General features: G+C 47.7%; 5 protein-coding genes across 7 annotated transcripts; all 5 read right to left on the reverse strand.

The window, feature by feature from the left end:
* Window positions 1-8,399: 8,399 nt before the first annotated feature.
* Window positions 8,400-16,093, reverse strand: LOC146712265 (eukaryotic translation initiation factor 4E type 2-like). The gene is made up of 7 exons (XM_085452044.1): window positions 15,920-16,093; window positions 15,245-15,326; window positions 14,526-14,660; window positions 14,237-14,341; window positions 12,897-13,049; window positions 11,778-11,914; window positions 8,400-8,619 (listed from the first exon to the last, which is right to left on the reverse strand). Exons 1-7 carry the CDS (start codon window positions 15,934-15,936, stop codon window positions 8,580-8,582), a joined length of 669 nt encoding a protein of 222 aa, XP_085308170.1. The 5' UTR covers window positions 15,937-16,093; the 3' UTR covers window positions 8,400-8,579.
* A 1,412-nt stretch (window positions 16,094-17,505) lies between these two features.
* On the reverse strand, window positions 17,506-34,591 carry LOC146712266 (phosphatidylinositol 4,5-bisphosphate 3-kinase catalytic subunit alpha isoform-like). Its single transcript, XM_085452000.1, has 28 exons — window positions 34,237-34,591; window positions 31,083-31,206; window positions 30,748-30,851; window positions 30,508-30,670; window positions 30,233-30,442; window positions 26,852-26,919; window positions 26,637-26,765; window positions 26,504-26,557; window positions 26,218-26,327; window positions 25,997-26,138; window positions 25,604-25,689; window positions 25,397-25,502; window positions 24,484-24,636; window positions 24,272-24,403; window positions 23,033-23,157; window positions 22,639-22,720; window positions 22,385-22,549; window positions 22,122-22,225; window positions 21,937-22,036; window positions 21,503-21,574; window positions 21,312-21,418; window positions 20,911-21,032; window positions 20,749-20,827; window positions 20,507-20,677; window positions 20,314-20,431; window positions 20,087-20,238; window positions 19,864-20,012; window positions 17,506-18,559 (listed from the first exon to the last, which is right to left on the reverse strand). The coding sequence occupies exons 2-28, from the start codon at window positions 31,165-31,167 to the stop codon at window positions 18,435-18,437; spliced, it is 3,213 nt and encodes a 1,070-aa protein (XP_085308126.1). The 5' UTR covers window positions 31,168-31,206; window positions 34,237-34,591; the 3' UTR covers window positions 17,506-18,434.
* Window positions 34,592-34,897: 306 nt separating this feature from the next.
* LOC146712267 (TSC22 domain family protein 4-like) lies at window positions 34,898-47,915 on the reverse strand. The gene is made up of 5 exons (XM_085452021.1): window positions 47,551-47,915; window positions 44,939-45,615; window positions 44,110-44,243; window positions 37,588-37,639; window positions 34,898-36,980 (listed from the first exon to the last, which is right to left on the reverse strand). Exons 2-5 carry the CDS (start codon window positions 45,587-45,589, stop codon window positions 36,831-36,833), a joined length of 987 nt encoding a protein of 328 aa, XP_085308147.1. The 5' UTR covers window positions 45,590-45,615; window positions 47,551-47,915; the 3' UTR covers window positions 34,898-36,830.
* A 1,180-nt stretch (window positions 47,916-49,095) lies between these two features.
* LOC146712268 (2-acylglycerol O-acyltransferase 2-A-like) lies at window positions 49,096-54,979 on the reverse strand. The gene is made up of 9 exons (XM_085452020.1): window positions 54,729-54,979; window positions 54,078-54,256; window positions 53,860-53,920; window positions 53,638-53,781; window positions 51,469-51,599; window positions 51,201-51,244; window positions 51,032-51,122; window positions 50,678-50,786; window positions 49,096-49,610 (listed from the first exon to the last, which is right to left on the reverse strand). Exons 1-9 carry the CDS (start codon window positions 54,820-54,822, stop codon window positions 49,456-49,458), a joined length of 1,008 nt encoding a protein of 335 aa, XP_085308146.1. The 5' UTR covers window positions 54,823-54,979; the 3' UTR covers window positions 49,096-49,455.
* Window positions 54,980-61,122: 6,143 nt separating this feature from the next.
* Window positions 61,123-64,873, reverse strand: LOC146712269 (uncharacterized). Of its 3 annotated transcripts, none has more exons than XM_085452054.1 (7): window positions 64,803-64,873; window positions 64,046-64,121; window positions 63,872-63,940; window positions 63,678-63,788; window positions 63,557-63,593; window positions 63,206-63,282; window positions 61,123-63,107 (listed from the first exon to the last, which is right to left on the reverse strand). In XM_085452054.1, exons 1-7 carry the CDS (start codon window positions 64,815-64,817, stop codon window positions 63,091-63,093), a joined length of 402 nt encoding a protein of 133 aa, XP_085308180.1. In that variant the 5' UTR covers window positions 64,818-64,873; the 3' UTR covers window positions 61,123-63,090. The 3 variants fall into 3 exon arrangements, with proteins under 3 accessions (XP_085308180.1, XP_085308181.1, XP_085308179.1); XM_085452055.1 differs by lacking the exon at window positions 64,803-64,873 and adding an exon at window positions 64,662-64,793; XM_085452053.1 differs by lacking the exon at window positions 64,803-64,873 and having other exon boundaries at window positions 64,046-64,793.
* Between the last annotated feature and the right edge of the window lie 5,033 nt (window positions 64,874-69,906).

Consider the following 69,906-nt stretch of genomic DNA (forward strand, 5'->3'; position numbering starts at 1 on the left):
GGTAGGTCTGAGTCCACATTAGAGACTGTGATGACTTGAAGCTGAACACTCAAACTACCAGGCACTGGAAACCTTCAACCTCCTAAGGGACTAGGACCGCTTGTGTAGGACCACTATGAACCATGACCCCCTTCAGGACTTGAGCCTCAGTGAACCGGCTTTCTGAAACAGGACCCTCAGCTGTGGCTCATTTGTGACTGGTTCTCCTCAGAGACCATAAATCCTAAAGTTTGGACCCTTAGGTACAGCAACTGGAGAGCAGGTGGAGGCTTTCACTGGTTTGTCTGGCTGCCACCAGAGGCTGTCCAGAGACATGCATGTTGTGCAATAACCGATGATGGTGTGTGCAAATGTGTTGCCTCAGTCATGGCATCAGGAGAGATAGAGCAGAGTATGTAACTATGACCACACATGCTCAGGTTGAACCACAGAGGGCATCCGCTGACACCTTTAATCCAATCATGGTAACCATGGAAACACACACACACCTGAGAGGTCAAGACTTGATCTGCAGCTCTCCGATTGGCTGGTTTTAAAGAAGATCAAGCTCATTAACAGATTTACTTAAATCACTCAGGTCCCATGCTCCCTATATTCAGGCAAAATTTAACTTTATGTATACAGCTCGGGTTTACAGCAGCAGTCAAAGAGCCTACAATATTAGAGGGGCAATCGAAGGTGGGAAGGAAGAACTCCTTTTTAACAGGGAGGGAGCTCCAACGGATCGGAAATCAGAGAGGACAAAACACAACCTGTCTGCACACACAGAGTCTAAGACTGTCTGAGCATCAGAAGCTCAAATATCAGAACAATCAATCGAGCGATCAATGATCTATTTACCTTTGTCTCAGAGCTTCATCTGTCCAAAGGAAAACCAAGCAGATGATGTCAGGCTGAAAGAGGGAGGACCAGAGACCAGGAGGGAGAGCGTCAACGTCCAGTTACATCCACTTACAGTGGAGAGAGAGAGAATCATGGTCGAGCTACATCCACTTACAGTGGAGAGAGAGAGAGAATCATGGTCGAGCTACATCCACTTACAGTGGAGAGAGAGAGAGAATCATGGTCGAGCTACATCCACTTACAGTGGAGAGAGAGAGAATCATGGTCGAGCTACATCCACTTACAGTGGAGAGAGAGAGAATCATGGTCGAGCTACATCCACTTACAGTGGAGAGAGAGAGAAAATCATGGTCGAGCTACATCCACTTACAGTGGAGAGAGAGAGAGAGAGAGAGAGATTCATGGTCGATCTACATCCACTTACAGTGAAGAGAGAGAGAATAATGGTCGAGCTACATCCACTTACAGTGGAGAGAGAGAGAGAGGAGAGAGAATCATGGTCAAGCTACATTCACTTACAGTGGAGAGAGAGAGAGAGATTCATGGTCGAGCTACATCCACTTACAGTGGAGAGAGAGAGAATCATGGTCGAGCTACATCCACTTACAGTGGAGAGAGAGAGAGAGATTCATGGTCGAGCTACATCCACTTACAGTGGAGAGAGAGAGAATCATGGTCGAGCTACATCCACTTACAGTGGAGAGAGAGAGATTCATGGTCGAGCTACATCCACTTACAGTGGAGAGAGAGAGAATAATGGTCGAGCTACATCCACTTACAGTGGAGAGAGAGAGAATCATGGTCGAGCTACATCCACTTACAGTGGAGAGAGAGAGAATCATGGTCGAGCTACATCCACTTACAGTGGAGAGAGAGAGAGAATCATGGTCGAGCTACATCCACTTACAGTGGAGAGAGAGAGAATCATTGTCGAGCTACATCCACTTACAGTGGAGAGAGAGAGAGAATCATGGTCGAGCTACATCCACTTACAGTGGAGAGAGAGAGAATCATGGTCGAGCTACATCCACTTACAGTGGAGAGAGAGAGAGAGAATCATGGTCGAGTTACATCCACTTACAGTGGAGAGAGAGAGAGAGAGAGAGAGAGAGATATTCATGGTCGATCTACATCCACTTACAGTGGAGAGAGAGAGAATCATGGTCGAGCTACATCCACTTACAGTGGAGAGAGAGAGAATCATGGTCGAGCTACATCCACTTACAGTGGAGAGAGAGAGAATCATGGTCGAGCTACATCCACTTACAGTGGAGAGAGAGAGAGAGAATCATGGTCGAGCTACATCCACTTACAGTGGAGAGAGAGAGAATCATGGTCGAGCTACATCCACTTACAGTGGAGAGAGAGAGAATCATGGTCGAGTTACATCCACTTACAGTGGGGAGAGAGAGAGAGAGAGAATCATGGTCGAGTTACATCCACTTACAGTGGGGAGAGAGAGAGAGAGAGAGAGAGAGAGAGAGAGATTCATGGTCGATCTACATCCACTTACAGTGGAGAGAGAGAGAATCATGGTCGAGTTACATCCACTTACAGTGGAGAGAGAGAGAGAGAGAGAGAGAGAGAGAGAGAGATTCATGGTCGATCTACATCCACTTACAGTGGAGAGAGAGAGAATCATGGTCGAGCTACATCCACTTACAGTGGAGAGAGAGAGAGAATCATGGTCGAGCTACATCCACTTACAGTGGAGAGAGAGAGAATCATTGTCGAGCTACATCCACTTACAGTGGAGAGAGAGAGAATCATGGTCGAGCTACATCCACTTACAGTGGAGAGAGAGAGAATCATGGTCGAGCTACATCCACTTACAGTGGAGAGAGAGAGAATCATGGTCGAGCTACATCCACTCAGTGGGGGGAGAGAGAGAGAGAGAGAGAGAGAGAGAGAGAGAGAGAGAGAGAGAGAATCATGGTCGAGTTACATCCACTTACAGTGGGGAGAGAGAGAGAGAGAGAGAGAGAGAGAGAGAGAGAGAGAATCATGGTCGAGCTACATCCACTTACAGTGGGGAGAGAGAGAGAGAGAGAATCATGGTCGAGCTACATCCACTTACAGTGGAGAGAGAGAGAATCATGGTTAAGCTACATCCACTTACAGTGGAGAGAGAGAGAATCATGGTCGAGCTACATCCACTTACAGTGGAGAGAGAGAGAATCATGGTCGAGCTACATCCACTTACAGTGGAGAGAGAGAGAATCATGGTCGAGCTACATCCACTTACAGTGGGGAGAGAGAGAGAGAGAGAATCATGGTCGAGCTACATCCACTTACAGTGGAGAGAGAGAGAATCATGGTTGAGCTACATCCACTTACAGTGGAGAGAGAGAGAATCATGGTCGAGCTACATCCACTTACAGTGGAGAGAGAGAGAATCATGGTCGAGCTACATCCACTTACAGTGGAGAGAGAGAGAATCATGGTCGAGCTACATTCACTTACAGTGGAGAGAGAGAGAGAATCATGGTCGAGCTACATTCACTTACAGTGGAGAGAGAGAGAATCATGGTCGAGCTACATCCACTTACAGTGGAGAGAGAGAGAATCATGGTCGAGCTACATCCACTTACAGTGGAGAGAGAGAGAATCATGGTCGAGCTACATCCACTCAGTGGGGGGAGAGAGAGAGAGAGAGAGAGAGAGAGAGAGAGAGAGAGAGAGAATCATGGTCGAGTTACATCCACTTACAGTGGGGAGAGAGAGAGAGAGAGAGAGAGAGAGAGAGAGAATCATGGTCGAGCTACATCCACTTACAGTGGGGAGAGAGAGAGAGAGAGAGAATCATGGTCGAGCTACATCCACTTACAGTGGAGAGAGAGAGAATCATGGTCGAGCTACATCCACTTACAGTGGAGAGAGAGAGAGAATCATGGTCGAGCTACATCCACTTACAGTGGAGAGAGAGAGAGAATCATGGTCGAGCTACATTCACTTACAGTGGAGAGAGAGAGAGAATCATGGTCGAGCTACATCCACTTACAGTGGAGAGAGAGAGAGAATCATGGTCGAGCTACATCCACTTACAGTGGAGAGAGAGAGAATCATGGTCGAGCTACATCCACTTACAGTGGAGAGAGAGAGAATCATGGTCGAGCTACATTCACTTACAGTGGAGAGAGAGAGAGAGATTCATGGTCGAGTTACATCCACTTACAGTGGAGAGAGAGAGAGAGAGAGAGAGAGAGAGAGAGAGAGAGATTCATGGTCGAGTTACATCCACTTACAGTGGAGAGAGAGAGAGAGAATCATGGTCGAGTTACATCCACTTACAGTGGAGAGAGAGAGAGAGAGAGAGAGAGAGAGAGAGAGATTCATGGTCGATCTACATTCACTTACAGTGGAGAGAGAGAGAATAATGGTCGAGCTACATCCACTTACAGTGGAGAGAGAGAGAATCATGGTCGAGCTACATCCACTTACAGTGGAGAGAGAGAGAATCATGGTCGAGTTACATCCACTTACAGTGGAGAGAGAGAGAGAGAGAGAGAGAGAGAGAGAGAGAGAGAGATTCATGGTCGATCTACATTCACTTACAGTGGAGAGAGAGAGAGAATCATGGTCGAGCTACATTCACTTACAGTGGAGAGAGAGAGAATCATGGTCGAGCTACATCCACTTACAGTGGAGAGAGAGAGAATCATGGTCGAGCTACATCCACTTACAGTGGAGAGAGAGAGAATCATGGTCGAGCTACATTCACTTACAGTGGAGAGAGAGAGAGAATCATGGTCGAGCTACATCCACTTACAGTGGAGAGAGAGAGAATCATGGTCGAGCTACATCCACTTACAGTGGAGAGAGAGAGAATCATGGTCGAGCTACATCCACTCAGTGGGGGGAGAGAGAGAGAGAGAGAGAGAGAGAGAGAGAGAGAGAGAGAGAATCATGGTCGAGTTACATCCACTTACAGTGGGGAGAGAGAGAGAGAGAGAGAGAGAGAGAGAGAGAGAGAATCATGGTCGAGCTACATCCACTTACAGTGGGGAGAGAGAGAGAGAGAGAGAATCATGGTCGAGCTACATCCACTTACAGTGGAGAGAGAGAGAATCATGGTCGAGCTACATCCACTTACAGTGGAGAGAGAGAGAATCATGGTCGAGCTACATCCACTCAGTGGGGGGGGAGAGAGAGAGAGAGAGAGAGAGAGAGAGAGAGAGAGAGAGAATCATGGTCGAGTTACATCCACTTACAGTGGGGAGAGAGAGAGAGAGAGAGAGAGAGAGAGAGAGAGAGAGAGAGAGAATCATGGTCGAGCTACATCCACTTACAGTGGGGAGAGAGAGAGAGAGAGAGAATCATGGTCGAGTTACATCCACTTACAGTGGAGAGAGAGAGAGAGAGAGAGAGAATCATGGTCGAGCTACATCCACTTACAGTGGAGAGAGAGAGAATCATGGTCGATCTACATCCACTTACAGTGGAGAGAGAGAGAATCATGGTCGAGCTACATCCACTTACAGTGGAGAGAGAGAGAATCATGGTCGAGCTACATCCACTTACAGTGGAGAGAGAGAGAGAGAGAGAGAGAGAGAGAGAGAGATTCATGGTCGAGTTACATCCACTTACAGTGGAGAGAGAGAGAGAGAATCATGGTCGAGTTACATCCACTTACAGTGGAGAGAGAGAGAGAGAGAGAGAGAGAGAGAGAGAGAGAGATTCATGGTCGATCTACATTCACTTACAGTGGAGAGAGAGAGAATAATGGTCGAGCTACATCCACTTACAGTGGAGAGAGAGAGAATCATGGTCGAGCTACATCCACTTACAGTGGAGAGAGAGAGAATCATGGTCGAGTTACATCCACTTACAGTGGAGAGAGAGAGAGAGAGAGAGAGAGAGAGAGAGATTCATGGTCGATCTACATTCACTTACAGTGGAGAGAGAGAGAGAGAGAGAGAGAGAGAGAGAGAATCATGGTCGAGCTACATCCACTTACAGTGGGGAGAGAGAGAGAGAGAATCATGGTCGAGCTACATCCACTTACAGTGGAGAGAGAGAGAATCATGGTTGAGCTACATCCACTTACAGTGGAGAGAGAGAGAATCATGGTCGAGCTACATCCACTTACAGTGGAGAGAGAGAGAGAATCATGGTCGAGCTACATCCACTTACAGTGGAGAGAGAGAGAATCATGGTCGAGCTACATCCACTTACAGTGGAGAGAGAGAGAATCATGGTCGAGCTACATCCACTTACAGTGGAGAGAGAGAGAATCATGGTCGAGCTACATCCACTCAGTGGGGGGAGAGAGAGAGAGAGAGAGAGAGAGAGAGAGAGAGAGAGAGAGAGAGAGAGAATCATGGTCGAGTTACATCCACTTACAGTGGGGAGAGAGAGAGAGAGAGAGAGAGAGAGAGAGAATCATGGTCGAGCTACATCCACTTACAGTGGAGAGAGAGAGAATCATGGTCGAGCTACATCCACTTACAGTGGAGAGAGAGAGAATCATGGTTGAGCTACATCCACTTACAGTGGAGAGAGAGAGAATCATGGTCGAGCTACATCCACTTACAGTGGAGAGAGAGAGAATCATGGTCGAGCTACATCCACTTACAGTGGAGAGAGAGAGAATCATGGTCGAGCTACATCCACTTACAGTGGGGAGAGAGAGAGAGAGAGAATCATGGTCGAGCTACATCCACTTACAGTGGAGAGAGAGAGAATCATGGTCGAGCTACATTCACTTACAGTGGAGAGAGAGAGAGAATCATGGTCGAGCTACATTCACTTACAGTGGAGAGAGAGAGAATCATGGTCGAGCTACATCCACTTACAGTGGAGAGAGAGAGAATCATGGTCGAGCTACATCCACTTACAGTGGAGAGAGAGAGAATCATGGTCGAGCTACATCCACTCAGTGGGGGGAGAGAGAGAGAGAGAGAGAGAGAGAGAGAGAGAGAGAGAATCATGGTCGAGTTACATCCACTTACAGTGGGGAGAGAGAGAGAGAGAGAGAGAGAGAGAGAGAGAATCATGGTCGAGCTACATCCACTTACAGTGGGGAGAGAGAGAGAGAGAGAGAATCATGGTCGAGCTACATCCACTTACAGTGGAGAGAGAGAGAATCATGGTCGAGCTACATCCACTTACAGTGGAGAGAGAGAGAATCATGGTCGAGCTACATTCACTTACAGTGGAGAGAGAGAGAGAATCATGGTCGAGCTACATCCACTTACAGTGGAGAGAGAGAGAGAATCATGGTCGAGCTACATCCACTTACAGTGGAGAGAGAGAGAATCATGGTCGAGCTAGATCCACTTACAGTGGAGAGAGAGAGAGAATCATGGTCGAGCTACATCCACTTACAGTGGAGAGAGAGAGAAAGAATCATGGTCGAGCTACATTCACTTACAGTGGAGAGAGAGAGAGAGAATCATGGTCGAGTTACATCCACTTACAGTGGAGAGAGAGAGAGAGAGAGAGAGAATCATGGTCGAGCTACATCCACTTACAGTGGAGAGAGAGAGAATCATGGTCGATCTACATCCACTTACAGTGGAGAGAGAGAGAATCATGGTCGAGCTACATCCACTTACAGTGGAGAGAGAGAGAATCATGGTCGAGCTACATTCACTTACAGTGGAGAGAGAGAGAGAGATTCATGGTCGAGTTACATCCACTTACAGTGGAGAGAGAGAGAGAGAGAGAGAGAGAGAGAGAGAGAGAGAGATTCATGGTCGAGTTACATCCACTTACAGTGGAGAGAGAGAGAGAGAATCATGGTCGAGTTACATCCACTTACAGTGGAGAGAGAGAGAGAGAGAGAGAGAGAGAGAGAGAGATTCATGGTCGATCTACATTCACTTACAGTGGAGAGAGAGAGAATAATGGTCGAGCTACATCCACTTACAGTGGAGAGAGAGAGAATCATGGTCGAGCTACATCCACTTACAGTGGAGAGAGAGAGAATCATGGTCGAGTTACATCCACTTACAGTGGAGAGAGAGAGAGAGAGAGAGAGAGATTCATGGTCGATCTACATTCACTTACAGTGGAGAGAGAGAGAGAGAGAGAGAGAGAGAGATTCATGGTCGATCTACATTCACTTACAGTGGAGAGAGAGAGAATAATGGTCGAGCTACATCCACTTACAGTGGAGAGAGAGAATCATGGTCGAGCTACATCCACTCACAGTGGAGAGAGAGAATCATGGTCGAGCTACATTCACTTACAGTGGAGAGAGAGGAACTTTGCATCCACCTGTGTTGTTGTCACGTCTTCACTTCCTGCTGATGATGTCAGCACCTCGCTGTAGTGTCACAGCCTGTGGTAAGAGGGCGTCTTCCTGTGTAAGGAGCAGCAGGGGAGGTGAATCATGCGATCAGACAGGTGAGCTGGATCAGGTACCGATGATGGTACCTCCGATCTGCTAATCCCGGCCTGGATCAAGTCCATCTGCTCAGCTCCCTGCTGGACTGCAGCCTGGAATAGACCCAGATTAGTCTCAGCTACCATCCTGGAATATCCTGGGACAGGTCTTTATACTGCTCTGGGACCCGGAGGTGCCAGCTGGGATTAAAGAGTCACACTCAGAGTTTAAAGAAGACTCAGTTTTATTTACACCAGCACAAACTTCAGAGATACAAACTAACACCGTCAGTCCAGTTCAGTCAGTTTATTGGTCCATGTGGCCATCCTCTGGCCAATGAGAGAGCAGAGTAACACCACGGCAGTTCCTGATTGGTCAGAGGGCCATTGGGCTGACCCCGGTGACCTCAGACAGAGATCTTGGTGTTCCTGAAGCTCGAGTTGTCCCTGAAACCAAAGACAGAAGAGGTCTCACTGCTTTATCAGGATCGTTTCCCACAATGCATTTCACCAGTCAGCAGTGACAAGCACAGCTGTTAGTTTAAACACAGAATTAGTGTCATCTGGGCAATCGTTGCTCAAGAGTTCAGTTCGTCCTGTAATCGGAAGGTTGACGGTTTGTTGTGTCTTTGAGCAAGACACTTCACCCGTTGCCTACTGGTGGTGGTCAGAGGGCCCGGTGGCGCCAGTGTCCGGCAGCCTCGCCTCTGTCAGTGCGCCCCAGGGCAGCTTTGGCTACAATGTAGCTGCCATCACCAGTGTGTGGATGACTGCATGTAGTGTAAAGCGCTTTGAGGTCCTTAGGGACTACATAAAGCGCTATACAAATACAAGCCATTTACCATCTGCTGCAATCCTCCTGCTCTCTAAACACGCTTGAGTGTTTACAGTGGCTTTACAGAGTGGACAGAGGGGTAACAGTGGGTTTACAGAGTGGACAGAGGGGTAACAGTGGGTTTACAGAGTGGACAGAGGGGTAACAGTGGGTTTACAGAGTGGACAGAGGGGTAACAGTGGGTTTACAGGGAGGACAGAGGGGTAACAGTGGGTTTACAGGGAGGACAGAGGGGTAACAGTGGGTTTACAGAGTGGACAGAGGGGTAACAGTGGGTTTACAGAGAGGACAGAGGGGTAACAGTGGGTTTACAGAGTGGACAGAGGGGTAACAGTGGGTTTACAGGGAGGACAGAGGGGTAACAGTGGGTTTACAGGGAGGACAGAGGGGTAACAGTGGGTTTACAGAGTGGACAGAGGGGTAACAGAGGGGTAACAGAGGGGTAACAGAGGGTTTACAGGGAGGACAGGGAGGACAGGGAGAACACGTACATTTGATCTCAACTTTGACCTAAAGAAAACAAATGTCCTGATTTCCTTTCATTAGATGAAAAGTGGCTCCACCTCATGTCCCAAACATCAACAGAGGACAAACCCTGTTTAGAGGATCATGAACCCTTTAGACCTGCCATAGAACTAAGAACGAGATATTTTTACATGCTGTGGAGCAGTTTTTGGAAGCATTTCAAGTTGCTATACATCAATACAACTGTTATAGCCCATATTTTAGCATTAAGTCCATAGTAACTACATAAATTGCAAAAAAGTGCAATAAACCAGCGGTCCCCAACCCCCGGGCCTCGGACCGGTGCCGGTCCGTGAGTCGTTTGGTACCGGGCCGCGAGAGTTGAGGCTCAGGTGTGAAATGTATGGTTTTCAGGGTTTTTAATCGGTTTTCAGCGTTATTTTGTTATCGTTTTTATCGTTTTTATCGTTTTTATCGTTAACTCGGTTTTCCTGGTCTTTTCACATCCATCTTCATCCGCTTTATCCGAGGCCGGGTCGCGGGGGCAGCAGCCTAAGCAAAGAGGCCCAGACCTCCCTCTCCCCAGCCACCTCCTCCAGCTTATCCGGGGGAATACCAAGGCGTTCCCAGGCCAGCCGAGAGATATAATCTCTCCAGCGTGTCCTGGGGGCCTCCTCCCGGTGGGACATGCCTGGAACACCTCACCCAGGAGGCATCCTTGTCAGATGCCCGAACCACCTCAGCTGGCTCCTTTCGATGTGGAGCAGCAGCTGCTCCACTCTGAGCCCCTCCTGGAGGGCCGAACTTCTCACCCCATCTCTAAGGGAGAGGCCAGCCACCTTTCGGAGGAAGCTTATTTACGCTGCTCCCTTCTCCCATCACTCGAGAACAAGACCCCGAGATACTTGAACTCCTCCACTTGGGGCAGGAACTCATCCCCGACCCGGAGTGGGCACTCCACCCTTTTCCGGCTGAGAACCATGGCCTCAGATTTGGAGGTGCTGATCCTCATTCCCGCTGCTTCACACTCGGCTGCGAACCGTTCCAGTGCGAGCTGGAGGCCTTCACCCGATGAAGCCAACAGAACCACATCATCTGCAAAAATCAGAGATGAGATTCTGAGGCCACCAAAGCGAAAGCCCTCCGCCACTTGGCTGCGCCTAGAAATCCTGTCCATAAAAATTATGAACAGAACCGGAGACAAAGGGCAGCCCTGGCGGAGCCCATCACCCACCGGGAACGAGTCCGACTTATTGCCGGCAATGCGAACCAAGCTCTTGCAACTGTTGTATAGGGATCGAATCTTTTCACATGTGTTATGAATAAATCTTATTTTTTTCGGTACCGGTACTAGTTTTATTTTGTTGACACCTTAAAAGCCAGTCTGTGAAAATATTGTTGGGCATAAACCGGTCCGTGGCGCAAAAACGGTTGGGGACCACTGCAATAAAGTACAAAAAATTTGAAAATCGTTTTTATTTTTTTAACATATATTTCTAAATAGAGAAATTTAAGAGGTTTATCCCTCAAAACTGTAAATCCAAAAAAGTTGCACAAACAGTTTCCCACCACAGGGAATTTATTTTGTGTCTTCATAGTTTTATTTTTGAGATACAGCAATTTTTATATACTGCAGAAAAAACTAAAACCAATCCTATGATGCAAATTTGCAGAGAAAACAGCAGGTGCGTCAAAATAAACCATTTAAAGCAGCGCGATTTGAGTCCTAAGCATCCCAGCAACTATTCAGAAAAGCATGAAGTCAAACATGACTTTTAAAAACATCGGTAAAGGCCTACAAGTAAAAAACTTCATTTTCTGAGAAAATGAAGTCACTTCCGGTTTCGGGCAGGTAATGGCGGACATGCGATAGCTCATGCTGACGTCTATTCTAACGTGGGAAGTGTTACGAACAGCTGATCGGATCGGCAAAGCGTGTTTCTGGGATATTATGTTTTTGTTGCTGCAAGTGCTTTTTATGCAGTTTTTGCAAAGCTATATGTGGAAGGGAACTGTGACCGAGGACAAGCTGATGGCATCAGATGTAAGTACAACTCCTCTGGTTTCATATGCAAAAAAAATTATTGCGCTAGCTTACACGGTTCCGGTTCTACCGGGATTTAAAAATGGTTAGGCAAAACGGAGCGTGCCGCTCTAACTGGTTTTAAAGGGTTAAGTACAGATGGTTTAGAGCTGAGACAGGTGACTTTGATCACCGTCAGGTTCATATGAATACACTCAAAGCATCAACCAACCTGACAGCACAGTGTTAGCAGCAGTAACAGTAGTAGCACAGTGGTAGTACCTGAGGCTGTCGTTGTGGGTCTTGTACTCCATGATGGTGTTAGCTGGAAGGTTCAGGACTCGTCTCAAAGTGTCTCTGATTCTGGATGTCGTCGTCTGGTCGTTGGACGTCCTGTTCCAGATCGACAGGATGTCCTCCTGACAGACAGACGGGTTACAGACAGGTCAGAGGTCAGATGCTATCATAAACGTACCACAGGCCTTCAAGCTTGTTTAAACCCAGCTAATCTTAGCTAATTATAGGCCAACAGCTAACAGATCATCTGCAGAGGCTTATTGAAGAGTTTCAGTCAGGTTTCAGAGCTCAGCACAGCAACAGCTTTAGTGAAGGTTACAAATGATCTTCTTATGGCCTCTGACAGGAAATGGTGAATGGACTGGTTCTCCTATATCACTTTCCTACTCTGAGCACAGCGTGCCGGGTTCGCCCATCCACACAAGTCCTTTTTCCTATCTAATATTTACACACATACTCCGATGGATGCATCAGAGCACAACTCGGGGAACCAGTTTGGATTTGGGAGACAGACCGTCTAATTTTAAGCTCAGGCTAAAGGAGCAGACTCCTGTCAGTGGAGGAGCAGCAGCTCTCCTCTGAGCTCACTTCCAGCGCTCATATATCGGACTCACTGATTTGGTCTGTGAACACAGCTCGACAACATTGCTGCCACAGTCTTCCATACAGGACACACTGAGGCCAAACAAGACCCCACCCGTCCAGCTGAACCCACGCTACCCACTGATCAGATCACATGATCCAGACTGGAAATACTTTTACTTTGAAAGATGTCGTGGGAGGTCCCTGAGCTCTGAAAGTGGAATTCAGCACTGAGCATGACGCTCAGTGTAGTTTCATTCTTATTAAAAAAAGGGGACCAGCACACCAGCACTGGGTAACCCTGGTAACAATCACAGAAGTCCTCTCTCTGCTTGACTCCACAGACTTCCACAGTCATCACTAGCTGCACTTTAGTAACACAGTTCTATTGTGTTTTACTTCGACAGCACCGAATCCCAGTTTGAGCCCTGATCTCTGGTAGAGAAGGTCTCCGCTCTGCCTCATTCCGACTCAGAGCAGCAGCCCTGCAGTAACACAGTGCTGCAGTGGTTGTGTGGTTACCTGGAAGCGTATGGAGACCACAGCCCCACAGATCTCCTCTCCCACCATGAACTGCTCGCCCAGCATGGCCAGGATGATGTTCTCCCAGAACCGACTCGCCAGACCCTTACGCAGCCGGATGATCCACTTCCCCCCACTGCGGTTAGACTCGTCCTGCACAGGTGAGACAGACACAACAGGTGACACAGGTAGGAGACACAGGGGGGAGTTTGAGTGCATCAGTCATGTGACCACACAGCTCTAACATCACTGCAGGAAGTTATCTGGGACAACTGGTACGAGCAGCACAGCAGGGGGCGGTACGGGATTGCTGCAGTATCAGTACTCCTTTAGCGCATGAGTACATCTCCAGGATTACTCCTGCAGTACTCGAGTACACTGATGAGCAGTTAATACTTTTCTGTTAAAACAGCTTTTCTGTTAAGAATTCTTAGTTGAATTATTATGTATTGTTTATTTTCACGTGTTTTATTTAATCTGTTGTATTGACTATGACCTAACGTTCATGTTACTTTTAGCCTTTTGTGTACAGCTGTGGGACCGCTCGTCTGTGAAGCGCTACCTTTCTGGACATGGGTTTAGGGACCAGACAAAGAGTTATTAAAAAACCTCCATGAGAAGATCACCCAGGAAACAGTTCCCCCTGCCTGGGGTTACCAGGGCCAGGATGTGGCTGGGCACAGCCAGGGAAAGGGACAGGGGCCCATCGCCGTACTACGGGCCATTTAATCCTTAAGCAACCATTGCAAGAACTTGGTCCGCAGAGCCGTCAGTAGGTAGGACTAGTTCCTGGTGGGACATGGTACTCTCACCGATTCTGTTCAGAATCTTCATGTACAGAATTTACAGGCGCAGCCAAGAATCTCGTCTCTGGCTTTCGTGCAGATTGGTTCTGTTGGTTTCATCAGGTGGTGTCCTCCAGCGCGCACTGGAGCGGCTGCAGTGATGCTGCACCGGTCCACGGTGGTGAAGAGAGAGCTGAGCCTCCTGGGCAAGGTGCGCTTGTCGTGTTCTCCGGGAGGAGGCCAGCAGGAGGGAGGTCTGGCACGCTCTGCTCAGGCTGCTGCCCCGTGACCTGCCCCCCAGTGAAGGAAGACGGATGGATACCCCTCATCTTCATCAGCACTTCACTAAGAATTCATTGATGCTTCCTTCATTAGTACTTTCTTGGTGTGGGTGTGGCCTCACACAGGCGTGTCTGGTTCGTGGTGATGTCACTGCAGCCCTGCATGTGTTGTGTGTCTATGATGATTTTATTGTTGTACTTTCATTTGAGCAGCACAAATCTGTCCTACACGAGTACTGCAGGAGTACTGCAGGAGTACTGGGTACTTAGTTACCTCCCACATGGGTTTGATGCCCTCCTTGAACAGGTGGAAGTCGCTGTGCCCGCTCAGGTCACCTGGCCTCACCAGATGACTGTAAAACCTCCAGAACTGCTCCACCTGAACACACATTATTGGCTATCAGAACGATCGATCGCACAGACTTACTGATCCGGTCAGACTGATCATGTGACTGAATCAGAGAGAGAAGAAATAAAATCGTGTCAGACTGAAACTATCAGTAAAGCTGACGGGGTGTGGTCTCAGAGGAGGCGTGTCCTCACAGAAAGCTGTCCATACGTACCGAGGCCACGGTGCCGATCTGTCGTATGTTCTGCTCGTAGCTCAGAGAGCTGGCGGGACGACTCGGGGTCCTCCTGCTGTACCAGAAGGTGTAGTTATACTGCAGGGGGTGCTCACCTGCACCTGGACACACCGTCTGCAGGTTACAAAACACACACATCACAGCTGCTGACCAATCAGGCCCTCACAGTCTGAGGGTTTTAAGAGTGTCTAAACTCAAGGCTGTCCTTCAGAGGGCCGATTACGTCACAGTGACGTGACGAAGGCTGCTGCAAATGCGTCGTCCTTTCCCTCAGATTTCAAGGATGGGTTATGATGTGGGTTGGCACATCATATCCCAGGATTCATAGCACAGCAGAGGATAAAGTGGGGCGGCCGAAGAGTAAACATTTAAAAGTAAGTGCTGAGTTTTATGACTCTTATTTATGCGGCGATACAAAAGTTCCAACAGGAACATTAAACAACACTTTTAGCTGCCTGTCAGCAAAGTCACGTGACATTGTTTTTATGAAGCACTTATAATGTTCAAACAGTTTAATCCTACAGAGATGTGATGATTTCATGCATAATTACAGTCAGTCATATATCCACAAACACAACTGTTGTCTGTCCTCTAACGCCACGTGTCTCAGCGAGACTTCCACCTGGGATAACATAACGTGGCTGCAGACACGAGCACGGCGTGAACAGGTAACCAGGTAAAACAGAGGAACAGGTTACCTTGCGCCGGTTGTTGTTGTTGTTGTTTCCATCGGCATTGTCAACGTGACAATCTGTCTCCTGTGCGTTGTCATCTTGGGGACTGAAAGACAAACAGGAAGTACTCAGCAGGTAATCCCAGGTGTCACCTGAGGGACGTGCCCATGGTTTATGGTGGACGAGCAGCTAAAATGCTTGAGTCATCTTTACGTTTGCTTTTCCACTGATATGTAGCCTGCATGTGTTACCACAGCAGGGCCGCTGTACACCGAACGACCAGCAGATGGCAGCAGTGAGCTGTCAAACGGGGCTTCGTGCGCCCGAAACCATTGGCTGGAAAGATTCGACACACCGCACCGTCACTACTCACAGGTGAAGTCGCCCCTTTATCTCACGTCCTTCCTAAACTCCATTTAAAAGACGGAGCCCTGCGCTGACGTCACACCTCCACAGGTCCTCTCACTTGTACACAACAGCGCACGCGACCGTCTCACGCTCCGAAACAAACGGACTGTTCAGGGAGGCTGTGTCAATAAAGTTTAGACCCCGACTGCCTGGATAAAAACGCTGTTGTTAACGGCTAACTCTTATTTCACGCAGTCTGTTTAAATAAAGTTTGAATGAATCACACTGGATGCTAGCTCTACGTGCTCGAGCGTTATCTGCAGTTATTTCCGGGTCAAAGGTGAGCCTTACCGCTCCAACTGATCCATCTCTCCTCCGTCTCTCGTTCTGCTCCTTATCTCCGCCTGTATCACCTGTACTTTTCTATTTTTAATCTATTGTCCCTACTCGGCTTCTACTCAACACACTGGACTGCGGTGACGGCTTCTGTCAATGCGCATGCTTACGGCGGAACAGTGGACGGAAGGCGCGAAGGGACAAATATAATAGCTGTCACTAATCGCCCTTTCACGAAAGGTTATAAAAGCGAAAGATTATGTCCATAAGTATGGAGGATCAACGCGGGATAATTGACTTCATTAAAAATAATAATAAGTGATATATAAATATTATGGCGGGCCCATAGTGCATAAACTACAAAATTATATTTATAAATATATGGAGGACCAACACTGCACAATCAATACATTAAAAAAACGATAAACGAAAATACACTTCTCTGCATTAATGTATGCTTCTCAAGTCAAGTGATCTTTATTTATAAAGCACATTTAAAGGGCATCAAGTGTCCGCCAAAGTGCTGAACAGAAGGATAGCATAATCAAATAAAAAGAATTAAAATAGATGAAAGATGAAAAAATAGAAAACATTGTGACATCCCATATGTTTGTAAAAATATATGTGTACATGCAAATATGCACATACATATACAAGAGTGTACACATTCACACACAAGCACACATATGTGAACATAAAATACATATATACGTTTGTACAAGTGCAAACCCAACACATGTCTTTAGATGGTTTAATACAGGGGTCCCCAATCCCAGTCCACGAGGGCCGGTGTCCCTGCAGGTTTTAGATCTCACCCTGGGTCAACACACCTGAATCACATGATTAGTTCATTACCAGGCCTCTGGAGACAAGACAGTTATTTATCTATTTAAATCAGCTGTGATGGATCAAGGACACATCTTAAACCTGCAGGGACACCGGCCCTCATGGACTGGGATTGGGGACCCCTAATTTAATAGGATTGTGTGGTCAACAGTGTCAAATGCTGTCTAAGGAGCTTGGAAAAAAAAGATGTCATATATCATGGATTGATTAATACCCAGAGTTATTTGCATTTATTTTCCTTGAAATACGGTGAAATATCTTATTATTTTAGTTTTATTTATTTCATTTTAAAAAAAGAGCAGTTAGGACTCAAAGGTCACAGCAGCACCTGCTGGACGTCAGAGGAACTGAACATGTCTCAGGTGAGTAAAGCACACACACACATACACACACACACACACACATACACACACACCAGTTAAACTTTTATTTTGAAACAACAAAACAACAATAATCCATAATAACACTGATCAATAAGTGCTTTAACACCTGGGCATGGTGTTATAACATCAGGCTCCGCCCTTCAGGTGACCTGCTCTCCTATGTCAGAGGGTCAAGAAGAATCAATAACATCACAAATCAATACATGAAGAAACCAATTAGTTAAAAATCATTAATACATCAGAAAACAATCAATACTGATCACATGGAAACAAACACATCACATCTCCCCGTGTGTTATCAGTCACTATAGTAACCATCACAGTCGATGATGTCAGCAATGAATGATTAGCATGCAGCAGGGGGCAGGGCTTTGATCTCTCACCTGAACAGGAAAAAACCTTCACATAAAACTATTTGAATGTAGCCCTGCCCTAGGAACTGGCAGCCAATGAGATTAGAGGGACGGGGTTTTCACTATGGTAACTAAACCTACCCACAGTTCCTTTATCCAGTGCAACAACTCAGCTATCTAATAGCTAACAGGCTAATGCTAACTATCTCAGCATGACTCATGAGCCAACAGCTAACAATGCTAAGTAGACTAGCTAAGGGCTAACGGCAGCAGCTGATTGGTTCAGATTGTCGAGTACTTTGATCCCTGATTAACGAGGATGATATGCTGATCGTAAAAATCTGTTTAAGTGGGTTCAAATCAACAAAATACTCCAAAAGATACTTCCAATAAACTCTGAAGGTATCTTAAGTCTCTAGACTGCATCATCACAATGACTCCGCCCACAGCTGGTCAGCTCTGCCTTCCTACTGGTCAGAACTGATTGTCATAATCTAAATATTGATTGGTTATTGGAAGTTTTATTGCTCTCACAGTGACCACAGTGTTCACTTTGCTGGTTTCAATAAAGTTATGTCACTCAAAAATAACATTTTATGAAGTTACAGCTGCTTGTCAATAAAATTTCACTCAATAAAGTTTGACTGTTTTTGAAAAGTACAGCAGCTAACAAGCTAACAGTAGCACCGATTGGAAGACTTTTGTGACGTCACCTTCATCATCAGCATCGTCATTTTTTCCCAGCCTGCCTTTGGCATCATCAAAACCCCTCTGACCTTTGACCCTGAGATTCATATTTCTATGACAACCGTCCAAAAGACACAAGGACAAAAAACCTCTAAAGAAAATCTATGACATCAGATGACGAGTCTGTCATCATCATCATCATCATTAGTATCATAATCATCACAGTAGTGCAGTAAACAAACACACCAGTGTGGGTGTGTGTCAGTGCTCATTGGGCATGTGTCTTATGGTGTGAAAGATCCAGTCCATCTTCGTGCTCCAGCCGCCGTGGTGAGCGTCGTTCATCTGCTTGGTGAAGTACTCCAGTGCCTCCTGCTGGCTCTTCTCTGAATGACAGACAAATGGGTTAGAGACAGACTGGTTAAAGAAAAGACTTACAGGTCGTGTCCAAATTCATGGGCTGCATCCTCCTGAGGACGCATTTGTAGACCGATTACGTCACAGCGACGCGCCGAAGGCTGTCAAATTCGTAGACTCCTCCGAATGCAGCCGACAAGTGTGGCCTCCTTTTACCCGAATTTGAAGGATGGGTCAGGTGTGTCCTTAGTGGCCCACCATATCCCAGAAATCATAGCGCGGCCCAGCCAAACTCCAGTTTCCGGCAATGGCGGCAGCTACTAAGTTTTAAAATTACTGGTATTAATCTAAGGAGCTTGGAAAGAAAAGCGTCTGGACTTGTTTAAGTTACTTGAAGATGATTCACCTCTCATTTGAGAAGCTTCTTCAGTTCTAGGGTCAAATGGTGGGGAGTCCCAGATTTAAACCTAGTGGGAGTTTCCCCCCCCAAAGAGGGACAAAGGACCCCCCAAAAAATAAACTTTTAAAATATTTTCAGGCGAGAATGTGGGCGTGTAAACTTCTAATATCTGCTCAGTTTATCAAGATATCGCATATTTGCAAAAGTGCTTCGACGTTTTTGGAGACGTCTGTTACCCACCAGCTCGATAGCTAGCTGAGAGCTCGAGGGTCACTGAAGCCGCCGAGAACGACACAACTCCCGGCACATCATTTTCAGATCACCGCGGACTTTCGCTACTCAGGTTAAATGTAATATAAGAGTCATTTAGACAACCTAAAAATGTTATTGTTGGGCTTTTTCAGTGTTTTATTTGTTCGTGAGTCAATCGGTTTGGCTGAGATTAAAGTTATTAGATTAGATAAAATAACACTTTATTAATACCCCGGGTGGTTTTCACACAGCTGAATAAACGTCAAACAGAAAACTGATTAAACAGAAGTGTGAGATGGTCGAGAATTTACGCCGAGTTTATTAAACTCCACCAAGACAGCGGTGATGCTAATCTGAAGGCTAGACCGTTCAATTCCACAGCCGTTTACTTCCGGCCTACCCAACCTTCTGAGGACCCGGCCCACGTAGACCACGAAGGCCGGGTCCTCAGGAGGATCCAACCCATGAATTGGGATATGACCTTAGACAGGCCGGTCTATGACAGATGGCTTAGAGACAGACGGGTTACAGACAGTTCCAAGTACTGAACTGTCCCTGTGATGGACAGGAGATGGTTGCTTAGAACAGGCACTCTGCTGCCACCATGGATTGGTGGAGTTCTAGACATCTACAGCATCATAATACCACCTGTCTCCTGCCCGTCCGTCACTCCAGTCTTACCCAGAGCCAGGGTTTTCCTCAGGTAGGCAATGTCATCAAAGCTCTGCAGTTCAGGCATCCCGCAACCCAGCATAAGGGAGAAGAGATTGATGAAGAGGCTGGCGTGCTGACGGATGGCGAGGTATGCTTTGTAGCACATCTCCTGGAACCTAAACAGGTAGACAAAGAGTGAGGCGGGCTCAGAGGGAGACAGGAGGAGGTGCAAAGAGGAGGGACAGGGCACCTCTCGAACTCCTTGGTCTTGGTGGACTCCTGGATGCCTTTACTAATGACGATGAGGAAGTCCTGAGTAAGGACAAAGGGTACACGCTCCCTCTTGTAGCCAAATTTCTTCTTCTTGTGATCCAGGAAGTGACCAAAGTCAATATGGAACAGCTGGAGGAGGCAGACAAAGAGTTAGGCGGCTGCAGTCCCAGGAAGAGCTGTCAGGGCGTGGGGTCAGAGGCTCACCTGTCCATTCTCTTTCACCATAATGTTGGAGTTGTGGCGGTCTCCGATTCCCAGGATGAACGTGGCAACGCAGTAACCAGCACATGAGCGCGTGAACAGGTCGATGGCCCGATCGTACCTGTGGGACAGACAGGAAGTGAGCAGAGGGCAGACAGGTGTTCATGCAAACAGGTGTGCAGAGGGGTGTGCTCACGCTTCGCCGCGGTTCTTGTCTTTGATCCAGTGATGCAGCGTGTTGGAGTTGAACTGCAGCGCCCCCTTCAGGCCTCCCTTGCACTGAATCTGCATGATGGTGAAGCTGTTCTTCACAACCTCGATCAGACCCACGCAGTCACCGATGGAGAGGCATCCATAGGGCAACATGCTAATACACAAACACACGCTCCGTTAGCCAGGTGTCGGTGTGATGTCACAGCTAATGTCACGGGCTCTCACCGCAGGTCCAGACCCTGGTTCTGCCAGATGTTCTCCATGATTTTAATAATCTGCAACGTTAGCATATCCTGACGCAGGTCTGTAACAGAACACACTACGTTACCCACAGTGCCCTGGCACAGCTGTAAACAGCAGTAATACAGTTAGCGCCAAACTCGTTACCATCTCCGTTCTTGAAGATGATCTCGTTGTTGGTGAAGAGAAGCTCGGACATGATGTCAGGGTTTTCCCAGTTCAGCCACAGGGGGCGCTTTGCCGAGGACATGATCCTACACTCCTCCAGCCTAAAAGCACACGACACTTTTTAAACATTGTTTTACTTTGTTGTTTTTCAAGCCTGAAAACACGCTGATGCAGTCAGGAAGCTCTTTAAAGAATAAAACACTTAAAGTCGGTCAATATGCAGATGAATCACTTTTATATTTAGAAAACCCCACATTTCACTACCAAGAGCTATAAATATCCACACTGATCTTAGTCATAGTCACACACACTAAAAGATCTGGTCATGCAATGATCGGTCAGGTAGGAAGTCATGCAGTTATTTAACCAGTTATGCCTACCTGAGATTTCCCAGCTGGTGAACTGGATTCAGTGGAGAGACGAATCCCTGCAGAGCTTCCATGTAATCTGGACGAGACATGTGCTCAACCAGAAACTTCATCTGAGTCTGACAACCAATCGCAGTACAGAAACACACGTCACCGTCAGCCAATCACAAGTCAGATTTAAGTTGCTTTGTTTGTTTTCATACTTTCTGAGTCTCGTCCTTCTTCTCCTGCTTCAGTGTGTCGGTCAGATTCACCAGTTTATCCATGGCCTCTACCTGCACACACACACGCACATACAGGTGTGTTAGTAGCTCAGTTATACAAATGACCAGGTGAGAGAAGCTTCGTTAATCACTGACACTGCTGTTTCACTCTGCTGCTCTGTGTTATTTTCACGCTCTATTCTGTGTTTAACCACCTAATATTTTTCCAGCATGATACTTCCTGTGAGTATGTGTCCATGCTTCTGATTGGTCTTCCAAGGCTTCCTGGTTCCTGTGAACTATCTCACAGGTAGACTGATAAATCCTGGGCTGAGACACACTTTTGTTGTGTGGTGATGGTCTTAGGTTAAGAAAAACTAGATAAGGAGCTCATGTTGAACTGGACTCAGAAGACCAGGTGTGTCAGGGCTCACCTGTCTGTTCAGGTGCTTCAGGTACATCCCGCAGGCTCTGCAGAAAGCTTCCAGCAGCAGACCGAAGCGTCGGGAAACCGTCTTGTTGTGCATCTCTGACCTGTGAGAACACTTCCTGTTAGATTAAAAATGACCAAACAGACGTGTTAGATCCCTCAGGTAAACACCAGGACATTTGCACTCACTTCAGGTGCCAGAAGAAGAAGTGCCCTATCCTCTGATTGGTCAGAGCTTTCTTTATCAGGAAACGGGCCAGAGGATTGTCCAGGTACATCTCATACTTCAACACCTGCAGAAAAGACCATGAGACAAAAGACGAAAGATAAGTGTATGTATGTGACAGTACACAGACAGGTGAGGAGTCCAGGTGTGTCTGCAGTGTGCTGCAGAGGACTGTGTGAGGCACACAGCAGCAGGTGTGCAGACCATTTACCATTACCACACGCACCTGTACAAGTTGCAACAGGTACTGCGACAGCTTGTCATCCGTCAGGCCCTGCACGAGGCAGCGCAGCGCAAACTCTCGGACCATTGGGTCGGGAAAGTTACAGTCCAACAACTCGAGAGCCGACTCGGGCTCCATCAGAGGCCACTCCTTCAACAGACAGTACATCTGAGGGAGGGGACAGGTGACAGAGAGACAGGTGAGTCAAAGTGAGGGTTTGAAGCATTTTTCCCTGACTGTGATGGGAAGTTCGGTACCTGAGAAACTTCGTCTCTGGAGTTCCATTTGACAGAAAGAAGCAGCTTAGGGAGAGACTCTGGGATGTTTACACAGTAATGTCTGCAGAGATACAGACAGGCAGAGACACAGGTAGACAAATGGGGAGAGACAGGTAGACAAGGCCGGTGGACAGGAACATGCACAAACAGAGAGAGTCACGTGAAGCTGCCAGACATCTAAAATCAGACAGACAGAAAGGTCCAGAAAGTTTCTGTGTCAAAGATCACGTTAGGTAAATCTGGGACTATTTAAACCTGTTCAAATGTACCTGGATCAGAGGTTTAACTGTGGGTTCAGAACGTCACAGCGTTCAGAGGACATGCCTCCAAAAATACACCTGCAGGGTGTTCACTCCATTACATTCATTCTCACCTGTGTCTCCAGAGGAAGTCCTTCTCCTGCTCCGAGAGCTCGTACAGCGGATCTCTGGAGCAGAGAGAGCGAAGCTGCTCGGCATCGCCTGACGAAACACTGCTGTCACAGGCCAAACGGCTGCTCTGAGGGAGAGGTGAGAGACGGGTGAGAGACGGGTGAGAGACGGGTGAGAGACAGGTAGTCTGAGGCAATTGCTGAGTCTTCTGTATTTGGATCTGAGTCACAGGTAAACACTGACAAACTAAAACACACAACAACATCGGAAACACAAACTGCACAGGACTGCTGCTGCTCTTCGGTCGAGATGAAACCTATAAAGATTACACCACAATTCCCAAAGAGGCAAAAAGAAGCCAAAGGCAAAACAGCTGGAGAACAGCTGGAAAGCAACTGTGTTCACTTTGAGGAAGACCCCGAAGAAGAGCACTGTTAATGGAAGGAGAGCACACAGGAAACCACTACCGATAGATAGAGGATCTTTGTAGAGGACCTCTGGTAGAGGATCTTTGTAGAGGACCTCTGTAGAGGACCTCTGGTAGAGGACCTCTGTAGAGGATCTATGTAGAGGACCACCTCTGGTAGTGGACCTCTTTAGAGGACCTCTGTAGAGGACCTCTGGTAGAGGATCTTTGTAGAGGACCTCTGGTAGAGGACCCCTGTACAGGATCTTTGTAGAGGACCTCTGGTAGAGGACCCCTGTACAGGATCTTTGTAGAGGACCTCTGTAGAGGATCTTTGTAGAGGACCTCTGGTAGAAGACCTCTGTAGAGGATCTCTGTAGAGGATCTTTGTAGAGGACCTCTGTAGAGGATCTTTGTAGAGGACCTCTGTAGAGGACTACCTCTGGTAGTGGACCTTTTTAGAGGATCTTTGTAGAGGACCTCTGTAGAGGATCTTTGTAGAGGACCTCTGGTAGAGGACTACCTCTGGTAGTGGACCTCTTTAGAGGATCTTTGTAGAGGACCTCTGTAGAGGACCTCTGTAGAAGACCTCTGGTAGAAGACCTTTGTAGAGGACCTCTGTAGAGGACCTCTTGTAGAAGACCTCTGGTAGAAGACCTCTTGTAGAGGACCTCTTGTAGAGGACCTCTGTAGAGGACCTCTGGTAGAAGACCTCTGGTAGAAGACCTCTGTAGAGGATCTTTGTATAGGACCTCTTTAGAGGACGTGGTCTGAGGATTTCACACACACACCAAACCTCGGGGGGCAGAGAGGGAGTTTTTAATGTTGTAGTTACCAGGCCGTGGCAGTAGTTGTAGCCCAGCTCTCTGCTGATGGTCCAGTTGGCGTGCTCTTCAATCTGCTGCTCGTCAGGAAAAACAACGATCTGATTGAACCAGGAGAACTCCAGCTCCACGCAGGGGGTCTCCTGCAGACCACAACACCATCATTAAATACTTACTTCAGGATCAGACACATTTCTACTGTCTGAGAGAACTTGTTGGGTACCTTGTTGGGATTTGAACCCGCGGCTCCAATGGGGTTGAGCAGGTCCTCTAGGCCATGGGGAACAGGCCACAGGCTGAGAGCCACCTTACCACAGACCAGGATGTCCTTGTAGTCAAACAGGTTTACATTCCCCCAGGCCAGAGGGCAGTGCTCCTGTGAGACAGGTGAGACAGAGGATGTGTCTTGGCTCCTCCCCTTCTATCGAGCATGCATCGATGGTCATTTCACCTGATGTAAAATGTGCTGTTCTTATTTAAACAGCTGACTCTGAATTGAATCTAACAATAAAAAAAATTAAATCCAGGAGGAAACAAAAACAGCATGTTGATACGAGGAGATCCTGACGGCTGCTCCAACAATGATCTGATTATATTTGGAGTATTAGTTCAGTTCTCTTCCAAACCCCAGCAGCTGTCTGTGGTAGGTTTTAGTATCTACTAAAATAAAATAAAAGCTTTCTAACCTCTTTGTTTCTATTAAATAAGCAGCATGAACTGTGCATACATGTGTACAGTTTTTAGCTGTTCACATCTGACTGTGAAGCAGATGGTATGTAAAAGGGCATTTTGCAAAATACTTTAAAAAGATTTTTTCCTTAAAGAAATCTATTACTTTGTGCAGTTTTTTATGTCATGTGTAATTTCCATTGCACATATCAATCACAGTTAAATTAAAGGGTGGTGACAGTGGAAACAATGGAGCTGAGCTGTGATGTCATCAAGTACACGCCCGTTCCAACATTAGAACGATCGCCGCGTCCTCCAGTTCTCAGGAACTCCAGATTCCCGTGGGAACTTCAGAAGCACGAGTGGGACGAGTCCGGACTTGCGTACTTGAGTACTGAGAAACGACCTGGGACAGGTTCAACCAGCAGTCTTACTACACAGATCACTTGTACTCCCTTCTTTCCTACCTCCTTAGCTCCTTTCCTTCCCTTCACAGAGCAGATAGACAGGCAGAGTCTGGCTGAACGAGGGAGGTCAGCCAGGTAGATGTCATAGGTCAGCCACTCATTCCACCTGAAGACAGACAGGTAAGAGTTAGCTGAACAGACAGGCAGGTAAAAGGAGCGACAGGAGGGGGGCCGATGTTTTAACGTGTGTGTTTGGGTGTGTCGTACCTGGGGTTGGAGCAGGGCACTCTCTGGGTGTTGACGTTGTCACAGAGCGGCTCTCCTCCGTGATAGATCCCTGTCCTCACATAGATCTACACACACACAACAAAATCCTATCTGATGTTTTGGATTCATATCACATGCAAGGGTGGGACTGATCCAACCATCCACCCAAACATCCAGACATCTAATCCAGTCCAGTGAACCGGCCCCCAGTGCTCAGAACCTCTGCAGAGTCCTGGGTCTCCTCCTGCTACGACCCTGTGAGTCCTTCTTTGAACATTAAAGCTTCTCAAAGCACGTAATAATTACTGGAGTCAGGGCTGATGCTTGATCATGATAACACCTGTTAGACCCCACATGTGATGCGGCAGGTCCAGGCAGCGAGTACCGACTCACCTTATCGATGTCTCTGATGTTCACGTTCACGTACGTGGCGCAGAGCAGCCGGACTCTCAGCAGAGTGTTGAAGGCCCACAAGGAGCGAGGAGGAGAACCGTCGCCTCCTCCTGGACAGGGAGACGGCTGAGGAGTCCGACGGCTGAAACACACACAGCTCAAGTCACCTCCTGTCCTGTGTCCTGTGATACCTGCAGGTGTGACACCTGTGACGGCCATACCTGTAGGAAGGCGTGACGAAGCCTGAGGCGGGAAGCTGAGAGTAGAGGCTGTCTTTGGACACGAGCATCAGGTGAGGAAGACGTCCCACGATGATGCAGGAGCGGATGTACTGCAGACACACAGGTGAGGAACTGAAGATCACCTAATCCTGGATGACACTTTAAGCTCACGTTGGACAGTCTCACCTGTCCTGTACGTGACATTAATGTGAACTATGGGCAGCAGGTAGGTCAGGTGTAGGACAAACTGTGACAGGTGCAGTGAAGCCACAGGATCAGCTGTTACCTTATACTGACTGAGAGGAAACTTCTCCAGCAGGTACTCATCGCAGCCACACACCTGAGAGGCACACAGGGAGGGAGACAGGTGAGTCATCAGGTGTGGGGCCAGACAGGTAGACACAGACAGACAGGCGTACCTTAAGGATGTACTGGCCCTGGTACTCCTGAACGCAGAGGCGGAGCTGCTGAGGTGAAAGGTGCATCGATCGGCTTTTCTTCCTGATGGACTCGGCGATCAGCTGCTCAGGTAAACTGTCGTGACTAACCTGCACACACACACACACACACACCTGGTGACTACCTCACTTCCTGTTCTGATTGTTTCAGGAACCAGCTCAGTGTCCAGGTTTACCTTCAAGGTGTACTTCTGTTTGGAGTTTGATGGAGACACGATCACCCAGATGGTCACAATCAGGCGCCCTGCACAGACAGGTACAGCAAGTCAGACAGGTATACAGTACCGCTACCAAAAAACAGATTTATTCATAACATCGGGAAAAGACCCAGGGAAACCGAGCTAACAATATAAACGATATAAAAACGATAAAAACCCTGAAAGCCTCGACTCTTGCGACCCAAACGACTCACAGACCGGTACTGGTCCAGGACCTGGGGGTGGGGGCGGCTGTGCTTGTAGCCTAAGTGAAGCAGATGCATTACTTAACAATACTGTAGCTTCCTTGAATGGATTCAAGGTGCAACAGGGAATTCGGCAAGCATGTCCTGTTTCCCCTAAGCTTTTTATATTGGCAACTCAGTTGTTAACATGACATACAAGGAATATCAATTTTTAATAAAGACTTCAAAATAAGTCAATTCACAGATGATACATCTATTTTTTTGAAAGATAAATGTGAGGTAGAGAAAACTAAAGCTTCTCGTCCCTACCCTCACCTATGGCCACGAGCTGTGGGTAGTGACCGAAAGAACGAGATCGCGGATACAAGCGGCAGAAATGAGCTTCCTCCGAAGGGTGGCTGGCTTCTCCCTTAGAGATAGGGTGAGAAGTTCGGCCATCCGGGAGGGGCTCAGAGTCAAGCCGCTGCTCCTCCACATCGAAAGGAGGCAGCTGAGGTGGTTCGGGCATCTGACAAGGATGCCTCCTGGGTGAGGTGTTCCAGGCATGTCCCACCGGGAGGAGGCCCCGGGGCAGACCCAGGACACGCTGGAGAGATTATGGCTACGTTCACACTGCAGGCGAAAGCGCATCAAATCCGATCTGGGTCACCGTCGTATGTGGTGCTGAATCCGATACATATCCGATGTTTTAGAAAGCGACTGCTGTTTGACGGTCATGTCGCATTAAATCCGTCTTTTACGTCACTGACACAAGACAGACGCCAATTATCAGCGCCAGAGAAGACATCGCGAACGCTTCCTGGCCATCCAGTGTAGATGTTAGTGAAACTGTTGGGAAGACAACGTTGGAGAAACGTGAACATTTTCTTTGTACTGTATAATCTGCAGATTCTGACAGAAATCTATCCTTTGAAGCACCGCTCCTCTAAAACAGCAATAAGGATCATTATTAGGTTATTTACATTATTATGTAAATAACAAAATAACTTAAAGCAAAACTTGGGAAACGTAAAGTCCGAAGTCTTTATATTAAGGCCATCAGTCAAACAATACTGTTGCTCTGGGTCTAAACAGAGCGCGTTGTCTGTGACGTCTTCTTTTGCGCATGCGGCGCTTTGAGCGTTCACACTAGAGCACGTTTGCTGTCGCATTTTATTTGTAGTGTGAACGAGCAGACAAAAAAATGGATTTGATCAAAAAATCTGAATTGAGCATCAAGACCTGCAGAGTGAACGTAGCCTATATCTCTCGGCTGGCCTGGGAACGCCTTGGTGTTCCCCTGGATAAGCTGGAGCAGGTGGCTGTGGAGAGGGAGGTCTGGGCTCGTTTATCTCTCAGTATCAAAAAATGTGAACCCGATTCATACAAGCTCTGACTCCTCAAGTTAAATATATAGGGCTGATAATATCTAAAAAACCCAATTAGCAGAAAAGACACTAATATTTCTAACTGTATCATGGAGATGAAGACATCACTCAGCCACTGGTTAACCAGAGACTCGCTATTTTTGGCAGAAACATCCTATCTAAAGCTGGAGGCATCTCCAAATTGATTTATCCTTGTCCCTCTCTACATATCTCCTCTAAAAGCATTAACACAGAAAAATGTTGTTATTTTATTTATTTATTTTTTTCTAGTCATGTGTGTTTGTCTTATTTTTGTGTTGTATTTGCAATGGTTTTTTTGTATTTTTTATTTTTGTGTGTGTTTGTTTGTTGTTTGGGTTTTTTGTTTCTGTTGTTTGTTTTTTCTTTTTTGTTTTCTTTTGTTTTATTTGTTTTCCTACCTGGCCTGAGGGATAGGGGTTCTAAGTGGTATGGGTAGGGGGTAAACTGGTGTAAGCAATTACTAGACATGTGAGTGTGTCATTAATCTGTGTTCTAATATTTCAGTCCAAACAGTCACTGTGAAACTTGTCTGTTGTTGAACAATTCTGTGTGTACCTGTTTTTCTTTGTTGCTTTAAATCAATAAAAATATCTTTGAGAAAAAACATTAATACAGTTATTTTCCAATTTTTGTGGAGGAATAAAACCCATGACATAGAAAGATCTCAGCTTGTGAAGGGATACAATAAATGAGCGACCCACAACTTCTCCCCATAATTCAGCCTTATGGAATCATAGGGTAATAACACTTAATCAAAAATCAATTTTCAAGAGTGACTGGTTAAACAAAAAGATTATATTCATGACAGATTTGTGGATGATAGCGGTGTCATTCTCAGTTACACGGACCTTTCAGAAAAATATTGTCTAAACTCAAAGAGAATATAACACATTCAGTGCACTGGTCCCGCTGCCTCGGCTTCATTTGATTAAAAGTTTATGATATACAATAATTTCTCATCAGTGCTCCCAAATTTATTGCCAGGGCAATGTCAGCTGTTTGATAAAAATGCAATAAGAGTATAATTAGTAGATTCTTCAAAGACAAAATCTTTCATAGTTACAACAGGATGGTTACATGGTTCTAATGTAGTTGTTTCATATACACTGGATAAAGCGTACTGAAAATTATGAAATAGCCTATTCTACCTGAAGTTACAGAAACACACTTTAATCCTGTGGCAGAATTTCTAATAAAGAAAGTTAAGAAATTGGATTTCCCTAAATATTAATGATGTGCCACTATTTGAATTACATCATAGATTTTTTACATGGATCATCTGCATTGGGTGTCTCAGACATTATTCACATCATCATACTTTTGAGTAAACATCATTGTGCTACATGGAGGAGCGCTGAGCTTCTCTCCCTGGTTTTATTGATGATTTTAAGATTGTCTTTGCTAAAAAAGACAAAAAGCACACATGCCAAATAAATAACCAGGATAATGCCCGTCTGTTATTCTAAATTTGACTTATGCTGGGGCTAATATAGTGTTAAGTAATGCAGCTGCTTCACTTAGGCAGGTTGCTGAGTAGACATCTGTGCAGTGGTTTGTTTGAAATCTACCACTTTTTCCTTCAGTTTCCTTGTCAAGAAACAACTTCCTGTTCAACTGAAACAACTTCCTGTTCAACTGAAACAACTTCCTGTTCAACTGAAAGGTTTTTCAGTAGTGACAGTGTTTCAGTAATAATGTCCCTCACGGCACCTCACACAGGAGAGACAGGTACAGGGTGGTTCTGGGCCCAGCAGGTGTGGGAGTACCTTTGTCCAGCTTGCTATAGATGTGCTGGGGCAGCTGGGGACTGGACTCCACGTTGGGGGGGTAAACGTAGAGCGCCTGGCTGTGGGCCCCCCCTCCTTCCCGTTCCTCCATGGCCTCTCTGCACACGCTCAGTATGGAACGGCGGAAGTCCTGGACCTCCGGGTCCTTCATCATCTCAAACTCGCAGACCGGCATCCCGATGGCGAAACCTGTGGGGGGAGGAGTCTGACTATGAGGTCATAGTGTGATTACATGTGATGGGGCGTTCGCTTACCGATCTCACGGTTCAGGATTTTCTCCTCACGGTTGCCGAGGGGCTCGATGACCTTAAGGATGGGGTGGAACAGGCGCAGGTCGCACAGCCGCCTCGTCTCATCGTAAAACTCCTCCCTCTCAGCCTCCTGGGTCACGCCCACAAAGATGTAGCACGACTCCTCCTGGCCAATCGGAGACCGGAATTTATAGTTGGACTGAGATAGAAGGAAGGGGCGGGGTCAAAGTTAAGAGCGTATACCTGCAGCAGGTGGTACAGGGGGTACTTCCTGGCCTCGGAGAAGAGCTGCTGCTTGATACTGATGAGAGGAGTTTCCCTCAGACACTCCAGGCTAACCATCATACCTGAGGAATGTCATGGAAACAGCATGAAAACGCCATGGAAACGCCACGGAAATACAATCCAACAGAAACACAAATATTACAGGTGAGCTGAAAGAGGACGAAGGTAAGCCTGTACGAGTGATGCTTGTGTTCAGCCTTAAAAACAAAGCTGTGACGTCATGATGTCATCTGTTGTCCGACATTATGACGTCACAGAGCTACACCCAAGCTTACATCCGCCCGTGGCTGTACCGTTAGGCAGGCAGCAGTCCACCAGGATCCGGGGGGGCATCAGGTGGAGCCCCCATAGTTCCCCTGACGATGGCCTGGGCACCATGGCAACCAACAGTCACACCTCACCTCAGTGCTGGGCTACCTGTGAAGAGAGAGAGAGCTGCAGCTCAGCACAGGGCAAACAGCAGGGGTCAGAGGTCACTCTGGAACAATTCCACAGGTGCAGCTGTTGGGTGAGGCCCGTACCTGTGGGCGGAGTCCTGTAACCTGAAACTAGACTTGATAAAACAAGAAAGTGAGACTAATTTTGATCACGTCTTGGCCTCCTCTTTAGCCCCGCCCCCTCTCCTTTGCTCCCCCGCCTTTGTACTTTGTTTGGGTTTGTTTGTCCTCTTTGATAACAGGAGGTTTGTCAGAGACACAGGTGTCCTCCTACGAGCCGTAACGATGTTCAGAGGACGGTTTGTCTATGAACAGCTGCAGTTAGAAGAAATAGCATCCTCCTAAAAATCTGTATGAGTTTCTATGGTAACATGTTACATGCATCATAATGAAAGTGTCACATTACAGGCCACGCCCATATGAGAACACCTGGAAAAGAACAGGTGCTACAGCTGCTGGGTCACATGATTCTCAGCTAAAGTGAACAGATGCTGAATGAACAGAGCAGCTTCACTGACGGAGCGTTTGTATTGGTCCACAGGTAAAGTGGGAGGGCTAATGTGTGTTAGCTGAGCACAGGTGATCTGATGTTCGCTGAAAACAGGGAGACGGTTTATCAGTGAAGCAGACAACGAGACGCTTTATGGCTGCAGATCGTGCAGCAGACAGAGGAGGCTGGGTTCAACCAAAAGCAAGAGGTTTATTATGGCTAAAGGCAAAATAAACACACGGAAAAACAGCTGGAACGAATTCGACTAAATGAGACGGGGAGGCAAAAACCACAGCGCTGAACGTGGGACGCAAGACTGTCAAAATAAAACAGGAAACCCTGAGAGGCAGACTTAAGACACACACGCTTGACACATCACAAGATGGACAAACAGGGAGTCAAGGATGAGACACAAGGAGAGGAACAGAGGAAACACAGTGACATGACTAAGACACAAAGGGACGAGGGAGCGAGACACAAAGACACGATGGACTCTACACACACTGAAGACACAGCTCAAGCACACTTGGTCCACGCTGAGAGTGGGGTCGTCCTGTAATCTCTTACGAACTACGCTTCCCTGACTGGGATGCAAGTGGAGACAGATGTAACGTGGTACGAGACCATCATGACACCTCTCACCTCAGGGTGTGGTGTTCAGAGCCCAGCAGCAGGTTGATCGAAGCCAGAAGGTGACTCAGCTGATCACACAGAAAGCTTGTCTTAGAGGTGCACCCTGTTAAAATGTCTCGATCACGCTCAGTCATCACGTAAGTACATCCTGCAACGCTGTGAGGTCAGTGTGTGATCAACTCTCTGTGAATGGTTCTCATAGCTGTGGTCAGTTTGCAGATGAACGATCACAAGCTGACCTCCCAGCTCCTTCAGTGGGCTGGTTCCAGTCATTGTGCAAACGTCCTGTTTAAAGGTAACCTGCAGTCAGCTGAGACTGAAGAAGTCAGCTGATGATGATGATGATGAAAGGTTTCTCCCACTGAAACGTCCTGATGAACAGAATCACCCTTTGAGGTCGCTCAGATTATTCACTGTCAGATTAGACGTCTTCAATCGTCATCTGATAACATCTGCGGAGCAGTGACACCTCTGTGAAAGGAGAGTCACGTGATCCATGAAACGCTCCTTTTAGATTGGTCAGATGCTGCCGGCCCCGCCTCTTCATGCAAGTGCGCAGCTAGAACCATGATTTAACTTAAGAGCCACCCTGGGTGACCGAGAGCCTTCACAGACATCCTCATGTGCTGTTGTTGTTGTTCTCCCAACCAGGCCGTCAAACAAAGGAAATAGGACACACACACACACACACACACACACACACACACACACACACACACACACACACACACACACGCGCGCACACACACACACACACACACACACACACACGCGCACACACGCACACACACACACACACACACACACACACACACACACACACACCCCTGCTTTGTCCTGACTGTGTGTGTGTGTGTGTGTGAGGAAGCAGACTTCCTGGGGTTGTTTTCCTGTTGACCGGCTGCTTTAATGCAACAGCAGTTATTTCTCTCAGAGTCTCAGAGCATGACGAGGCGGTCAGAGGTCAGAGGTCAGCTCCTGCTGTGAGGAGCTCACACTGTCTGTGTCACAGACTCCTGCAGAGGAGAAGATGGAGGAGCTGATCAGCTGTTTGAGGCCAGCCAGACGCAGAGGAAGTGACCTGTGAACCAGGGCTGCTGGTTTGAATCCCATAGGTCACCGTGGGCAGAAACACGACAATGAATGAAGCGCTGAGAGGTCAGAGGTCAAAGTATCACTGAGGATAAAAACAAACCAGCCAAAGATTCTGAACGACCAACCTGAGGAGGTCCACACACACATCCCAGACTGTGATCTTACGGACAGGAGAGCTTTTCTGACAGAACCAGCAGCACTTAGAGAGATGCAGAGGGAACCCCAGAGAACCCCAGAGAACCTCAGAGAACCTCAGAGAACCCCAGAGAACCCCAGAGAACCTCAGAGAGAGCTACGTCCACCCCAACCACAGGTCTAAACAGAGAACCTCAGACAGGTGTAAACAGGTTTTAACAGTCTGAACAAGAACTCTGCTGTTGTTGTTCCACAGTGATGTCTGATTTCAGAATAAAATAAACATTTTTTTATATTTTACAAACAGGTTTGAGGAATTTTCACAATAAAGTTCTAAAAAGATTAAAAGCTGTAAATGAGTCAGGATGCTTTATCATGTAAGTGTGGACGTTCATCGATCACGAGGCTTCTGTCAGCAGGAAGCTGATTATACTGTTTGTTTATTGTGAAAATCTCAGCTGCAGCTGAAACAAACAAAAGCTCTACAGTCACGTGACCCGCAGACGTCTGATGACATCACGCAGGTAAAAACAGGAAGCGCCGGCTGATGTAACAAACCGGCCCTCCTCCTCTCCGTGACCTCAGACTGGGAAATGGTTACCATGACAACAGGAGCAGGAGCATCCATGAAAAAAGGAGGAGAGTCTTTGTTCCTACCTGGGGGCGAGCCCGAGGGTCCAGCGGTGCCGCATCCTGTCAGTCCATTCGTCCAGTCTGTTCGTCTGTCTGCGAGTCTTTGTCTGTGCTCGCGTGTCCGCCCCCCTCAGCTGATCCCGTCGGACACACAGACAGACGCCGTCTCTCCGTCGGAGGCACTGAAACTGTCTGTCTGTCCGTTTGCAGCGGGCTGAGCAGCAGCAGCAGCAGGAGGAAGTGGCTTCTCCCGGAGCCACAGAACAATGTGCAGCTGAGGAGGAGGAGGGTGTGTGTGTGTGTGTGTGTGTGTGTGTGAGGGGGGGGCTCATCCTGTGCTCTTCCTCTCTTAAAGGGCCAGCAGCTTCACAGGGAGGAGGAGCTGACTGCTGAGCTGCAGGTCAAAGGTCAGCTTTAGAGGAGAGGAGCAAGCTGTGAACCAAAGTCCATTCAAATTTTGACCGATTTAAAGATCATCAGTTAATCCTAATCCTGTGTTTGTTTCCACGATTGTGTGTGTGTGTGTGCAGGGGGAGGGGCTCGCTGGATTAAGGATTAGATATCCTCCTTTCTCTGATTTGGCTGTTTTCTCTCCATCTGTCAGCCTGACCCAGTATCCCAGCATGCACTGTGTGTGACGTCATACCCCACAGAGAGACAGCAAACACAGAGGGACCACACAAACATCAGTCTGTAAGGCTTTATTAATTTATTAGACTCTACTCTTCATCATCAGCATCAGCATCTGGACGGCTAATACAAACAGTCCCAGGTGCGACCGTTAGGCCACGCCCACACCGTCAGGTGAGGTCAGTAAGGCACATTCTGGGTTACTGTGTTACAGGATGCGTGTGTGTGTGTGTGTGTCTGTGTGTGTGAGTGATCAGGGGTCACAGTGGGTCCAGCCTGACCCATGGTGAGGGCGGAGCCCGCTGATCCTGAGCTACAGTTCAAATTGATGAAGCAACTCCTTCCTCAGCAGCCACACTGAAACACATCATCGGGACACCTTGGACGATTACTTTGCAGCACAAATCACAACAGTCGCCTCCGAGTGCTTCACACGGTGGGACAGTGGGGAGGAAAAACTCCCTTTAAACAGGAAGTAACCTCCTCGGGGTGGGAGGGGCTCTCAAAGAAGGAGTTTCAAACCATCAGCTCTGACTCGTCCATCGGTTTCTGACAACACCTCTGCTGCCTGGAGCTGAGCTGCTGACTCCACCCATCATCCTCACTGTCCTCCACACCTACACACAGACACACACACACACACACACAGACACACACACACACACACACACACACACACACACACACAGACACACACACTCGCACACAGACACACACACACACACACACACACAGACACACACACACACACTCGCACACACAGACACACACACACACACAGACAGACACACTCGCACACAGACACACTCGCACACACAGACACACACACACACAGACACACACACTCGCACACACAGACACACTCGCACACAGACACACACACTCGCACACACAGAAACACACACTCGCACACAGACACACACACACACACACACGCACACAGACACACACAGACACACTCACTCACACACACACAGACACACACTCGCACACAGAGCACAGCCTCACATTTTTGGAGATATTTCGTTACATCTTTTCACAGGACACACTGTCAATCTGACACGTTGATACAATGTAAAGTAAGCAGCTTGTACAACAGTGCACATTTGGTGTCACCTCTAAATAACTCCACCCACAGCCATTAGTGACTGAATCCCTGGGAAACAAAAGTGAGTACAGCCATAGGTGAAGATGTCCAAACTGAGCCCGATTAGCCATTTTCCCTCCCTGGTGTCACGTGACTCGCCAACACTCTGAAACTGAGCTGCAGCACGGTGGTCGAGACCATCCAGCAGTTTAACAGGACATGGTCGACAAAAGAAGCTGAGTGCACGTGCTCAGTGTCATATCCAGAGGTTGTCTTTGAAAACAGGTATGAGTGCTGCCAGCATTGCTGCAGAGGCGTGGAGGGTCAGCCTGTCAGTGCTCAGACCAACCATGTCTCCAAACCCTACTGAGCATCTGTGGGGCATCCTCAAATGGAAGGTGGAGGAGTGCAAGGATGTCATCGGAGTGGGAGAGGATTCAGCGGCACTCTGTGGAGCTCCAGTGAACTCCATGACCAACAGAGTTGAGGCAGTGTTGGAAAATAATGGTGGCCAAACATAATACTTTTGGCCACAGTTTGGACATTTTCACCTCGGGTCTTCTCTCTTTTGTTACCTACAACGTTGTCCCATGAAAGGAGCTAACACAACATTTACAGAAATGTCAGGGTGTGCTCACTTTTGTCAGATGCTGTAAGTACTTGCACACACACACACACACACACACACACAGAAACACACACCTTTCATCAGTACACAGTACCACAAATACTGCAGTTCAACAGTACTACAGGTACATGAAGGAGGACGAGCAGGAGGGCACAGCGAGTGTCTCTGAAGCATCAGCTGATCAGAAAACGCAGGAGCCGGAACGCCGTGCTGTTAACCCTGACATGACGGCACGTGTGAGTGTGTTAGTGTGTGTGTGTGTTAGTGTGTGTGTTATTGAGTGTGCATGCTGTGGGTCAGCGCCCTCAGCGTGTGGTTCTCTCTCTCCAGTTGCCGGTTCCTCTCCTGCAGCTCTCTGATTTGTTCTCTCAGAAGCTCCACCTCCTCCCTCACCGCCAGCATCAGGTGACTCTTCACCAGGTCCTACACACACACACACGTGATGTGCATAAATAAACTAGCCAATCATAAAGCCCGTCCTACAGAGGGAGCATTGTGTGATTAACAGCATCATCAGCATAGAGGAGAACTCCTGCTCATATGTCCTCACTGAGAGACGTTTGTAACCACAGAACGGTGTCACATTTATGGTCGTCAGCAGCAGGGACAGATCTGAACAGCTCTACATGCATACTTGGAATGTATGCATTCAACCTCAGATTGAGGACAAACTGAGCCAGGACCGACCTGACGGAGGACCACCATCAGAGTTGGCTCAGAAACCTTTACAGCTGTTGTTTAACCACTGCTGACTGTCTCTCAGTCAGGACCCTCTCACACAACAGATCCTTACCCTCAGGAGTCAGGTTATCCTCGTTTAAATCAAGGTGAAATCAAATAACTACAGAACTGAAATATCTACACAGGAACAGAGTCACAGACAAACTCTCTCTCACTGCAAAGAGTAAATATACAACTAGAAAAACAACAGACGACTTGATGTCTTCATGACAGAATCTACCAGCAACAGATACAAAGGTTTATAGATCGACGCCTGATAGACGACTAGAAACGTAGAAACAGGACTCACCATGGCCTGCTCAATTTTGTTGTCGATGGCGATCAAACTGGTACTGGAACTACTGCAAGACACAGAGAGACAGACAGGTGAGAGACAGGCAGGTGAGAGACAGGCAGGTGAGAGACAGGCAGGTGAGAGACAGGCAGGTGAGACAGGCAGGTGAGACATACAGGTGAGAGACAGGCAGGTGAGAGACAGGCAGGTGAGACAGGCAGGTGAGACATACAGGTGAGAGACAGGAAGGTGAGACATACAGGTGAGAGACAGGCAGGTGAGAGACAGGCAGGTGAGACAGGCAGGTGAGACATACAGGTGAGAGACAGGAAGGTGAGACATACAGGTGAGAGACAGGAAGGTGAGAGACAGACAGGTGAGACATACAGGTGACAGACAGGCAGGTGAGAGACAGGCAGGTGAGAGACAGGCAGGTGAGACATACAGGTGAGAGACAGGCAGGTGAGACAGACAGGTGAGACAGACAGGTGAGAAACAGGCAGGTGAGAGACAGCTGAGAGACAGGCAGGCGAGAGACAGGCAGGTGAGACACAGGCAGGTGAGAAAGACAGGTGAAACATACAGGTGAGAGACATGCAGGTGAGACAGACAGGTGAGACAGACAGGCAGGTGAGATAGACAGGTGAGAAAGACAGGCAGGTGAGACAGACAGGTGAGAGACAGGCATGTGAGACAGACAGGTGAGACAGACAGGCAGGTGAGACAGACAGGTGAGACAGACAGGCAGGTGAGACAGACAGGTGATAAACAGGCAAGTGAGACAGACAGGTGAGAGACAGGCAGGTGAGACAGACACGTGAGAGAGAGACAGACAGACAGTTGAGAGACTGACAGGTGAGAGACAGGCAGGTGAGGCAGACAGGTGAGAGACAGGCAGGTGATAGACAGGCAAGTGAGAGACAGGCAGGTGAGACAGACACGTGAGAGAGAGACAGACAGACAGTTGAGAGACTGACAGGTGAGAGACAGGCATGTGAGACAGACAGGTGATAAACAGGCAAGTGAGACAGGCAGGTGAGAGACAGGCAGGTGAGAGAAAGGCAGGTGAGACAGACAGGTGAGAGACACACAGGTGAGAGACAGGCAGGTGAGACACACAGGTGAGAGACAGGCAGGTGAGAAAGACAGGCAGGTGAGATAGACAGGTGATAGACAGGCAAGTGAGACAGACAGGTGAAAGACAGGCAGGTGAGAGACAGGCATGTGAGACAGACAGGCATGTGAGAGACGGGCCTGTGAGACAGACAGGTGAGAGACAGGCAGGTGAAGCAGACAGGTGACAGACAGGCAGGTGACAGACAGGCAAATGAGAGACAGGCAGGTGAGAGACAGACAGGCAGGTGAGACAGGCAGGTGAGAGAAAGGCAGGTGAGACAGACAGGTGAGAGACACACAGGTGAGAGAGACAGGCAGGTGAGACACACAGGTGAGAGGCAGACAGCTGAGAAAGACAGACAGGTGAGATAGACAGGTGATAGACAGGCAGGTGAGAGAGACACGTGAGAGAGAGACAGGTGAGAGAGAGGCATGTGAGACAGACAGGCAGGTGAGAGACAGGCCTGTGAGACAGACAGGTGAGAGACAGGCAGGTGAGGCAGGCAAGTGAGAGACAGGCAGGTGAGAGACAGACAGGTGAGAAAGACAGGTGAGAGACAGACAGGTGAGAAAGACAGGTGAGAGACAGGCAGGTGAGAGACTGACAGGTGAGAGACAGGCAGGTGAAAGACAGACAGGTGAGAGACAGACAGGTGAGAGACAGGCAAGTGAGGCAGACAGGTGAGAGACAGGCAGGTGAGAGACAGACAGGTGAGAGACAGGCAGGTGAGAGACAGACAGGTGAGAAATAGGCAGGTGAGACAGACAGGTGATAGACAGGCAGGTGGGAGACAGGCAGGTGAGAGACAGACAGGTGAGAGACAGGCAGGTGAGAGACAGGCAGGTGAGAGACAGGCCTGTGAGACAGACAGGTGAGAGACAGGCAGGTGAGAGACAGGCAGGTGAGACAGACAGGTGAGAGACAGGCAGGCAAGACAGACAAGTGAAAGACAGAAAGGTGAGAGACAAGCATGTGAGACAGACAGGTGAGAGACAGACAGGTGATAGACAGGAAGGTGAGACAGACAGGTGATAGACAGAAAGGTGAGAGACAGGCAGGTGAGACAGACAGGTGAGAGACAGACAGGTGATAGACAGGCAAGTGAGACAGACAGGTGACAGACAGGCGAGAGACAGGCAGGTGAGAGACAGGCAGGCGAGACAGACAAGTGAAAGACAGAAAGGTGAGAGACAAGCATGTGAGACAGACAGGTGAGAGACAGACAGGTGATAGACAGGAAGGTGAGACAGACAGGTGATAGACAGAAAGGTGAGAGACAGGCAGGTGAGACAGACAGGTGAGAGACAGACAGGTGATAGACAGGCAAGTGAGACAGACAGGTGACAGACAGGCGAGAGACAGACAGGTGAGAGACAGGCAGGTGAGACAGACAGGTGACAGACAGACAGGTGATAGACAGGCAAGTGAGACAGACAGGTGAGAGACAGACAGGTGATAGACAGGCAAGTGAGACAGACAGGTGACAGACAGGCGAGAGACAGACAGGTGAGAGACAGGCAGGTGAGACAGACAGGCGAGAGACAGACAGGTGATAGACAGGCAAGTGAGACAGACAGGTGACAGACAGGCAAGAGACAGACAGGTGAGAGACAGGCAGGTGAGACAGACATGTGAGAGACAGACAGGTGATAGACAGGCAAGTGAGACAGACAGGTGAGAGACAAGCAGGTGAGAGACAGGCCTGTGAGACAGACAGGTGAGAGACATACAGGTGAGAGACAGGCAGGTGAGACAGACAGGTGAGAGACATACAGGTGAGAGACAGGCAGGTGAGACAGACAGGTGAGAGACAGGCAGCTGAGACAGGCAGGTGAGAAAGGCAGGTGACTCTCTGATAGGTGACTTTGAGACAGGTGAATGACCGTTATCAGCACCTTTATCCACATCTGCACTAGAGATGGCACGATACCACTTTTTTATGTCCGATACCGATACCGATATCATAAATTTGGATATCTGTCGATACCGATATGAATCCGATATAGTGTTTTTTAATCAACAAAACTGTTTTTTAAATATCTTGCTGCATTTTGTATAAGTTCATACTCAAGTTTAAAACAACAACTACACTAAAGCTATTCTGTTATACCTGTATGCAAAAAAAAATATTTCATAGTTCAGCAATACTGATCAATCTAATAAACTTAGACCTACACCATCCTCCCTATTCTGGTATTTTAAAGAGTACTTAGCGTAAATATTAAGCAACCTAACTAATAGGGTTCCAACTCCCAGCAACAAAAATAAATAAATAAAAAATAGGGAACCACCCCTCACGCGCCACCTCATGATGCTTAATCGACGTAACCAACCTTAATTTGATGCAGTGTGAAAAAAAATGCACAGAAATCAATTATTTTTCAAGAAATATTAAATAGATTCAACATCTTTCTTCAACAAAATTGCAGACTGCACAGATGGTACCTTCCCAAAGTAAAAAGTACTATAGCTTACTAGGGTATATATATTAGACTTAATAGTTACTATATACAGTAATTGACTTCTATTCATTTTACATCAAATTAAAACTTTGGGTGTCAGATAATTATTTATTAAAAGCTCGACATTTTAAATGAGAATAAGAAAGAAAAGTATGTCCATCGAAAGCATACTAACGTACTGCATAGGCATATGGTACGCTAGCTGCACAGTGGCTCAGAGGAAAGCACTCCAGGGAGTAATCAACGCTGCCCAAAGGACAATCGGCTGCCCTCTCCTCAAACTGAAAGACCTACACAGTTCCCGCTGCCTCAAAAGAGCCCATAACATCATAAAGGACACCTCACACCCTGGACACTCCATGTTCGAACTGCTGCCTTCAGGTAAACGGTATAGAACAACATACACAAGGACTAACAGACTCAAACACAGTTTCTACCCAATTGCAATATCATGTCTCAATGCTACTAAAAGTAGATGACTCTCATTGCCCCTGTTGTCATTTGTGCCCTTGATGTTGGAATGCTTTCAGACATGTTTTGTTGGATGCGCTAACAAATTGACTGAGTGATTGATTGTTTGAGTGATATATCAACTAGGTCGTATGTTGAGTGTCTGTATGGGGCCTTAGGCCTGGATTGCTTGGGTGTATTTACTGTATGAGAATACTGTATTTTATATGTATTTCTATCTTTTATATCATATCTATTATAGTTTTTAAGTATTTATCTTTCGTGATGTTGCACTGACCGGAGACATCTTTCAATTTCATTGTACTTGTGACAATGACAATAAAGAATATTCATTCATTCATTCATTATTCATTCATTAATGCCCTATCGGCCCCCCTGGCTAAACTTTGCTAGATCCACCCCTGCACAGTTACCAGCGTCAGCTACGTAGAAAAAGATCCTCGAGTAGAAAGTAATATTAAATACATTCTAACAACAGCTGATCAAGCTTAAACGTGCTGCTGTTGTTCAGCCGCTGGTTTCCTCTTTCTGGTGCAAAGTGGGCCAAAAACAAACCAGAGACACGGACTCGCGACAGAAAAGCCGATCAGCTGATCATTAAGCAGTTTCATGATTGAAGCAGCAGCAGGAGAGGCAGTCGCTCCATATATCAGTTGTTAAGCTTAACGCAGGAATGCTTTACAAACATTCAGAGATGGACTTACACACTTGCTTTACTTCTCTCGGGATAACTTTGTCGGAGATGAAATGCCAGGTTGCTAGCGAAGCTCCACATGCTATCCAGACCACCGACAGGTCCTGCATGCCACAGCCGCTCTATCACGTGATGCATACTGCTCCGACGTGCTAACGTTCTGAGGTGAGTTACGGCGTGTTGCAAGTTTTGTGAGGCGCTTTCGTGATATTTAATGGATCGGATTACATTTTTTATTTTTCTCCGATATCCGATCCAGTAATTTAGGTCAGTATCGGACCGATACCGATACGTAATATCGGATCGGTCCATCTCTAATCTGCACAGATGTTCTTCTCACCTGTTATTACTTTATCTAACCATGAACAAACCCACTGAAATGATAAATCTCCATTACGACGGTGCCCTGGACAGGTACTATCACATATTTATTATTTTGCAGGTGAATCTGAACCCCGCCCGGGTTACCGTGGTTACCTGTTGCAGAACAGCAGCAGAGCCATCATAGTGGCCTCAGAGCCCTGCCCGGTGGGTGAAGCCCTGGCAGGAACTGACCAATGAGGATGCGGGGCAGTGTGACGCAGAGGATTCTGGGGTCGCTGGGATGGCTGTGGTTGATTGGTGGATCGGTGGCGGGCCTCTGTGACAGGCTGAGCTCTGGAGGGAGGGGTCAGGGACCTCTGAGTCACCCGTGGTTTGAGTTCTTGGATCGATGTCCTAGAACTTGGCCAGGACTCCCTGACAGCTGAGCCACGACCTTTGACCTTTGTATGATCCCGTAAGACAACTGGAGGCTCCAGTTGCTTAGCAACAAGCTGCAGAGTCCTGGGAGGAAGGGGCGGAGTCGAAGGGAGACGGCGCTGAGGACGTGTTTGACAGGTCCTCTTCTTCTCACCTACAAACATCTTCAGCTGATGGAGGCCCACTGAAACACCAGCCAATCAGAACTCAGCTACATATTTTACAGTCCAATCACAGCACTCTGAAAAAAAAACCCAGTCCAATCACAGCACAGCACAACAGGAAACATCCAGTGAGAACTTCACCACAGAGCACCAACTAATCACAGCACACCATCAGAGCAAACTCCAATCAGCTTAATGTAATCGTAATACCTCTGACTCCGCCTTCCCAGGTGGCCCCTGATTGGCTGCCTCCTTGTGAGCTCACAGGTGTGTAAATGTCAGCAGCTGTATCCAGATGTTGTCTTCAGACTAAGGTGCGTCCAGACTTCAGATCTTCATGTTCTCTGTCACTCCCACACATCTCTGCTCTCTGATTGGCTGCTGCCTGCCAGCTCCTGCCCACTCACGGTCTCAGCCAATGGCAAGGCAGCAGCAGCATTCTTCTCCCGCCCACTCGCAGACAGAGGCCCATTGATTCAGACGGAGGGACCATGGAAACGACCAACTGCCTGCTCATTACTGGAACTAATCAGTAATCACTCACTGGTATTGATCAGTAATTAATTCCTGATTACTGATATTGATCGCTGACATTTCTGTGGTTGGTTTCCAGGCGTTTTGGTCCATTAGTTGTCTTTAATGTCAGTTTGACTCTCAGGTGTTTTATTGGCTGTTACCTGAAACTGTATGACATCACCGCCCTCTAAGACGCACGCAGTTCAAACAGGGTGGACTTTTATTGTGAAAGTCCGGGTTCATCATTCAATCAATCAACCTGATCAATCACAAACAAACCAAACACTGAAAACTAATCAGCTGACCTCTGAGAAGCATCCTGACTCCTCCCACTGAGCAGTGACATCACAAACACCTGTTAAACACACTCACCTGGCGTCCCCCGGCAGGTCGAACATGGTGCGGTCCAGGCTGAAGCCTGACGGCGTCTGAGCGGGGGTCAGAGGGGGTTGGTACAGTCCAGCAGGGGGGGAGCCAGGCTGAGAGTGAGACAGCCTGAGGACAGACTGACAGGTGAGACACAGGTGTGAGTGACTGTCGTAAAAACAACGAGCAATGTTCTAACATTAAAGATTCATTTTATATACCAGCGGGTTTCCTCAGTGATGTCATGATGATGTCACATGTTGCGCTGATGTCACTGCTGCACGTACATGTTTTTATTATTCCAATGACCTGATCAACAATCAGCTCGATCAGCTGCAGCTGTGACATCACAAGCAGCTGACGCCCTAGCCCCACCTCTGTTAGCAGCTGCACCGCCCCCTAGTGTGTCAGGGGTGAAACTGCAGAGCAGAACAGGTGCTGCTAACTCAGCTACGTCGCAAACGAGAAGGCGTGCAGCTAACAGCCTCCACCTGTGCAGAGATCACGCCTGAGTCAGGCAGTAGGACACGTGTGTGTGCGTGTATACTTGTCTAAATGTCTTTGTGGGAACCAAATGCTTCACAAAGGAGTAGGGATATGGCTGCTGATTGGTGGGTTTTCTCTTTACATTTGAACATAAAGCCCACTGTGGTTGTGCTTTGGAGTTAAATGAGGTTCTGGTCAGGCCCGGGTTAGTCCAGATTAGGTCTGGGCTAGTCCGGGTTAGTCCAGATTAGGTCGTTTCTGAGGGTTAGGGTAAGAGGCTAGCAAAAATATTATGTCAGATTGATGTCCTCACTAAGGCATTAAAACGAGTGTCTGTGTGTGTGTTTACCCGTCCTGAGGCGTCCACATCCAGCCGCAGAGGAGTTGGGGCGAAGCGTGGGCGGGGTGAAGGTGGTGGAGGGGTGGAGCCTAAGCCCTGCTCGACCACAAGGCGTGACTCCTTGTGGTCGAGCAGCCGGACATTAGCTGGCGTCTGGTGCGTGGGTGAAGGCGGGCCGCTGTGCAGCACGTGCTGAGCCAGCATATGGGTGTTGTCCTGAGAGTGGACTCCACCCCACTCGCTTTCCCGGCCAATCATCTCCAGGGACTCCAAGGAGTGGGCGTGTCTCATGCTGTCCATTACCCGCCTGAACCCCGGGCCTTCCTGCCGCTCTGTGAACTCTGTGCACATCCATCGCCCGCGACGATACGATTCACCCCGGCCTCCGCCGCCGGCTCCGCTCACTAGTCTCACCACCCTGAACCTGGAGGAAGACCCCGCCCCCTGCCCGCCATCGAGGGAGACGTACTTCCTCTTCAGAGAGGGTGTGGTTGGCTGGGAGGAGCTTCCCTGAGGGCTGCAGAGGGGGGACTGCAGAGAGACCTCTGATTGGATGATGGGCAGGACAGCGCTAGGAGACAATTGGTCTGCTGGACTCTGGTTCACCTCTGAAGTCACGCTGGTGATCTGAAAGCCACTCCTCTTTTTACCACCACTCATTCTCACGCACACACTCCACAGGCTCACTGACACACAGCAGAGTACACCAGTTAATGTGGTTTATGGGGACATTTCAGAGACACAAGCTTAAAAAATTAAACACAATTAAGAATAAACATGGATTTTTGATCTACAGAGGAGGAGCTTAGGGGTCAAAGTTCAGCTTTAACCACAGTCCAGTGTGAAGACACCTGACAGGTACGCCTCCTAACATTCACTGCTGTTTATGTCCAAACAGGACACACTGAGCATGTGCACGTGTGTTGATCTGCATCCTGGGGACGTAGCCTCACAATAAACGCAGGTGGTCTACATCAGTGGACTAAGTCGTCAGATGCACAGACCTCTGGTACGTCCACATAAAGCACAAAAACTAACACACACAATACACTCGAAGTCCTCAGAGAAGCATGTACACACCCAGGTCCCCGTAGAGCACAAAAACCAACACAGTGTGTGGAGGCAGAGGTCCGAGTAAAAGCAGTAACGTGTCTCACCCCTCGTGCAGTCTGTCTGTCCAGAAGAGTGCACCGCCCTGCAGATCCCACTCTGCTTCTTCTCTACTTCCTGTTCACTCCACCCTGCTCAGCTGTGTTGCTTCAGACTGTTGCACAACATGACTGTGTGTGTGTGTGTGTGTGTGTGTGTGTGTGTGTGTGTGTGTGTTTTTTTTAGGTTCTGCAGGGTTTAACCCTTCACTCTCCGGGTCAGGTGAGGCACTCGGAGTTCTCAGAGCTGTGCTGTGATTGGCTAGCTGAGTTAAGGTGGACCACGTGATAATGATGATGTTGGTTTCTGAACATGAAGGTGTGTCCACAGACTTTTGGTCACTTTGCTAACTGACCCTCAAAGCCTGAAACACCGCTTCAACAAAACTTTGAGCTTTAATAAAACTGTAATAAAACATAAATTACAGCTTTTGTAAACAAAGTTATTTATTTTTGGTTGTATGTAAGAAACAGTGAGACCAGCTCCCACCTGTTTTGTTTTGATTGCACTTCCTGTGTTTCACTTACATTTTTACTTCATAACATAAAGCCATATTTGTTTTTGCTGAGCAGTCTAATTCTGCTGTTGTGTCGTCAGAATCTGACTGTACTCCAGATGATACTAGTTACTGGAGATCTCAGCATAGAGTATCTCATGGTGCAGACGGTTCTGCAGGGACGATAACTTAAAAAACAGCTTTAATGGTGATGTTCACCCTGCCTGGGATAAAGTTACCGAGGCCCCGACCTGGAGCCAGACCTGCGAGGGTGCCCGAGTGCGAGAGTCTGGGGGTCGGGCCTTAGTCCGTTAGGGCCCGGCCGGGCACAGCCAAAAAAGGTAAAAAGAGGCCCACCACCCGCAGGAGGCATCGTAGGGGTCGGGTGCAACGTGTGTCAGGCAGCCCTGGTGGGCCGAACCCCGGCTACCAAGACTAGTAACTGGGACGTGGAATGTCACCTCCCTGGTGGGAAGCAGTTAAGTGTGACTGTCGTCTGCACTTATTCGCGGGACAACGGTTCTGAGTACCCAGCTTTCCTTGAGTCCCCGGGTGGGGCGCTGGAGGGTTCCCCACCTGGGGACCCTGTTGTCCTGCTGGGAGACGTCAGCGCTCATATGGACAACGACAGCGAGACCTGGAGGGGTGTGGTTAGGAGGAACGGCCTCCTGGATCTGAACCCGAGCGGTGCTGAGTTGTTGGTCTTCTGTGGAAACCACAGCGTGTCCATAACGAACACCGTGTCCGAACCTAAAGGTGTCCTGTAGCACCAGCGCACCCTGAGCCACAGGTCATTGAAGGTCCACGACATGTTCTTGAAGGTCCACGACGACCTGTGTCAGCAGAGCTGCATGTTCTGGACACGGTGGAGAGAGGAGCTGACGTGTGTCTTTGTGTGTCTGTCAAACGTGTGTTTGTAAAACATGTTTGGATTTAACAAAAGTTACGTAAAGTTTACTTCTCAGTAAACACTCACGGTCACGCGCTGAGCCGAGGCGCGCTCCCGCCGCCGTCACTGGTTCAGATCCGGATAAGCAACCGGTGACGTCACAATCGGTCCATTGTGTTCCGATGGGGTGAAAACTTCAGGGCGCATGCGCGGTAGCACGGCCCGACCGTGGAGCGTGCAGGAAGTTTACGGAGTCAGAAGTTGGGGACTCTTCCTCCTCTTCCTCCTCCTCTCCTCGCGCTGTTTCAGGAGCGAGACTCTTCTGAGGCGCAGCTTCACCTCTTCCTCCTCTTCTTCTGTAAACAAACACCCTGCGCTCCGTCACTGCACGCTCCTCCTCTTCCTCTCCATCCTAACAGCGTGCGCGTCTCTGTACCAGCTCGTGAACGCGCAGCCAGGTCCGGGTCCGATCCGGATCACGTCCGAGCACCGACGTGCGCGTGCACGACAGACTCTGACAGAGTTAGCGCCTGCGCAGTGGGGAGAGAGGAGGGGTCTTTACCGTAAACGTGTTGTCAATAAAGTTTGGTTCAAAGTGCACACACGTGTGTCTTTAAAGGTGAAAGCGAGCGTTACTGAGCAGCCTGCGTGTCGGCACTGACCTCTGACCGGATTCAGCTCAGCTCATAAATATTATAATGAACAATAATATAAATCATACAAGTATCAGAGTTCAGATCAGCGTGCTGTCGAAGGAACCCTCTGAAGCTCCTGCGTTCAAATTATTTCACTATTCCTCTGCAATCACAGCCTCACTGTACACATGCATTTAGCCAAAGCTGGCGCTGTGAGCAGATGTCTTTGTGTAGCTGAGGAGGAAACAGACAAAGCAGATTTTCCTGGCCTGGCGTTTTATAGCAGATACCTGCTTGCAGTCGATCAAACAGGAAGGGTGGAGATAATTAGGTAGGACTGCTGGGTCCACAGACGTTACCGTCACGGTTTAACGACTGGGAGCCTCAAGGCCTGCAGCACATAGTTGATTATTGGTACTGAAAGCTGTAGATAAAGAACTCATGATGTTCTTCCAACGTGAAGCGTTGTTTTCTTTTTCTGCTGCTTCAGTGAATTTTTGTCCAGAGGGATGAAACCTGTGATACCTCTGCTCTCAGCAGCATGTGCGTGCACGTGCCGTCGGATCTCTGCTTCCTGTTGACACGCTTTCGTGGAATCCAATTACCGATTCAGAATTTATTGAATATTGCATCATTCAAATCAGATCAATGTGAATCGTGAAGTGTATTTATTTATGTCTCCGGTAACCTCGGCTCTCTGGGGAAATTCACAAGTCAGAAGATCCCCATGAGCGTCCCCTCTCAACATAACCTGCTGCCGAGCAGACGCTCAGCATCAGTCACAGCTCATGGCTGTAGCTCAGGTTAGAGCAGAGCTACTAACCGGAGGGCTCGTGGTTCGACCCTCGTCTGCTCCGGTCCGCATGCAAAACATCCTCGAGTAAGACTGTAACCTCATGTTGCTCTCTGACGCATCCATCGGAGTATGACTGTGGGTGAATTGTGTAAATCGCTAGGACTGCTCGAAGCAGGAAAGTGCAAAATAAGAACCAGTCCATTTACCTGTGATCCTATTACATGATTTATTGCACATAAACCCACGAGAGTAGTCTTTATGACACCCTTAAACGTACCATGAAAGCTCCATTAGCATTAACGTTAGCAAAGCCCATTACAGGCAGATTCCTGCAAGAATGCTTCCCACTGTGTGTTAGCTCCTATTTAAATGCATGGCTCCTCCCAGCACTGTTAGCTTTTGCTATTGTAATCAGTGCTTCCTGATAGCAGCTTTGGAATTTCCAATTTAAGTCAACAGGCTCTGCAAGCAGATCCAACTCATAGTGAAATCACATGCAAGTCACACACAGGTCAGGTGTTTACATGAACGTAGTTCATAGTTCAATGTTCACGCGCTCCATCAGATGAAGGCGAGGTGCTGGTCGTCAGCAAGGCCGTAGCTGCGTTTGTGTTGCTCGAAGAGCTCAGCGAGATTCTGCAGGTAGACTTTATGAAGACTCTCGATGTCCTCGCTGCTGGGACTCGGAGTCTGGACCACTGGGATGGGCTTCCCCACTGAGGGCAGAGGCAGAGAGAGGCATGAGGCTGACAGCAGTGTTGGAATTGATTTTTTATATCGTCCTTTATGCTTAGAAACATACATCACTCGTATGCTGATAACAATCAGATCCTTGTTAGGTCTGATGAGATTCTGTGTGCACTTGTGTACCACGAGACGAGGAAGCAGCCTCGACGTTATCATTTCCATCAGAGCTTTAGAAACTGTCCTGACCTTTAGATGCTCATCTGACACATGACCTATTGCAACCTCCTGTTCTGATCATTTAGCAAGACGCCTACTCTGCTGTCCTGCAGACACAGTTTAAGTGCATTGAAAGGTTGCATGTCTATCTATGGAACAGCTGCACCCACGCACACAGACTACAGACACTGATGTTGTTCAGGTATACCTGCTTAACAATGCCACATGCATTTGTAATTGCATACTCAATTAGGACAGGTGAAGGCCTGGGCTGACGTCCCTCGCTAACAAGGGCAAAGAGCTCCGTCTTGTCGGTTTGGTTGTGCAGTTTGGGCTTGTGTTCCAGCAGCTTTGTGCCTAGATAAACCCAACAAGCAGCCAACGGGGCTGACACAGGCTGACACTGGGCCAGAGATAAAAGGGTAGAGGGTGTTTAAAAACTGAGATAGGAACGGGAGCTGATACGGACTCAAAGGGACTAAAGCAGACCAACACCATCCCCTCCTAGTGCTCAGTGTGGTGTACACTTGGTTAGCTGTGGTTTAGCATTAGATGAACACCATAAAGGTCAGCAAGTCAAGTGAAGAGGCTTGATGGTCCTTTTAACCATACAGTACACAGTGAAACGACACAGTGTTCAACACAATCAACACAGGACGACATAAAGGACAAGTGTGCAACAATGGCAGGACGCGCCAGGCGCAGGACGGTGCAATAGCATCAAGTTAGCATTGAGTCATCACGGGACACAGATGGAGTTACCATTAGGCTAGCTCTGAGTCTATATTAGAGGAACGACAGTGCAACAGCATCAGGTTAGCATTATATTAGGCTGGGATAAACACTGAGTCAGGGTCGGGTTGAAGCTGTGTGCTCGTACCGATGGTGCGTATGGGCTTCCTGTAGGGTATCAGGCCGAAGCTGTACTGGAAAACTCCTCGGGCATGAAACAAAGGCATGGCTATTCCCATGATGCTCTGCAGTCGGTTCTGTAGACACAGGATAACACACTGGTATCCCATAATAGCCACACAGTCATTTCAAGCAGCTGTAAAAGTGCAGCGATGAATAGATTATATTCAGTGTATCAGCTTTGTGGCCGCTGAGAGGCTGCTATAGGGTCAATCAGAGCTGTGGTAAATGATTGTAGAAGGTTGTGAGGGCCCCCCTGTGGTTCCTTTATCGAGCAGGTTACCCTGAAGCGTCTACGGTGATGTGGGGTGTGACCTCTGACCTGCAGCCTCCTCAGAGGGGAGCCGGTCGGGTTCTCGATCTGATCAAACAGCTCGTTCTCTCCAAAGGAGAAGACGGGAACCAGCTGAGCTCTGCACACAGACAAACACAGTCAGTCAGGTGATAGTCCTGGCCCTCTCAGACCCGCCCTCTTTACAGGCTCCACCCACCCATGTTTCAGAGCCAGTTTGATGAAGCCCTTCCTGTTTTGAACCTGAAAAACAGACGGAGACGGCGCTCGGTGAGGAAAAGCAGAATTTAAAATTTAAAATGTGGTTAGTCCAGCCTGTGACCTCTGACCTCATGTTTCACTGTGCTAATAACCCGATGATGTCACTGAGTGCAGTGTGTTTCCACACAGCTTCCTCTTTCTACATCAGTGATGTAACCGCGATGGGGCGGAGCTGCGAGTCGCGGTCACAGCAGGACTACACGTACCTGTAAGGTGAGAGCTCCGGGCCGAGCGTCCAAAGCCTCGGAAGCTCCACCCACTGCGACGACGGCCACGTTCCCTCCTTCGGGACGGCTCACCAGGTACGAGAGACTGGACTTGGAGCTGGACACCAGACCTGACAGAGACACGGGTGACAAGTGACTCCTCCCCTCACCTGTTACCATGGTTACCACAAGGCATAGAGGCCATGTAGACACCAGCGACCTACAGACTGATGAAACTGAGCTCAGACCACTCCCCCCACACCACCGTTAAAGCGCTCCGCCAAAAACCTTCCACCTGACAATCAGATCGACTTTCACCACGTTCATCGTCCAGGACAGGGCTGGGGAACTCCAGGCTTCGAGGGCCGGTGGGTCTCCACACCTGACTGGCATGAGTAGTTCATTCCCAGCCTCTGGAGAGCTTCAGTACGTGTTGAAGTCATTTAGCCTTTAAATCAGCCGTGTTTAGGGCTGCTCAATTAATCGAATTTTCAACAATCATTAAAAATGACTGAGCCAATAGCCCCTCCCTCCCGCTTTACTCTCGCGCTGCTCCGTGTGGCAAATCGAGCGCACCTCTCTGCATTTCGAACACGTGTCACAACAATTAAGAGCAGCGGTCTCCAACCTTTTTTGCGCCACGGACCGGTTTATGCCCGACAATATTTTCATGGACCGGCCTTTAAGGTGTCGCAGATAAATACAACAAAATAAAACTAGTACCGAATAAAAGATTTATTCATAACACACTTGAAAAGACCCAGGAAAACAGAGTTAACGATAAAAACGATAACAAAATAACGCTGAAAATCGATAAAAACCATACATTTCACACCTGAGCCTCAGCTCTCGCGGCCCGGAACCAAACGACTTACGGACCGGTCCGAGGCCCGGGGGTTGGGGACCGCTAATTAAGAGGACCCGAGGGACGCTCGGAAAGCTGAGCAGAAGTTATTTGGAGAGGAGAGTGACTGCTGTTGGTTGAAAAGAGAGGTAAAAACCTTCAGTGGTGTGGAAACATTGTGGGTTCAGTCAGACGTGGATCAAGTGGACACAGTGTGTAAACTTTGCTACGGTGTCGTAGCTGCACCACAGAGCAACACTGCAAAGTTCACTAAACACAGATGTTTACATTTTTCATTCATTTTTATATTGCAAACATTTGCACTGTTATCAGTATTTGCACTATTTTATATTATTTTTTGACAATCTTTAAAGTCATTATTCAACACATTGTTATTGTTAAATAAATATCGTCACATAATCGAGATCTCAATGTCAGTGAAAACAATCGTGATGATCATTTTTGCCATAATCGAGCAGCCCTAGCTGTGTTGGATCAAGGACACATCTAAAACCTGCAGGACCCCGGCCCTCGAGGCCTGGAGTCCCCATCGGCCCGTCATCGCTAACACTGACCTCGGGCTGGTACGGGTGTCGGCTGAAAAGGACCAAAACCATCACCCGCCCTGTCAGACTAAAGGCAGATGTTTGTTTCTTACAAGAAGAAAAAAGTACAACCAGATATCAAACAACAGAAACAGTTTACTTAGAGATAAAAACACTGACTGAATCCCTGCTGCAGCTCTTACTGATCCAGATGGAATCAACCTTCGGTCCAGAGAATACACAGGTTCACAGGTGAGACCCTGACACACCAGCTCCACCCATCACTCCATCAACACTGCGCTCGTCACACCCTCACGACGATGTTCTAAATCTCCATCCTGCAGTTCCTCATTAGACCACCAGGTGTCACATGACCCCGCTTCCTCCCTCAGGTGAGTCTGACCCGAGGTGACACAGGTGCACGCACCGAGGGGGCAACAGGAGCCGAGCCGGAGTCACACGACCAGGTGCTCGATAGCTGGGACACATCGACCCATGTGACCCTGCGTGTGGTCAGGCAGCCAATCAGAGAGCCTGTGTCAGCCTCCTCCCTGCTGACCTGCAGCCCAGAGTCCAAAGGGCTGATGGAGCAACTGAAGCCCGATGGAGACGCTGTGATGAAAGCACAGCTGGATTACAACAGCTGGAGGAGGTCACAGCGACAAAGAGTCCAAGGAGCGTAGAGTTTAAAGGAGCGTCATTAACAGAGCATGACTGTCCTCCAATCAGCACACAGACCGCTGTCACATGACCAGCACAGTTGAGCTCACAGGTCCTTACCTCCACACATGATGTATTCTCTGAAGAACGGCACTCGGAACCAGAACGGCAGCATCAGCAGGTGAGGCTTGAGTCCAGGAAACAGGTGAGAGAAACCCGTCGCCTCCGTGCAGAAGTTCCCAAACGCCCCCGCCACCAGCACACCTGAGGACAGGCACATGCATGGAGACACACACCAGGGGGCGGGACTAAAAAGGGCAGGTGTACAGGTGTGTTTGTTACCATGTGGGTGGAATCCAAAGATGTAGTTCTTCTTCGGGTCCAGGTCGACCGTCTTCAGCAGCTGCAGACAAACCAGCAGTGATCAATCACCGATCAGTGATCGATCACCGATTGATCGATCACTGATCGGTAATCAATCAGCGAACAGCAGCGCTGATCGATCGCTGATCAGTAGTGATTGATGAATGATCAGTAACCAATATTCAGGGATCGCTCACCGTCAGCGGGAAGTAGTCTCTGAAGTGCTCCCACACACTCCACCTCCTCATCCACTGTGACCTTCGACCCCCATTGGTGGGTGTGTCCCAGTCCAGCCACAGCCAGCCAGCGTAGAGCAGAGCCACCATCCACCAATCAGAGAGGGCGAGGAGGACGAAGGCCGCCAAACAGCACTGAGCTGGGAGACAAGTGAGGCAGACAGCTGAGCTGAGGCGTTCAGGTGCTCTCTGAGTGACCAGGCTGATCTACACCTAACAGGTGTGTGTGTCTAAGCTCCGCCTCTTTAAACCTTTTACCAGGTGAAAATAAAAATGAGTGTGTAACATCAGATAAACTCAAACATCACATAAAACATCCGAATACAAATGAACAGGTAGAAGTGGGAGGATCCTTTTTAACACCTGAAGCCGTGAAATCCTTCAGTTTTCCTGTGATGTGCCTCTGATTGGACAGTGAAGCCAAACGCAAACACCTGCGGAGCACAGCAGGGTCCACCTGCAGGGTCCACCTACAGGCTGAAGCTGCTGAGGACTCGCCTGAGAGTGACTGCAGATCAATACTACTGCACGCTGTGCTGATTAATCAACGACCCTGATCACACTGATCAATCACTGTCTCTACGTGTGTCTCGGCAGGTCACGTGACTGTACCTAGCGCCAGGAAGGAGAAGATCCACTGCACGACGGCGGCGGTCTGCAGCCTCCTCCGCAGCGGGACGTTCAGCGGGGCGAACTCGATCCTCATGCCAACTGTGGAGCTCCTCGGCCGGGTCTGCAGCTGTGCGTGCTCCCGGTGTCTGTGGAGGTGTGCGTGTGTCAGCCGTACGCGTGCTGTTGCTGCAAGCAGTAAGCGCCACTGAACTCAAAACTCTGCTCCTATCCTGCTACACTGCGCATGCGTGCTGTACACTGGGTGGTGTCCTTTTAGCCAATCGCAGCACGTGACGACACACGGCGAGAACGAGCATGTGCGGAGGCGCGTGCACGCCAGGGGGACGCTCAAAAACTTTAAATAAAGTTTATTTAAAACATGAAACGCCCTAATAATAAGTCTTTTTCTTTTTTATAACTTTACAGGGAGAAAATAAAAGTTTCTAGGGTAAAGAAATAAGGAACATAGACCTTTTGACTAGTGATGGGCAGATGAAGCCTCATGAAGCACTGAAGCTTTTCATCCAATTGGTTCATCCCAGCGCAAAGCTTCTTGAAGCTTCATTTGCTCTAGCAGGACACCTACTGGACGTAAAAATATTAGTTGGCATGAATTTGAAGAGTGTGGCCTTTTGCACACAGCCTGTAAATGTCAACAACAAAAGGAGTGTGTAAAACATGTATATTGTAGTGATGGCAGTATACTGTGTATATTTATAGTGGCAGTATGGGAAATGATCATTTGGAAATGCCTAAGATGGAAATGATCATATACTGTGAGGTGAGGTGTGGACAGTGGTTGTGCTTTTGTAACATTGAGGCAAGGACAGTGATTAGTGTTTAGGGGACACATCATTGGTTTTTATTTAAAAACAACAGTTTGTCCACTGTGGCAGGTCGTAGGCGATTTCTTTTTTTCCTAAACTGTCTCTAACTCTCCATCAAACGCCCACATTTTGAATGAAGTCTGAGGGTTTATATCGCTGTCATAGCTCGCGGCAAAGTTCGAACCGCTTCCTGAACCAGTCACGTGGTACAGCCGGGCAGCGAGGCTTCGGACGTCATCATTTTCAGCTCCTCCCATAAATGAAGCAAGCCTCGATACGCGCTTCGCGGAAACGCCCCCTCCATTACTTGACACACGCTTCGAAGCCTCGATACAGTACGTCACATCACTACTTTTGACACAGGCAGGAAAATTAGAATAGCAAGTATTTATAGTACAGCAGTTTTTTGGTTCATATTTGGAATAAGCTTAAGTGACTTAAAATATTGACAAAAGTAATTCAAGATGACGGCAAACATAGGAGACGCATTCTTCCACTTACATAAATGAATAAAAACTTACGTAGCACTATTACAAAATGACAACATCTGAGATGTCAGAATCCAGATTGTCCATAAAGTAAAGAACATCCTTAGATGTGAAGGCGGGTACATTGTAGTATTAGAGGTATTAGAGATGAACTTATTATTAAATTGTTTGTCCTTTATTGCGGTGTTACCTATCGTCATGTTCTTATTAGTGAATACTTTAAGTCCTAATAATAAGTCTCTGACATCGGTGATCAATGAGGTTCATCCGGGTGAGTCAGACACGTGACCTCTCACCTCTGCGCACAGGGCTGATGACGCGCACGTCAGCAGAAACTCTCCGAGTTACGTTGCTGTTACCACGGTAACGCTATTTGTTTGGTTGCCGCAACAACGCCTCCTGCTGCTGCTTCGTTTCGTTATTAGTCTTTACTGAGAGTTGTTGGTGGTTACAGATGTTTATCAATTCGCTCAGTAAACTGAAACTGGGGGGTGTGACGCTTACAACAGTCTAACATGGAACGTGAACTAAGTGATTTCACGTTTCTATGGTGATCGTATCAGTTAGTGTCTTAGTGTTTGGACTCCCGATGTTACAAGATCACACGCGAGGAGAATCACTGTGAGAGGCAGACACCCGCACACACCACGTGCATGCTGCTGGTGGTTGCTGTGTTCAACCTGTCAACACAAAGAAGAAGCAGTACCGAGCTGTAATCATACTTTTCCTAGTTTCTTAAAGTCTGGGTCGACAGCTCGGTGGTGCTGTGGTTAGCACTGCTGCCCCACAGCAAGAAGGTCCTGGTTCAGACCCACAGTCCGGCTGCGTTTGCAGTGGCTACTCTGGTTTTCTCCCACAGTTAGTGGGCTTGGTTAGTTGGTTTATATTACCCGTGAGCAGTGTTCCCTGTAATGTTTCACGTGTCTGCGCGAACACACAAACTCCCTGAGCGGCCCTTGGACCACTGTGAGCAACAGCAGACGTGTGCACTGTGGTCACGCCAGCATCCAATCCATCCAAGTTACATGTTTATTAAAGTAATCAAATTACAGCATTCACGTTACACTACTTTTAATTAAGTGCTTTAGCCCACTTACAACGAAAAATAAAATCTTGTCCATGACCTGTAGCATGTTAACACTATTGGAAGTAAAAAAATATATATATATTTTCTTAATAAAGCTCTGACTTGTATTCTGAGTCTGTGGTCTGGGAGAGAGTCTGTAACTCTGTCTGCAACATACAGTAAATAATGACCAATGTTGGGCAGTTAATTATATAGTTACTTCTTCAAAAAAGTAACTGAGTTATGCAAACAACAAAGTGTTTTGCAGCTGTTTACCTAAAAATGCAGCCAAGGTGTTTTTTAAATAAACATTTCAAACTATTTACAGAACAATCAGCTGTTCTGCATCAAATCTGATGCCACACAAATTATTTGTGCCGCTCCAAAAAATAATTTCTGTCCACTATGAGATGAAGGAGAACAACAGCCTGATACCTGCAGGCCTGACAGCAGCAGATGTATCACTGCTGTAACACCTGTAACACTCAGCAGTCGCCTCATTGTTCTGACACACAACAACACTACTGACTACACTACACACTAACTACACACTAACTACACACTAACTACACACTAACTACACAAGATTTGCGCTAAACGTCTCAAGTCTCTCACATCTCAAAACACGCCGTCACTCCTAAAACTTCCCCCCTTCCTAAACGACTAAATGCCATGTCTGGACTATGGGATAAGGTGGCATCGTTCTGATCCCACATGGGAGCAGCCAGTCACTGACTGACTAACACTGCAAAACAGAATAGTTAAGGTATTTACTTTAATTTCAATTCAGGTTAGATTTTTCTTTTTTTTGTGCGCGACGCAGATTTTCTGTGTGCAGAGACCGTGCCGGCAGTGCGCAGCTTAGAGGGAACATTGCCATGCAGATGGTTGTCTGTCTCACTGTTTGTCCTGTGATAGGCTGGTGAGCTGTCCATGGTCTACCTCACCTCTCGCCCTATCACACCTGGGATAGCCCCCCTCCAACCCTGATGAAGATAAGAGGATGGATGGAGTGGATGTTGTTTTAAATCCATTGTCTTTATTAAAGCAGTGGAAGTCTTGATCTCCTCCCCCGACTCAGCTTGAATCATGGGGATGTTCACCGTCTTAATCTTATGGAGCCTGTAAAATGCAATGTTTTAACAGCTTGACAGAAGAAGTCACCAGAGCCAACATTTTCAATGCTTTGAAATATAAAGTTCTAACATATCAAAGACCTTCTAAACGTCCAAGCACAGGATTAGGCTATCACCAGGGCATAGAAATGTTGATTACAGTGAGTTTTTCATGAAACCAGATTGGGTTTCATCAATGATCGGCTCCAGAAAAGCCAGTGTTGAGGCAAAAATGTTGTCGTCTGCATTCAATAAGGTCTCCAGTTATCAATAACCACATTAGGTGTGGGGATTATGTCTTCTGTTAGTGCAGGAGATAAAGAGCCTTTTCCAATCCTCTCTAATATAACGTCTAGCAGTAATGGAGCTAGCTCTTCAGAGAAAGGTTGCTAACCATCAGTTACAGGAGATTTATTAGTTTTAAGATGATCAATCGAGGAGATGTTAACTGATAAGCTATCACCTCATCATAAATGGCCTGTATTTGTATAGCGCTTTTCTAGTCCCTAAGGACCCCAAAGCGCTTTACACAACCTGTCATCCACCCATTCACACACACATTCACACACTGGTGATGGCAAGCTACAATGTAGCCACAGCCACCCTGGGGCGCACTGACAGAGGCGAGGCTGCCGGACACTGGCGCCACCGGGCCCTCTGACCACCACCAGTAGGCAACAGGTGAAGTGTCTTGCCCAAGGACACAACGACCAAGACTGTCCAAGCCGGGGCTCGAACCGGCAACCTTCCGATTACAAGGCGAACTCCCAACTCTTGAGCCACGATCGCCCATAAAAAACCTTCAATCATCTTGATTTTTCTGCTTGACCTTGTTAAGAGAGTTCATAAAAGATGGTTGCTGAGAATTAAGAAGCAGAAAGTTAGCATCCAGGTCTTTATGTCTTTAAGACATCCCTGCAGTTTAACTAATTCGTGTGTGTTATCTGGCTTCATGGACAGATAGAGCTGGGTGTCATCTGCATAGCAGTGTAAATGTATGCTACAGTGGGGCAAAAAAGTATTTAGTCAGCCACCGATTGTGCAAGTTCCCCCACTTAAAATGATGACAGAGGTCAGTAATTTGCACCAGAGGTACACTTCAACTGTGAGAGACAGAATGTGAAAAAAAAAATCCATGAATCCACATGGTAGGATTTGTAAAGAATTTATTGGTAAATCAGGGTGGAAAATAAGTATTTGGTCACCTCAAACAAGGAAAATCTCTGGCTCTCACAGACCTGTAACGTCTTCTGTAAGAAGCTTTTCTGTCCCCCACTCGTTACCTGTATGAATGGCACCTGTTTGAACTCATCATCTGTATAAAAGACACCTGTCCACAGCCTCAAACAGTCAGACTCCAAACTCCGCCATGGCCAAGACCAAAGAGCTTTCGAAGGACACCAGGAAAAGTATTGTAGACCTGCACCAGACTGGGAAGAGTGAATCTACAATAGGCAAGCAGCTTGGTGTGAAAAAATCAACTGTGGGAGCAATCATCAGAAAATGGAAGACATACAAGACCACTGATAATCTCCCTCGATCTGGGGCTCCACGCAAGATCTCATCCCGTGGGGTCAAAATGATCATGAGAACGGTGAGCAAAGATCCCAGAACCACACGGGGGGACCTGGTGAATGACCTGCAGAGAGCTGGGACCAAAGTAACAAAGGTCACCATCAGTAACACACTACAACGGCAGGGAATCAAATCCCGCAGTGCCAGACGTGTTCCGCTGCTGAAGCCAGTGCATGTCCAGGCCCGTCTGAAGTTTGCCAGAGAGCACATGGATGATACAGCAGAGGATTGGGAGAATGTCATGTGGTCAGATGAAACCAAAGTAGAACTTTTTGGTATAAACTCAACTCGTCGTGTTTGGAGGAAGAAGAATACTGAGTTGCATCCCAAGAACACCATACCTACTGTGAAGCATGGGGGTGGAAACATCATGCTATGGGGCTGTTTTTCTGCCAAGGGGACAGGACGACTGATCCGTGTTAAGGACAGAATGAATGGGGCCATGTATCGTGAGATTTTGAGCCAAAACCTCCTTCCATCAGTGAGAACTTTGAAGATGAAACGAGGCTGGGTCTTCCAACATGACAATGATCCGAAACACACCGCCCGGGCAACAAAGGAGTGGCTCCGTAAGAAGCATTTGAAAGTCCTGGAGTGGCCTAGCCAGTCTCCAGACCTCAACCCCATAGAAAATCTGTGGCGGGAGTTGAAAGTCCGTGTTGCTCGGCGACAGCCCCAAAACATCACTGCTCTCGAGAAGATCTGCATGGAGGAATGGGCCAAAATACCAGCTACTGTGTGTGCAAACCTGGTAAAGACCTATAGTAAACGTTTGACCTCTGTTATTGCCAACAAAGGTTATGTTACAAAGTATTGAGTTGTATTTTTGTTATTGACCAAATACTTATTTTCCACCCTGATTTACGAATAAATTCTTTACAAATCCTACCATGTGAATTCATGGATTTTTTTTTCACATTCTGTCTCTCACAGTTGAAGTGTACCTCTGGTGCAAATTACTGACCTCTGTCATCATTTTAGGTGGGGGAACTTGCACAATCGGTGGCTGACTAAATACTTTTTTGCCCCACTGTATGTCTTCTAATGATGCTGCCTAAGGGAAGCATGTATAATGTAAACAGAATTGGTCCTAGCACTGAACCCTGTGGAACTCCATAATTAACCTCAGTGTGTGAAGAGGACTCTCCATTTACATGCACAAATTGGAGTCTATTAGATAGATATGATACAAACCACTGCAGTGCAGTACCTGTAATACCTACAGCATGTTCTGGAAACAGTAAATCTTCTTCTGTGAGCCTGTACCGTCACATTACAACCTCCTAGCTTACAATAAAACAGATGAATCCATGGCGAGAGTCATTATGTTTTTAGTTTAGAGTTTATTATGTGATACAAACACACACTCTGTTCATACAGCAGATTATCTAATACACACCTGAAGTGCCAAAGAAAGTTTAAAGTATAAAACTGTCACAGATTTCTGAATAAACAGGAGCACACAAGTACATGAATGACTTCAACATTTAATAGAGATTTAGGTTTACAACACGCTCAGTTTACAGAGGTGATCAGATTTATTGATCCAGAATCAATAAATAAGCATCACTACTGACTGAAATAGCTCATCCAGACATCTCACACTCACAGTGAAAGGGTTAAAGGTCATTCCACTGATTTTACACACGTTACTCTCAGCTTGTCGCCTCTGCAGAGGTAAAGTTGCATTATGGGACATATAGGAAATGAAACAGCTGATCGGGAGGATGGGGAGGGGGGGTTCTGGGTGAGCTGTGACAAATTACAGACTTATTTTATAGAGACTCTCTGTTACAGCACCCAGATCCACCAGCAGAGGGAAACATTTAGAAAAAGGACATGGTAAGTAAACAGGAAGTGACATCACCAGATGGTGAGGAATCGCTCCAACACCTGATTGGCTGACAGAGGGGACAATCACTACACTATCTTCACCTACAGCTGGACTAAAACAACTACACCTGAGCTACACCTGGTCTATGTGTGAGCTACACCTGAGCTACACCTGGTCTATGTGTGAGCTACACCTGAGCTACACTTTCTCTACACCTGAGCTACACCTGGTCTATGTGTGAGCTACATCTGAGCTACACCTGGTCTATGTGTGAGCTACATCTGAGCTACACCTGGTCTATGTGTGAGCTACACCTGAGCTACACTTTCTCTACATCTGAGCTACACCTGGTCTATGTGTGAGCTACATCTGAGCTACACCTGGTCTATGTGTGAGCTACACCTGAGCTACACCTGAGCTACACTTTCTCTACACCTGAGCTACACCTGGTCTATGTGTGAGCTACACCTGAGCTACACCTGAGCTACACTTTCTCTACATCTGAGCTACACCTGGTCTATGTGTGAGCTACACCTGAGCTACACCTGGTCTATGTGTGAGCTACATCTGAGCTACACCTGGTCTATGTGTGAGCTACATCTGAGCTACACCTGGTCTATGTGTGAGCTACACCTGAGCTACACCTGGTCTATGTGTGAGCTACACCTGAGCTACACTTTCTCTACATCTGAGCTACACCTGGTCTATGTGTGAGCTACATCTGAGCTACACCTGGTCTATGTGTGAGCTACACCTGAGCTACACCTGGTCTATGTGTGAGCTACACCTGAGCTACACCTGAGCTACACTTTCTCTACATCTGAGCTACACCTGGTCTATGTGTGAGCTACATCTGAGCTACACCTGGTCTATGTGTGAGCTACATCTGAGCTACACCTGGTCTATGTGTGAGCTACATCTGAGCTACACCTGGGCTACGTGTTAATGAAGTGGACCCAGACTTCACCTGAAATTAAATTCTTCCTAGGACTTGGACTACGTCTAGTCTACAGTTACGCCACATCTGGCTACAACTAGTCTACACCTGTCTTACACCTGGACTCTAACCTTACTTAACACCTGAACTACACCTAGTCTACACCTGGTCTACATTTGTATTCTTATAGGGTGGCCTGGATGTGAAGTATAATGGGTGGATCAAACCAGTCTACAGGTGGACTCTGACCCCGGACAGGACCTGGACTTTAATCCCACCCAGGACCTGGATTCTGATCCACTCAGGACCTGGAATGATGAGCTCGACCTGGACCTGGACTCATGAGCCCGGCCTGGACCTGGTCTTTAATCCACCCAGGACCTGGACTCTAAACCTGCCCTGGACCTGGACTCCACGTTTCTGGTTTCTGAGAGCTGGATCTGCTGCTTTGGCCATCATGGACAGTGGCTTGTCCCTAAGACGTTGGTGCTGAGAGGCATTCAGAATGACTTGCTTTCATTCAGGGCAGGTACAAAGCTGCAGAAGAAACAAGCAGGTGAGTCACATGGTCAGAGGGCCTGTTACCTGAGGGGCAGGTGGATGTTTGAGGGGGTGGAGATTGTGGAGATTGTTACCTTTCTTTTGCTTGTATCGCTGGGATAGCATTGAGAGAACCAGAGCGAGCACCAGAACCAGGAACACAGACACTGATCTGCAGATATAGAAACACAGTTAGCCCCACCCCTTCAAAAAAGAACCAATTGTAATGCAGATAAAACTAAGTCCAGCTAAACATCCAATCAGAAGCCTTCATCCGTTTAATACAAAAACACAAACAGGAAGAGAAAACACTGAGCACTAGTAGGTTAAAAGGATCAGATGAAGAAAGGAATCAATAACAGATGAACAGCTCATCACAGAGTGTTGATTGATTGATTAAAAAGTGATTAGAGGCCACTGAATAATTACAGGAGAGTTATCCTTACATCACACTTAGGATGATCCACATTTCACCAGGGAAGACTGTGGACGAGAAAAAGGACAGTGATAAGAACTTCAGGTTCCTCTCAAGCCGTGTGAAGAAGAAGGATGAACAGGTGAGCCTACCAGGAGGTCCAGCAGTGGTCACCGTGGTGACTGTCACCGTGGTCACAGTTTGGTTCCCGCACACAGCATCAGTCCACTGCGTGCACTCAGATAGAGTGTCCCGATGTAAAGCTGGAGGACACATAGGAGGACAAATCAAGCAGTGACTGATTGCAAATAGGTAAGTCCAGCCCTTTTACTGAAAGTGTTCTTACCCGAGCAATCAGTACAGTCTTTGCACCCGATCCCTACAGTCTTGGAGCAGTTCTTCACTAGGAAGAAACCTGAGAGACACACACATGAGCTAAGAGACATGCGCAGGTGTGCACAGGTAGATCTGTTTGAGTCAAAGCTTCAGCTGCAGGAGAACACACATTAGGACTCCTTACCTGGTGCACAGGTGGGACAGCTCCCTGCAACCCCTTGTACAAAGGTCATCTTCACCAGCAGACATGCAATGCTCACCTGGGATAAGACACATAGACAGTTGGACAACAAAGTGTCAGGTAAGAAGGGCATAACTATAGCGCACCTGCCTGAGCTATACTGAAGCTATACCCTGAGTATACCTGAAGCTAAAGTCCTTTCTATTAGCCCAATCTGCTCTGTCCTGTAAGGTAACAAACACACCTGGATAGAAACCAGATTCAGCGATCCAACTTTAGACACATGTTCACCTAATCTTAATCTGTAAACAATCAGTTCAAACCCTGTTGCTAGGAGACAGAAACAAAGTTCAACAAATGTGGATTCCTGAGAATGAGGCTCCACCCCTCTGCACGTATCAGCAAAAAACGAGCCAGAACAAGCTGATCTGATCTGAGGAGTCACAAATACTCACAGACCATATCAGACCAGCGCAGAGCAAAAACCACAGACCAGGCACCTCCTGTCATGGACTTCCAGAGAGTGAAGAAGTCTGAACTGCATTAAACGTGTTTAAATCTGCAGTCAGTCGTAAAATCAGAGAAAAGTCTTCATCTCAGGACTCCTTTAACCCTTCACCTTCCTCCTCCTCTGACTTCATGTATCTTCAGTGAGCTGGCACTCCTCTCTTAAAGCTGTACATGCTTGTCCTTGTGTGCGCTTTCTTCTGCTCTCAGACTTATTCAGGCTTCCTGCCATCGTCACCTGCCCAGCACTCACCTGCAGACCGTCCATGTTGTCGTCTCCTTGCTGTCACGGTGTGAAGTGATCGAATGAGTGACCCTGCACGCTATGACCTCTTTTATGCTTTTGCGCTCCACTTTAAGATGAGGAACACTCCTGAGTCATCACATTACATCAGCAAAGTGGGAGGGGCAAAAAGTTCCTTGGAAGGACTGTTGGCAGAGACTCCGGCACTAACAGATGCAGTGTGACTGTTTAACTGAAGCTTTATTGTCATTAAAGGTGTAAATTGTTGTCTCTGAGAGACCTTTAATGACAGGAAGGAGACAACATGGGCCAACTCTACCTGTGTCCAGCTGTCCAGGTGCTCCTAGCAGTGGGGACTAAAGGTGATGCTGACTGAAGAGAGTGTTTTGTTACACACTCAGGTAAAGGTGCAAACCTGTCAGGAATAACTAGTTTCACCTGTTCAGACTGAGATCACACAGAAATTCTTAGACTCCTTTTATATCAAAACAAACATGTTGGTCCAAGACTTCTGCAGGATGCCACAAACGGTAGAGCGCCAAGATGAGGTCACTTCCTGTGAAGTATGAGTGAGCCTATCACCATTACTGATGGATGGCTAGTTTGTGTTAACTAACTGTTTCAAAAAGTGCTTAAAGATGTATTTAGACTCTTAAAGTTGCTAAAAGTGCTTTGTGGCAGTGAATGAGCCGACAACAGCACGTTTTTCATTGGCTGGCTTTCCACCTGCCCTGCTTCTGTAGCACACACACCACACCCTCTCCTCAGGTCGCAGCAACATCTTTATCAGGCGAAACATGAATAGATAATGGGGCCACGCGTGCGAGTCCGCCTCCCTGACATCACACCCTACCCACTGCTCCACCCCTGCCCTGCAGCTGAGCCACACCACGCCACACCTTACCCTGAATGAGCCAGCGCTCTTTCACAGAGTTAAAAATATCAGCGAGTGACTTTGCCCTTTCAGTGGACATTTAGCCCACTGCAGTAAAGAGAAAGTTTTGTGTTGATGGATCTGTCATCATTAGTCAGATAAAAGCTGCGTCTTGTAAAGCAGCGAGGAGTCAGAATCACTGTGAACTCTACAGACGCGCTAAAGGTCACAGACACAGGCTCTGAGTGGACCCGAGGTCTGGTTTCCTGATGAGTGTACCTTACAGCAGCAGATGGTTTGGATCTGCTCACTGTGTCAGTGCAAACATCTGGATGTGATAAATATTTACACACAGTTTCCATGGTGTCTGTTTGCAGACGTGCTCTTTGTTTCATCACACTGTGTGTGTTTGTCCGGCTAGACCCCAGTGGAGCCTTCAGTGCAATCATATCTATCTAACATCTATCATGTGAAAGGAGAGTCCTCTTCACACGCTGAGGTTACTTATGGAGCTCTGCAGGGTTCAGTGGCAGGACCAATTCTGTTTACATTATCACATATGATGTGTTTCTGGTGGCTTCACACGGGAACGGTTTGCAGCCGAGTGTGAAGCGCTGGGAATGAGAATCAGCAGCTCCAAATCTGAGGCCATGGTCCTCAGCTGGAAAAGAGTGGAGTGCCCAGTCCGGGCCGGGGACGAGTTCCTGTCCCAAGCGCGGGTGTTTAAGTATCCGTCTTGTTCACGAGTGACGGGAGACTGACAGACAGATTGGTGCTGCAGCTGGAGTGATGCAGATGCTCTACCTTAGAGATAGAAGTGAGGAGTTCGGGCGTCCAGCAGGGGCTCAGAGTAGAGCCGCTGTTCCTCCACATTGGAAGGAGCCAGCTGAGGTGGTTCGGGCATCTGACAAGGATGCCTCCTGGGCGCCTCCTGGGTGAGGTGTTCTGGGCATGTCCCACCGGGACGAGGCCCCGGGGCAGACCCAGGACACGCTGGAGAGATTATATCTCTCGGCTGGCCTGGGAACGCCTTGGTGTTCCCCCAGATAAGCTGGAGGAGGTGGCTGGGGAGAGAGAGGTCTGGGCCTCTCTGCTTGGGCTGCTGCCCCCGCGACCCGGCCCCGGATAAGCAGAAGTGGATGGATGAACTGAATATTTTTGCTCCTGGAGCATTCGCTGGTGTTCATGAAGAATGGAGGAAGCTCGTTTCTCTGTGTGTGACTGAGCAGTTCTGAACCACAAAAACACAACGACTGAAGATATGAGCTGTTGTACAGCTCACTGAAACGTGTCCTCTCTCTGTGGACAACATCTGGATCTCTGACTCTGCAGCTCATCACGTGGAGCTGGAGAGAAGGTGTGACAACAAACAGCTTGCAGTAAATACAGATCCTGGTCACAGCTGACATTGTGTGTGTTAAGACTGATCCCTGATGAGGCTCCATTGCACTTAAAGTACTTAAAGCACTTAAAGTTCTTAAAGTTCTTTTGCTCCGAGAGCTTTTAGGCTTTACTTCCCTTTTTGTAACGTTTCCTGCTGAGCCTCTGTGGATAAAGGGGGAATTAAAAATGTGTGAGGTGACTCTCAGTGTGCTGAACAGGTTGTTTTTACAGCATTCATGTGTGTGCGTGAGAGATGCAGTGTGAGTGAAACTGTGGGATAAAAGCTGCTCGTTTAGAGCTGAAAATAGTTCAGGACGAGTCCTGACAGGTGCAGGACGGCTGCAGGCGTCAGTGAGAGCAACAAAGAGTTTGGCACCTCGACTGGGAGAAACCTGCTAGGTGAGGACCAGCTTTACCCTGGCTTCTGCAACAGGGCTAATTGTAAACAACGATCTGTTACCAGAAACAAAGCAGGTGTTTCTAGGTGTCACAGGCTGGGCCTTTTGAATTTTATTTTGGATTGCTGAGCTTCTCGTGTTAGGTTTGTGATTGAGGGTTATTCTTATTTAGGTTTTAGTTGAGGTCAAGTCGTTTTTGTCATCTGTCTCCTTGTTTTTCTGTTTGGTTTCTTGTCATGTGTTTCACGTCTGGTTTAAGTCTCCATGTTTCCTGTTTTATTTTGAAGAGCTCATTGTTTTGTTTCTACTTTCTCCTGTGGTGTGATCATGTTAATTTGTGTCAGCTGTGTCCCCTCCTCACCTCCTGTGTATTTATTCTGAGTGTTTCCATTCGTTCCTCATCACGTCCAGTGTGTATCGTTCCCCATCATCGAAATCATAGTTAATCTATAGTTTCATAGTCAGTCCATAGCAGTCTAGTCACAGTGCAATAGTTTTGATTTATCAGCTCAAAACAAACGCTCGCCTTTGGTTAGAATTAGCTCCGCCTCCCGCCTGTGTCCACACCTGGGTCCTCCACACCGTCTGCCCCCCCACAGACCGTGACACTAGGAGGCTTTGTAAAAATGTGAATACAAACAGAATACAGTGATTTATAAATCATCAAAGCCACATTTTATTCACAGTAGAACAGAAAATATGTCAAATATTTAAACTGTGAGCTCATTTTGAACTTGATGGAAGCAGCATTGCTGATAAAAGGCTGTAAAAGTCAGTGGTACTGAACAGAAACAGCTAGAGGAACGTTTATAGCCAATCAGAGAGAGGCCAGGTTTCTCAGAGGTAAGGATGGGCACCAGTCTGCAACAAGCTGTGGATTTCCCACTAGAGGACTCTTGTGATGACACCCTACGATCAGCGTTCGACCAAGTGACGTAGAGCTGACATTTGCACTGATTAGAGACAGGCTGTATCAGGTGAGTCATGACACCACACTGACATCAGCATTTCACCAGAGCACATGGGAGATACTGCTGTTTATTACTTTATATATTTTTTGCACATAGAAAAAGTGAATGGCGTTGTCACTTGGTGTTGAGTATCACTTCCTGTTCCCACGAACAGTGGTGTTTTTGCTGATCTGTGTAGCAACTTTAATTGAAAACTCATCACTTCTTGTTCCCTTGTGTGATCTCCACTCGCTTCAGCCAAACCACACTCTCTGTGTATTTGGGGATTGGCCAGCTTAGCTTAGCTCGTAGCTGATTCGCTCTGTGTCAGGTGTTAATCAGACACACCCTTGACACACGCTCCAGTGCTAACAATGATTTCTTTAGATAAAACATGATTCATACAAACTTTCTGTGGACGATCAGTAATAAATCTGATCCAGTGAATCAGCCCTGGAGTTAGCCTCGTCTTAATTAAGTGCTGCAATAAAACCTGTGTCCTCATTGTCCTCAAAGCTGAAGTCAAACCAACAAATACAACTCTTACCTGAGCATCTGTTTGTCGTAACTGATGTGCAACGGTATCAACTGAAAGCAGCGCTGCATCTTCTTTCATTTCACCCCCTTTGTGGCTTAGATGCCAACTGCGTAGGGTCCACCTGATCCAGCAGAGGTAAGATGTTTACTGACCACTCGCTACGTAAATTCAGTAACCTGTCAAAGCGTGACTATCCAGAGTTGGGACGGTGAAGAAGAGTTGCAGTCCTACATGCCTCTCTGCAGCTCGCCTGTCAAGGCGGGCCCAGAGGCCAGCACGTGCACGTGGACCTATGAAATGCAGTTTTTAACGTGTACACAGACTTTATTCACAAAATACAGATGAGGAGAGTTTATGTGGGGAGATGTGCACAGAATGTCACAGCTACTAACTATTCACAGGGGACTAATCGAGGTGTGGGAAACTCGAGCGTGGCTCTCTGGAACAGACAGAGATGGTTGATTAGCTGAGAAACCGAGGATGTGGACAAACAAAGCAGTCTCATCTGATGTGGCTTACTCTGCAGGCAGTGTAACGGCAGTCTGGCAAGGAAGGAGTGGCTAGCAGGTCCCGCGGGCATGTGGTGTGGATGTTAGCCGGACAACTTGGAGACCAGGCAGTTAAACAGAACAGTCTCCCCAACTACCACAATAGTAGGACAGCACCCCCTACTGGTGCCATACCACAATAACCAGGGTTGTTACATCAGGTGGTGAGTGTAACATGTTGACTCATGTGTGTATCAGCCACTAGATGGCACTGTGTTGCTGCAATGTGTGCAATTCACTCGCGAGCAAGAAGCTCCAGAGGAAATGGAGAGGTAGACGAAATAAAGTGGAATCGGAGCAGAGATTGGTGTGTGCGTGCAGTTAGTAAGAAGCTCGGTATATAGACAAAAACAAAACATGGTGTCAGAAGTGGGATTCTACGCAATCCCTCGCCGTCGGACAGCGCAGACATGGAGGCTTAC

The sequence above is a fragment of the Copadichromis virginalis genome, linkage group LG3 (genome assembly GCF_057382275.1).
Source record: "Copadichromis virginalis isolate Kocher_CV1m ecotype Utaka linkage group LG3, C_Virginalis_male_GT1.1, whole genome shotgun sequence".
NCBI lineage: Eukaryota > Metazoa > Chordata > Actinopteri > Cichliformes > Cichlidae > Copadichromis > Copadichromis virginalis.

Coding starts and splice junctions, on each gene's coding strand:
- LOC146712269 (XM_085452053.1), bottom strand. CDS start 64,175: ATGCCCTTCTTACCTGACACTTTGTTGTCCAACTGTCTATGTGTCTTA. Junction 63,941..64,045: donor CTGTCCCACCTGTGCACCAG/GTAAGGAGTCCT, acceptor TGTGTCTCTCAG/GTTTCTTCCTAGTGAAGAAC. Junction 63,283..63,556: donor TGGATCATCCTAAGTGTGAT/GTAAGGATAACT, acceptor CTATATCTGCAG/ATCAGTGTCTGTGTTCCTGG.
- LOC146712265 (XM_085452044.1), bottom strand. Junction 14,661..15,244: donor ACAACAACAACCGGCGCAAG/GTAACCTGTTCC, acceptor TGTAACCTGCAG/ACGGTGTGTCCAGGTGCAGG. Junction 14,342..14,525: donor AGATCGGCACCGTGGCCTCG/GTACGTATGGAC, acceptor ATGTGTGTTCAG/GTGGAGCAGTTCTGGAGGTT.
- LOC146712267 (XM_085452021.1), bottom strand. CDS start 45,589: ATGAGTGGTGGTAAAAAGAGGAGTGGCTTTCAGATCACCAGCGTGACT. Junction 37,640..44,109: donor GACCTGCCGGGGGACGCCAG/GTGAGTGTGTTT, acceptor TGTGTCTTGCAG/TAGTTCCAGTACCAGTTTGA. Junction 36,981..37,587: donor ACAAAATTGAGCAGGCCATG/GTGAGTCCTGTT, acceptor GTGTGTGTGTAG/GACCTGGTGAAGAGTCACCT.
- LOC146712268 (XM_085452020.1), bottom strand. CDS start 54,822: ATGAGGATCGAGTTCGCCCCGCTGAACGTCCCGCTGCGGAGGAGGCTG. Junction 51,245..51,468: donor CCGGAGCTCTCACCTTACAG/GTACGTGTAGTC, acceptor TCTGTTTTTCAG/GTTCAAAACAGGAAGGGCTT. Junction 51,123..51,200: donor AAACTGGCTCTGAAACATGG/GTGGGTGGAGCC, acceptor GTCTGTGTGCAG/AGCTCAGCTGGTTCCCGTCT.
- LOC146712266 (XM_085452000.1), bottom strand. CDS start 31,167: ATGGTGCCCAGGCCATCGTCAGGGGAACTATGGGGGCTCCACCTGATG. Junction 22,721..23,032: donor GACTTCCTCTGGAGACACAG/GTGAGAATGAAT, acceptor GTATCTCTGCAG/ACATTACTGTGTAAACATCC. Junction 21,419..21,502: donor AGAAGGACGAGACTCAGAAA/GTATGAAAACAA, acceptor ATTGGTTGTCAG/ACTCAGATGAAGTTTCTGGT.